Raw genomic sequence first — 72,089 nt, 5'->3', positions numbered from 1 at the left:
TACTTCTAAGATTTTATACTTTTATTTGGTTTAAAAGATAATTTAACGATAATAACTAAATACAAAACACTACTTCGCTCGATTTTAAAAATAATAATAATATCTTATGAACAATGTTAAAACATAACATGTCAACAGCATCTCTAATAGCTTCAATAATTTATTATATAATTTTAGTATGTTATGTTAATATTAAAAATATATATAATAATGTTATTATAATATTAAACATGAATATTTAATTGATCATATACTTTAAATATAATATATAGTAATAACATTTTATCTCTTAATAAATTCTCCATATATTCCTTTTGCTAATTATATTAGTAAATTAGTAATACTAATATACATTAGTATATAATGTATATTAATTACAATCTATACGTTATGGTCTTATACTAACTTCTATTACTATTTGTAATATACTTTAAGAATATATATAAATTATTATATAAATCACTATAATATTAGTTATACTAATACTATATCATTTATGATACTATTAATTATAGTGATATAGTAATACTAATATTATTAATGATAAAATATACTATCAACACAAACTTTTCAACACCGTACTATATTGCCAATCAAATTGTGGCCGCCTAGCCAGTAAATATATAGAACGTGACCATTAGACCTTAAACAAACTCTTAGCTCCTAGCTTTAAATAATAGAATGTAGTTAGATTAATGCAAAAACAGACGTTGAATAACACGGATATATACAACTTGACCACTAAACATTAATGTATGAAATGTAACTCACTCAAATTTACTAGAACCATTTATATCCTCTCCGGTTTATTTACCTGGGTTTCCAAGGCTGCATTCTCCTCGTTTTGAGTTTCTAGTTCGGCTTTATGTTTCTCACCCTATATATTATATATAAAAAATGAGAGATCATAGAGTCTATGCTTTTCGAATCATAAATTTTTTGCTTGCTGATGTCTAACCTGCTTATCCAATTAATCATCACGTGCATAAGCCTTACCAACCTTTAAACAATAGTAGCTACTAATTTTTTTAAAACTTAAAGGTATTTGAATATAATAAGGTATGTACACTTTACTTCTTCTAATTTTAAAGAAATTAGCAATTGTTGTATGTTAATGGCATCACCTTGTTTATGCTAATCCTTTAGAACGATGCGATCTCACTCTTGATTGAAAACATGATATTAATTTCTAGCAAGCCTACTGACATTTTAATATCTTGAATAGGTTGAATGAAAACACCTACTGACATATATATATATATATATATGTATGTCACGGTTCAAATTTTTTTAAATTATCTAGAAAATGAATGGTATTGGATGGGCTGCAAGTGATCATTACCCTCTACTAGTTATTAGTAGATAGCACTATAACTAATTTAACTTTTAAGGACGAAAAGTTTTAGGGACAAATTTATTTTTGTCTTTAAAAGATCTTTTGAGACAAATTTAAATTTCTCTTAAAAAACATTATGGTTGAAAATTTCATTTGAACAACTATTTTATTATTCAAATAGTAATTTTTAAAGACGAAATATCAGTACATAATAAAATTTACTATAAAAAAAATGTGGGAACCATTCCCTCCAAAAATAATTTTTTCCTCTTCTTTCTCTTCTCCTTCCTCTCTCGCGTCTTGCCTTATTTCTCTTCTTCTATTTTTTTTCTCTTCTTCTCTTCTTCGTCCCTCTCCCGTGTCTCTTACTTCTCTCTTCTTCTAGTTTTTTTTCCTCTTCTTCTTCCCTCTCCCACGTCTCTTCCTTCTTTCTCTTCTTCTATTTTTTTCTCTTCTTTCTCTTCTTCTTCCCTCTCTCTCTTGTGGTCTTCTTCCCTTTTCACTTCCTTCTCTCCAACACGGCACTACGATAGCTTCTCTCCAGCACGAATTTTCGATAGCTTCTCTCCAGCACGACACCTCGATAGCTTCTCTCCAATGTGTGAGGAAATGGTAAAATCCGAAACCCTAGCCTTGATTTTACTCTTGATTTTGTTGTTGGGTTTTATTTTGTTGATGTTGTTTGGGTTTGATTTTGTTAAGGTTGATAGATATTTGGACACTTGATTCACATAAGTTTCAAAACAAACCGTCAAGCACCAAGAACATTATACTCTATTATGGAAAACTAATAAACTGCATCCAAAATAGCGAAATTTGGTTATTTCCTAGGATGGAGTATGTATGCATGTATATTTATTATGTGTTTGTAATCATAACTATAAATTTTGTTAGTCAAAAATAGAGTACTCCCAATCATAACTAGGAAAAGCTTAAATCTTGTGAGTCTATGTATCTCTTTTACATCGTGAGTGGCTCCGTTCAACACCACCGTAACCTCCATATGAGTTAGATTTGGGGATTATTTTTCTTGCGGGTTTGATTGCCTCTCATTTTAAATATTGAAGTGCTATTATCACTGATATCAATTTTAGTATGTTTGGTAGATTTTTTCTGTTTGGTTTCCATGAAAACAGAGCAGTTCAAATATATTTGTTAAAATGAAGTGCAATGTGTGCTAAGCAGTCTGTGTCGGGTGATAGTAACTCCAATATTACTGTATTTGTACCTCCAACTAGAAATGATGTTCTTCACCCATGTGATGTTATGAAGGTATTGATAGTACTACATGATTTTCTACCAGATGGCAATGTGTAAGTTTACAGAGGTCTTGTCATTTATCTTGTGCTCACTTAATGACAATTTTGCAATGTTAAATCATGAATGAGACAGTTCAAATGTAGTGATCATTGAAAACCCTCATTCCTCTGAAAATGAGGTTTGTAATCCTAAGCCTTATGTGCTCAGTTGTATTACGATAATGCGGGATTTTGAAAGAACAGTTTTAGGTACTCATATTTCTTTTTAAGAATTTCTCCTTTTCTGTCATTGCTATTATTATTTTTGTTCTCCCTTTTCGGATCAAGACTAATCACATTTCATGATTGATATATATTGATATACAATCTACTGTGATATACAATTTATTAATATACCCCATCATGGAAATTTCTTACTTATCAAAAAAACAATATACCCCATCATGGATTATATATGGGGTCCATATTTTTTCAAATCAACTATTGGATATGAACCTTCCATGCTAGTATTCATTCCTATTAAAGAGGATGATTGGGGTTGAGGCAGTGTATTGGGGTTGATTGCTATCCCTTCTACGCAATCCTCCAGATTATAGTTTCTATTGATATTTTATACAAAAAATGTGCTTATGAACTGCATGATTTTCTTGGTGTAGCTTAATATCTTGTCTACTTCTATCTAAAGCCTTCAAATGTAAGGCTCAAGAGTTTGGATGCAGTTTTCTTGTAATATATAACATATAAAAGGCTCAGAAAAATATTAGCAATCTAACAATCCTGAGTGGAATGGTATGTTATTTATGGAGTGTGCATTGTGTGATGGTGTTGGTGCTGCTAGCATTGTTTTAATGCTTCCCACATTTGTTTGTAGCTTAGAAGAAGCACCCTGCATATGACTATTGTGGTTGTGAGATTTAGTAACTGAAATAAAGTCTTTGGCATGTAATGTTCTGCTTAATTTGGCAAAAATGTTTGGGTGAGATCAATGTATCAAAACATGATCTGCATTATTGCCCATAGAATTTTTTCTGTTGCTCATAAGGTTGAAGCATTTGTAACCTATGCTGTAAAGGCATAGGATAAGCTTGCACTATAGAGGGTTGCAAATGAAAAAGTGCAGTTTGACTACTGTCAATCTGGTTTACTTTTATTATTCAATTTAGCTAATTATTGGTAAGTTTTCAAGCATATATATACATGAGGTTTGGTCAAGTTTTGGTAGATTTATTCATAAACATGAAGAGGACTAGCTAGCTATGATCTTTGTTGCTCATGGTTTTTTCGTTTTTAAGCAGAGATATGATGCTCAAAAATTAAAAGTTTGAATTCTTTGTGAAAAAAAAAAAAAAAAAACAGAGTTTGAACTCTTGCTTGAATTCAAGCAATATATACACATATATAATTGATAAATTGAAACCATCACATTGGCTTTTCATGAACTGGGTTGTAAAATAGTGGGTCCATTGTTTTAAAAAGTTAAAAGTTTAAATTCTTTGTGAAAAAAAAAAGGAAATAGAGTTTGAGCTCTTGCTTGAATTCAAACAATATATATACATATATATAATTGATAAAAATGAAAGCATCACATTGGCTTTTCTTGAACTGGGTTGTAAAATAGTTGGTCCATTGTTTTATTCTTGATACACTGGTGTTAGTATTTTAATTTTTAATAGCCAAGCCTACTTCTTGTGTTGGCCTGGTACCTCACCTTTTTGGAAATTTGTCTACTTGGCTATTTATCGTGTGGATAGACCTTTGATCCAACCCCTAAAGCACACTTGGCTCGGAGAAATTATAGAAAGGGAAGAAACAAAAAAAAAAACATGCTTCTTGATCCTAGGCAATCAAAAAGCCAAGTAGATTAGGATTTTAATGGAAGCTTATGGAATGAAAATTGCTCTCCACAATTCATGAGCCTGGGGTATTTTTTCCATCATCCAACAGCTGTGAGTGACAAAAAGAACAGAGGGGATTTTCTGCAGTCCACAGATGATACGAAGTTTGGTTGTTAGGTGAATCGATTGCATCTTCCCATTTGATTTAAGGTCAATTTCTGCACTACAATTTGCTTATTGGTTACTTTATCAATTACATACATGTATATATATTTTTAGTAGAGATATTTTGAATTCTTTGTAGATTGGAGATTTGAGAATTCCATGGGTGTAGCAAATCCAAATGAAAAGGGCCCAAAACTTGAAGATTCCAGCTCTCCACCTGATGAAACCAAAGTCTACTGCCAAACCCGAGAGGACCATGACCAAAACAATGTCTCCAAAATCAAAATGATTCATATATTGTAATTTTCTATTTTATAATGCAATGTATAAATACAAAATAATGTAGTGAATTATATTGTGTTGCATACATGATGAATATTGTACATATTTTCTTTTGCATGCATTTAGTTAAAATGGTAATTAGTTTCTAACTTTAGTTATTTTTCACATAAAGTTTTCTATTTTGATATATTTTTATTATTATGTACCATGTTCAATGCATTACGTTTTTTAATATGATTTTTTGAATTATATGCTTGTAAATTTTTTTTAAAAAATTAAGCTTTTCAAGATTAATTTTTATTTTTTTCATAAATTTAATAATATATAGGCCTTTCTATTTATTAAAAAAAAAAAAGAAGAAGAAAAAAGAGAAAACCTTGGTTTAGTAAGTTTTAAAGAATTCGGATTGATTCGGGTTCCAACCCGGGTCATAACTTGGATAATCCGGGTCAGACCCAGTCTAGGTTTGAAATCCAATTTCTGGGTTGGGCATACCCAGGTATCCGGTTCGGAACTCGGATAAATAGCCTTACCGTTCTATTGAGCCTCCCTCCCTCCCTCCAGAATTGGAATGTGATATATGGCATTTACCGGTAGTGCATCTCAGAAATTCAACTAATTAACATTTTGTGGATATTTTCGTATCATTTAAATAAGTTTTTATTATTATTTATTTTACTACCAATAAATTTTTTATAGCTTTCACTATTGACCCTATATATTCTTATCGGCATAACAATATATACGCTAGTGCATTTATCAATTACCGATATTTCATTGATCAATTTTTAACATTTTGTAAAAGCCGCCAATGCTATATAATTTTTACTAGCGTAACACTATAAATGCTGGAAAACTACTTATGTACTGGCGTAAAATTAATCAATGGCTATAAACGCTATAAAATTCAAACGATATAAACGCTTAAAATTCAATACTTTACCAGCGTAAACTTTATCAATTGTCGGCGTTTTGTGAAACACCGCTGATGCTATATATTATCATCGGCGTAATATTATAAACGCCGAAAAATATGGTTAATATAACGGCGTATAGTCAATAAATTAGTGATGTTTAAATAAACGCCACAAAAAACCTATATTATTATCGACGTAACAATATAAATGTCGGGAAATTATTAATTTTCCGGCGCATAATTACTATATTGGTGGCGTTGTTATAAACGCCGCCAAAGCTATATATTATTACCGGCGTAACAATTTAAACGCCGGGAATCTCAATAATTTACCGATGGAAACATTAAGCGCCAGTAAATTTATATATCTACCAGCGCATAAACAAACGCCGCGCATATAAACACCGCCAATTTTGCCTTTTTTTGTAGTGATTGTTAACTTGGAGGAATATCCTTTTGGCATTTGTTCCTTGATTCAAAGGAGTTGATCAATAAAAGTCGTTTCCCTTAAAAAATGATGAGCTATGACATAAGGTCTTATGAGTATTAAATGTGTTGTGCACTACCCTGTTTTGATATAAGGAATAATTTTCCTAGATCTCTACATCCTCTGGATCAATCTCCTATAAATATCACCAGGACCCATGCAAAAAGGGTCAGTTAATTGTTCTTTCTGCAAACTGTCAACATCTTTTCAAAGGCTCTTAAGAGAACTATCTTGATTTTTAGAGTGTTTGAAGCTGGACCAACCAGCTGATCTTATTGTGTTTTAGCCTTTAGGTATTGCATGCAGGAAGTTCATGAACACTTTGCTAGGGGGTCCAAACTGCATCAATGATTTTGCACTCTTTATTTCTCTCTTTCTAAATCGGTTCACAAGGAACTAAATTTGTACCAAATGAAAAGAAAAAACCTTCTCAATTAGATAATAACATAAACAACATAAAATATTATTCATGCTATGTTTGAAGTATTGTTACATCGAATACTGGAGCAACCTTAGGAACTCGCTTCACTTTTTATGATGAGTTTGCTTTACCATTCCTTGTCAATCAACATGATATCCTAATTGATGTTTTTGGTTTGGCTTTAAATGATTTGCCTACCTCTTGCTTTTATGCTTTTTGTTATGGTGAGAGATGTAATGGGCTACATAGTACATGGATCTATTTTGGTTGACTGTTGATTGCAATGCACATGGAATATGAAGAATCAAGCACCTGCTCTGCGCATTATTATTCAATAAAATATGATCAATAGTGCAACAAAAGATCTGGTAAGGAGCCATATAAGTAATTTAATTTCTAAAATCTTATTATTCGACATAATGTTGCATTAACTATGAATAATGGAAAATATAGTCTCTATAATTGCAAGTGCAAGTAGTGAGACAGCTGCCAGAAAGGATTGTTGAAATAATGATTACTTCATTTTGTCTTCGATTTTTAAATTCTGATGGGGTTAAATGACAGCTTTGATAGCATAAGGGGGCAAATTATTTTGATGACTCCTATGCCATCTTTGGATAGGATTTTCTTATTAGTTTTGCAACAAGAAAGACAGAGGGAAACTCGTGCCCTCTTATTGCCTAATGATGAGACTTCAGCCTTGGCTACATTCCAGTTTCAGGGAAGGAAAAGGGACAAGGTTGATGTAACCTGCTACCACTGTGGTAAGAGTGGTCACATTAAGGATAAGTACTATCGATTAATTGGTTTTCCTCTAAACTTTAAATTTACCAAGTCTAAGGGAGGAGTCTAAGTTGGACACTCTGCAAACCAAGTCACATTGTAAAGCCATGAGAAAGCACCCATGGAAGGATCAAAGCTGCCCATCTCTGAAGCTCAAATTCAACAACTCCTTGCAATTGTCAATGCTCAAATAGCACAGCTCGATGTTAGTAACCCTTCATCCCTTGATCAAAACAAGCCTGCTGAGTCCACAACTAGTGCCCCTCATTCCTCCAACATGGCAGGTACAAATTTACATGCAAATTTATCCATTTTTCTGCAACTCACCAAGAACAACTTGCATCCTTTCTAAACAACTATTCAACTAACTCATAAACTACACCTTAGATTCTTGATACTGGACCTACAGACCACATGGTCTGTTCTCCATCACTTCTCACTTACATCACTAGTGAGACTCATTCCTTTGTTTAGTTGCCAAACAAGACTCAAGCCAAAGTGACTCACATTGGAACTGTGAAATTGTTTGATACATTGACCCTTAGCAATGTACTATGTGTACCATTATTTACCTTCAATTTAATCTCTGTTAGCAAACTCACTCATAGAACCTCACTTTGCCTTATCTTTCTAAACAAACTTTGCTTCATAAAGGTCCTCTCTTCATGGATGACGATTGGACTTGCTAAGGTTCACACTGGCCTTTACTTCTTCACTTCCAATCCACCTAGCTACAACACAATTGATGGTTCACACTCTCTTGGTAATATTGTCAATCAACCAACTCAAACAAACCAATTTGAGCTTTGGTACTTTAGAATAGGACACATTTCTCAATAGAGAATGGATGTAATTCAGTCCTGTGTTCCCAACGTAAAAAGTGACAAATATATGCAATATACTATCTATCATTTGGCTAAACAAAAAAGGAAATAATTCAATCTAAGTACCTCTTGCACTTTAGCTCTTTTTGAACTGGTTCATTGTGACATTTGGGGGCTCTATTAACAAGCATCAATCTAGGGTCATCATTATTTCTTAACTATAGTTGATGATCACTCTCGGGTCACTTGGGTCTATTTGATGGAATTAAAATTCGAGACAGACTCTTTTTACAAAACTTTGTTCACATGGTTAATACCCAATTCAGATCCAAAATAAAACAAATCAAGTATGATAATGGACTAGAATTCGATATGCCCACTTTCTATAATTCTAATGGAATTTTACACCAAAAGACCTGTGTTTACACCCCTCAACAAAATGGGGTGGTTGAGAGCATCAACACCTCTTATATGTTGCCAAGGACCTCATTTTTCAAGCTTCTTTACCTCTTCATTTTTTGGGGGATGCTATCATGACAGCTACCCATCTCATTAATAGAATACCTACTCTCATACTAAACAATAAGTCCCCTATTGAAGTCCTCATCTCAGTCATACCATCATACACACATCTAAGGGTCTTTGGATGCTTTTGCTTGGCATCTACCCTCAAGCATAACACATCCAAACTAAATCCTAGAGCCAAGAGATGCATCTTCCTTGGCTACCCAGCTGGTGTCAAGGGATACAAGCTCTATGACTTAGAAAGTCATTCCTGCTTCATTTCCAGGGATATTATTTTTTATGAGTCCATTTTTCCTTTTCAAGATCCTAGTTCCAACACCATCCATGATATACCATCACCTGGTCTGGTCTTACCTTCACCACTATCAGACTCTACTTTCTCTTATCCTCAACCTATCATGCACGTAGACACACATGCAGGACCACTATCATCTAATTCCCTTGACAACCACTCCCCATTGCCTAAGGAATCCTCAAATGTTCAGCCCCATATACCATCATCTAAAACCCCTTTCATCACCTTTCCCTAATGACTCAATTCATATCCCACCTCCTAGAAGGTCAGATCGAGTTAGACAGTAACCTACCTACCTACAAGATTATCACTATCAACTTGCCACCACCTCTGATTCTTTCCCAACTCATCTTGCCTCTACTGCTCATCCTCTCCATCAAGATTTAACCTACACAAGATTTTCACCCGCTCATAGTCCTTTGCTTTTTCACTATCTCCTTTACAAGAACCACAAAGTTACCAAGAGGCTGTGAAGTTTCCACATTGGCAAGAGGGAATGAGATTAGAATTAACAGCTTTGGAACACAATGGAACCTGGACTCTCACTACTCTCCCTCTTGTTAAATCTACTATTGGGTGCAAATATGTGTATAAGGTAAAACTAAACTCTGATGGGACCTTAGAAAGACATAAAGCCAAATTAGTGGCCAAGGGTTAGACACAAAGAGAAGGATTTGACTATCAAGAAACCTTTAGTCTAGTTGCAAAACTCACAACAGTTAGACTCTTCTTAGAATTGGCAGCTATTCACAGGTGACACTTGTATCAATTAGATGTGCACAATGCCTTTCTCCATGGAGATTTGGATGAAGAAATTTACATGGACTTGCCTCCAGGTTATCAACTTTTTGGGTAGTCACTACACCCTAAAGATAAGAGACTGGTTTGTAAATTACACAAGTCCCTTTATGGGTTTAAACAAGCCTCTCAGCAATGGTACTCAAAATTCTTCTTTCTTACTTTCAAGTGGTTTCCAGAAGTCCAAACTAGATTACTCATTGTTTACTAAAGATGACAAGTCAGGTTTTGTGGCCTTGTTGGTCTATGTTGATGATATAATCATTAGATGTTCTAACAAGGATGTTGTTGATACTATCAAAGCACATCTCCATTCTCAATTCAAGATAAAGGACCTTGGAAATCTAAAGTATTTCTTAGGTTTGGGAAATTGCAAGATCAACTTCAATGATTCACTTGTGTCAAAGGAAATATAGTTTAGAAGTCCTTGAAGATGTTGGCTTGCTTGGATGCAAACCAGCCAACACTCCAATAGAGATGAATCACAAGTTGTCACACTCATCTTCAGACTCTTGCTAATGCCACAAGTTATAGGAGATTAATTGGGAGGCTAATATATTTAACTATAACTCGACCAAACATTACCATGATGTTAGTATCCTCAGCTAGTTCGTGGACAAACCATCTTGAATTCACATGGATGCAACCTACAGAGTTCTGAGATATGTGAAGGGTTCCATAGGACAAGGACCTCTCCTTTCATCACAATCGACTGTACTCTTGAAAGCCTTTTATTGACTCAGACTGGGTAGCTTGCCCACAAACCATAAGTTCTATAACAGGCTTTTGTTTATTCATTGGAGATTCCTTAATCAGTTGGAAGTCCAATAAGCAAGCCACCATTTCTAGGTCCTCTGCAGAGGCAAAGTATAGCATTTTAGTTCACACCAGTTGTGAGGTTGTATGGTTAATTTCTCTGCTAAAGGATTTTAGCATGAGCCATCCAAAGCCAGCCTTCTTGTACTATGATAGTCTATCAACTATACACTTGACCAAGAACCCAATGTTTCATGAGAGAACCAAACACATAGAATTGGATTGTTATTTTGTTAGAGAGACTGTATTATCTAGAGTTCTTACACCTATGCACATAGCTTCCAAGTTTCAATTAGAAGACATGTTCACCAAAGCCCTTCCTACTACTGCTTTCTACTTTCAGCTGTCCAAGATGGGCACCTTGAATATCCATGCCCATCTTGAGGGGAGTCACAAAGTTCATTAATGAACCTGTAGCATGAAGTTGCTGCCCAAAGCTCTGTCAAAGAAGAGAATGAGGCACCAGACAAACAACATTGTAGAGGTGCACCTGTTGTGATCATGGGGGATTACATGCCCAAGAAATTTGACTTCACTTAGCCAAAACTCATACATATTGAGTTTTGCATACAACTAGTGCTCCTGCAATTTCTCTAGTACCAATTGTAGGTGGTTCATGTGGTCTTCTAGATCTTATGAATAGACCAGAATATTGTAAATGGAAACCACCATGAAATAATCTAAAAAGAGCCTAAATAATCTATGGCCGGGTGCGTTGGCCAACCTGAAAGACATTACTTTGAATTCATAGTGCCCGTATCTAGATCTAAACGCGGTCTTAGGCACATCCCTCTCCCATATTCTTAGTTAGTAATACCCCGACCTCTAGTCAATCTTGAAGAATGCCCCAACCTCAGGTCGATCTTGGAGAATACTATATATGGATTAATTAATATGATCATAAAATCCAATTGGGCTCTATTAAGGAAGGTTCCATGGATCAAGCCAAGACACAAGACCAGATTTCCAATATGTGATTTCTCATCGTTACAATCTTTTCATTGATTGTAAATTACATTATTCCTTGTATAGCACAAGCTCTGTACTAGTATAGCATAATTTTTGAATTAGGATACTTGCCTTAAATAGTTCTTTCTAACTAGTGTATTTAACATATAGTATACATCAATGAAATGTAAGGTGTTTTCCATTGAAATCGCGTGCAATGTATTCTTCTATATGGTATGAAAGAGCCCCTCACTTTAACAAGCAATCGATCCAAATCCTATCAATCTCTTCCTCCTCAATCTCAAATCTCCTTCGCCTCAATACTCAAACCATTTCTTTCATTGAAAATGCACTCATTGCTCTCAACATCACTGACCAAATCAATAAAAAACTCACACCTTCCATGTCTCCTCAATGGCGAGCTCAGTTTGAAGCTTTGCTTTTGTGTTATGACCTCCTAGACTATGTCAATGGAGTCTTCCAGTGTCCTTCCCCTGTTGGCAGATCCTCCTCAGATCTAAATAAAACCCATTGGGTTTGTCAAGATAAACTCATTCTAAGTGCTATTTTTGCCTCTACATCCACTGGAATTACCCCTCTCATTGCTACTTTTAAAACCTCTCATGAGGCTTGGAAGAAACTCAACCATATGTATGCCAGTAAATCCTGAACCTGTGCCATGCAACTCAAGGTAGAGCTTACCTTAATCCAGAGAGGGAATCGCACTATTCCAGACTACTTGCACATTGTGAAAGCCCTTGCTGACAAGATCATCACACTTATTGATCATCTCATCTCTAATGATGAACTCACCTTGTATATCCTTAATGGACTTGGTCCCGATTTCAGGGAAATCGCAGCCCCAATCCGAGCCTGGGAAACCTCCTTGGCATTCGAAGGGCTCCATGATCTCCTTGTGGGTCATGAGAGCTATCCACGGTGGCTAGAAAGTGTGACTGCACAACTTGTCGCCACTACAAATTACTCTCATCGGTAGAGAAACACGATGAGCTCTCAACATGGGTTTCAGTTCAAGGGCTCTTCTAAGGCCAATGGGCCTCAGCATTCCTAGGGGCAATCTAGCACATCTACAGGTTACACAAAAGAGTCTCGCAAGCCCAATAATAATTCAGGCAGGACCAATCAGAGGCACTATCAACCCAAATGTCAATTTTGTGATCAAATGGGCCACATCACTAAGAACTACCCTCAGTTGCTTTCCTCTTAAGTAACAATCAACTGTGCCTCTGCTACAAATCAACATGACAAAAAATGGCTTCTGATTATGTCGCTTCTCACAACAATACTAGTGACCTTGCAAATTTATTCATTCACTATGAATATTATGGAACTGATGAAGTTGTTACTGGTGATGGGTCAGGTTTGGCTATCTCACATATTGGTTCTTTGGCTCTTTGGCTTTAGACTCACCCAAATGGACCTTTATTTTACAAGACACACTTTGTGTTCCTAATATATATATATATATATAAATTCTTATTTTTATTCATCACTTTACCATCCAAAACTAAGTTTTTCTTGAGTTTCACCCATTTTTTTTTTCTTGTGAAGGATTAGATCATTGGGCGACCTACTAAGAGGTGCATGTGAAAATGAAATTTACAATTTTCCAGACTCAATTGTGGTTTCTCCTTAAAAAATGGTTGCGTGTGTGCATGAACGAATGTTTATTGATGGATGGCACAAGCGTCTTGGACACCCCTCTCTTAAAATTGTCAGCAATTTTGTCAATTGTTTTTCCCTTCCTGTTACAAAAAATAAAACAACATAATTGTATGATTCATGTTCTATTAATAAAGCACATCAATAACCTTTTCGATCCACAAGTTTTCAAAGCCATGCTCCTCTTGATCTTGTCTATACTCATGTTTGGGGTCCCGCACATTGTATTGGTCTTGATGGTTCTCGCTACTATTTACTTTGGTGGACCACTACACAAAATATATGTTGCTTTATCCCATGCCTACAAAGTTGTGTGTTCGAAACATTTTTCCTCAATTTAAAGAATTTGTTGAAAAAAGATTTCAAATCAAAATAAAAAAGTCTCTATTCCAATAATGGTAGAGAATTCAGCAATCTTAAATCATTTCTTTCTCTCCATGGCTCACTACACAACAGCCCCTCACACACCTCAACAAAATGGTGTCTACAAAAGGTGACACTATCACCCTGTCAAAACTGGCCTTAGCTTACTTCATGATGCCTCTCTTCCCCTTTCATATTGACCTCATACTTTTCAAACCGGCACCTACCTCATAAATCGAAAACCCATTCCTCTCCTTCAAAATACATCACCTTTTGAGGCCCTATTTGGACAAAATCCCAATTATCTCAAACTGAAGAAGTTTGGCTACCTCTACTACTCTCTTACCCAGCCTTATAACACCAATAAATTTCAGCCCAAGTCCATCCCTTCTATATTTGTTGGTTACTCCCAAACCCAGAATGCTTATAGGTGTCTGGACCCAAAAGCCCATAGGCTTTATGTCTCACGTCATGTTCTATTTACTGAAGAACAAACACTTGGTTCTCTCAAACACAAAACCCTTAGTGTCTCTTGATGTCCAACCACTTCCTCCTCACACGCTACCGCTCATTCCCTCTCTTGCACCAGTGACCTCGGAAGGTGTCTCTGCCGCGACCATAGCACCCCTAGGTAACCCCTATAGCTCTTCCTTCCTTGATTTTTCGCATTCCCCTAATCATTTTGAATATTCATGGTTGGCACCATGTGAATCTGCAACATTGTTTTCATGTGACTACTCTCACTAAGATTCATCACTTCCCTCTCACAATTCCCTCACTCTAGGTCAAATTTGCCCCTTCCCAAAATCCTAGGTCACACCATATGGTCACTAGGTCTATGAATAACACATTCAAACCTAAACAAATCAACACAGTCACCAAACACCCTCTCCCCAAAAACTTGGAACCAACATGTGTGACACAAGCCATCTCCAACCCTCACTGGCATGCTACCATGTCTGATGAACTCACTGCTCTTATGCAACATGGGACTTGGGACTTAGTCCTCCCCTGACCAAAGTGTAACCCAATAGGTTGTAAGTGAGTATTTAGGGTCAAGCGAAAAGCCGATGTGTAACAGCCCGCTAGAAATTCAATTGTGAAATTTCTATTAACTTTAAGAACCTCGTGAAAACCCCATAAGTTTTCACGAATCCATTAATCATATAGGTTTTTGTCTAACTACATAGTTAGTGTTATTATTTACTATGGTATCAGAAGTGTGTTTTTGATTATTGGAGATAGTTAGAAGTGACAAAATGTATTATGGTTTGTGCCATTAGACTCGAAGGGTTATTTAAAGTCTTATGGCGCAATAACATTTTTTCATATTTTCGGTCAAAACGTCTGTTTAAAACTGTAGATATTATTGGATAAAAAGAAATATCTTGAGGTAATTTTCATGAATATTATTGGGTAAAAATATCTTGAGTTGATTTTTGTAGATATTATTAGGTAAGAGAGTCCTACACTCCAATCTCACTCCGGTAAGAGAGTCCTACACTTAACTCTCACTTCGGGTAAGAGAGTCCTACACTTAACTCTCACTCCAGCCTCATCTCTTCCATATCTTATCCACAAATATCTCCAGCCATCCCTCCCCACGAAATTATCTTCATTTATGCTTTCCATTGAAAGAATACCAAACACTCTCTCTCGGACAGCTTTTAGGAGTTCTTTTGCACACCCATTTCGAAGCTTTTGTAAGTGTTTTATCATTCCATGGTCATTTGGTCGGTCAAAAGTATTTTTAACCATAGAAAGGTCATTCTGGGCGTGAATCTGGAGAGTATGTTATAGTTTGGAGTTTTTGACCAAGCTAATGGATAGATATTGGTCCGAAATTTTTATGGAGTATTGTTAACATGTATATATGACTATTGGTTGAGGATGTTTGCATGATTAAAGGTTTTGATGAAAGATTTTCTTAGATTTAGAAACTTAGAAACTGGAAGAGGAAAAACAGTTTCTGTTTTGAGAAAGTTTAACTCTTTGGTGGTCTAAACCTATTCTAATGACTTTGATAATTTTATTGGAGGATCCTAAACATCTTATATACATGTTATATTATTATTTTGAAGATATTTGATGTTAGTTTCAAAGATATGAAATTTTATGCAAAGAGATATTCAGATAAGCCAAAGTGTGGATATTTTTGGCTAAATTTATGTTTTGATTAATTTCTAACCATGTGATCTTGAATTAGAAACTTATATATGTTTTAGGACATCTTTTTAAACCATGTGATGGTTTGGTTTGAAGATCATATATTTATAAGTCATAGATCAAGAGATTTATCAAAACTAGTTGAGGAAAAAGTTTCTGTTTTTGGACTAAGTGTAAAACCAAAAACTCCAAATGTTATTTTGTGATTTTGGTGACTTTAGTTTGATAATTTAAAGCATGGTTGATGTTAGGATGATATTATGAATATGTTAGAAGTAAGATTTGATTTTTGAAATTCTTGGAGATGTTTTGATTTAAGGTCAAAACTTGTGATTCAAGTGCTTGAATTTTTTTACAAAAAAGTTTGGTGTTGATTATTAGCTTTTTCTAAATGGATGTTTTAAGTATGGTTTTGAACTTAGGATTGGAAGATGTTTGTTGCAAAATTTTGGTTTAAGCATGAGTTTTGAAGTTGGAAGGAATTGCAACAAAAAAATAAAGGGAAATGGCCTATGGATGTTTCAACCATAATGTGTTCTTCATAGTTGTGTTTTGTTTTAAATTTTTCTGAGTTGATATTTAAGTTTAGGACAAAATTTACATGAGGAATGTAAATTTTGGAAACTTTTGGAGTTAGTATGCAAAATCCTTAAGTTATGGGTAAAACGGTCATTTTCCCACATGTAGAGAGTAAAATGAAAATTTTACTCTTTAAGTTAGTATTTTCCATATTTCAAATTATTAGTGATTTAGTTCTAACTTTTAGAATCACTAATTACAGTTCCTCGTGATCGCACTTGAAGTTTTATAAGAAACGCGAAGATCGAGGTAAGTTAGCTTTTAACTTACTAGCAGTCTACTGTGTATGTGTGCTAAGTAAAAGAATTACAGTGTATGTATGTATGTTATCATATATGTCATGCCATGCCAAGTTATCATGTAATTGTCTATTATACAGAATTTATTCTATCATCAATTTTTATCTGTTACATAATATATTCTGTTATGTATTACTGTACATTACAAGTACGTCATGCTAAGTATGTCATCTATTACATGTAAGTCAAGTCATGTAATATTCACTGTTGCAAGTATGTCATGTTAAATATGTTGTCTATTATATGTTATGCTATGTTACGAAATGTTTCTATCTCAAGTTGGTCATGTATTCTAAGTTATGTTCAAGTCACGTTATGTTACGTCAGGACTTCAGTCCTTTCGTATTCCAGTCACATTTCATCTTGAGTACATTATGATGCGTAAAATACATGGGGCCACAACAACTGTGGAGTATGTATTTTTCATATTAAGTCAAGTTTGTGTAGAATACATGGGGCCACAACAACTGTGGAGTATGTATTTTTAATGTTAAGTCAAGTTTGTGTAGAATACATGGGGCCACAACAACTGTGGAGTATGTATTTACACGTAGAATACATGGGGCCACAACAACTGTGGAGTATGTATTTTTCATGTTAAGTCAAGTTTGTGTAGAATACATGGGGCCACAACAACTGTGGAGTATGTATTTTTAATGTTAAGTCAAGTTTGTGTAGAATACATGGGGCCACAACAACTGTGGAGTATGTATTTACACGTAGAATACATGGGGCCACAACAACTGTGGAGTATGTATTTTTCATGTTAAGTCAAGTTTGTGTAGAATACATGGGGCCACAACAACTGTGGAGTATGTATTTTTAATGTTAAGTCAAGTTTGTGTAGAATACATGGGGCCACAACAACTGTGGAGTATGTATTTACACGTAGAATACATGGGGCCACAACAACTGTGGAGTATGTATTTTTCATGTTAAGTCAAGTTTGTGTAGAATACATGGGGCCACAACAACTGTGGAGTATGTATTTTTAATGTTAAGTCAAGTTTGTGTAGAATACATGGGGCCATAACAACTGTGGAGTATGTATTTACACGTAGAATACATGGGGCCACAACAACTGTGGAGTATGTATTTTTCATGTTAATTCAAGTTTCAGAGCAAGTTCATGCTAAGTCAAGTTTCAGATCAAATTCATGTCAAGTCAAGTTCAGTTCATGTTTCAATTTAAGTTATGTCAATTATGCTATGTTGTACGCTAAGTTATTCTTTAATTACTTATGAATTTGATTATGCATTTATGCTTTTACTGTCATCCATGCATCATTAGTCTGTGTGGAAGTTTTTTGTTAACTTGCTAAGATTTGTAATCAAATCTCACTGTGGTAGTCCCAACTACCATTCCTCCCGAATGGTAGATCTTGTTACAGGACCTGAAGGAGGATCAGGAGCTGACCAACTAGACACAGTCGACTAAACGACGGTGCGTCGTTAATGTTAATATAGTAGTTAAATTACTACTTGTACGATGGAGTTGCATCTCCAGTACTTTTGGATCATAACTATTTTGGAATAGTGCTGTGATCTTAGTTATTCAATGGATCTTTATATATGAAGTATGTTTTAAGTATTGAGATATTTTCAGTTTGGTGCATAGTATTGCTAAAGAAAAAAATTATCCGCTGCGAATATTGCATAATGTTATATGCATGTTAGGATTATTGTATCTTATATGTCATGAACGGGGGCAGGTAACCTTGTGTTGCATGTCTCGACGCTTCAAATGTCCGTCCGATCCCAAACGGAATTTGGGGGCGTCACACGATGGCTCTATTAATCGTTTAAATCCCAACTAGTTGCCAGAGGTTATAAACAATGACCCAGGATATATTACAAGAAGACTTTCAGTTTGGTGGTCAAACCAGCCACCATTCGATCTGTGTTAACAGTTGATACCATGAAAATGTGGATTTTTAGACAAATGGATGTTAATAATGCGTTTCTGCATGGTGAACTCATTGAAAATGTGTATATGATATAGCGTCCTAGTTTTAAAGACATGTCCAAGCCAGATCATGTGTGCAGGCTGCGCAAAGCCATTTATAGCCTTAAACAGGCTCCTCAGGCATGGTATTTTGCCCTCAAGGAAGCCCTTCCTACACTTGGTTTTCTTAATTCTAAGGCTGATTCCTCATTGTTTATTTATAGCTATAGTTCTATTACATGCTATTTTCTGGTCTATGTCGATGATCTTGTGATTACTGGGAATGATTCAAAATTTGTGACCTCCATTATTCAACAACTTGGTGCTCGGTTCTCTTTAAAGGATATGGAAAATCTTCATTATTTTTTTAGAGTGGAAGTCATTCCTACTCCTAAAGGCTTATTCCTGTCACAACATAATGGTTGGTGCGAAGGATGTTTCTACTTTGTTATCTACTACTACATCCTTAAAATTACATGATGGTACAACTTTTGTTGATAGTATTGAGTTTTGTCCTGTCATTGGGGGTCTCTAATATATTTCCCTAACTCGCCCTGATTTATCATTTGCTATTAATAAATTGTCTCAATTTATGCATAAGCCAACAACTACTCATTGGATAGTAGCAAAAAGACTTCTTCAATATCTCAAGCAAACCATATTTCACAGCATTCATCTCAAGAAGTCCACCTCTTGGCTTCTCATCGCCTACTCTGATGCTGATTGGGCCGACTACATTGATGATCGCACCTCAACCTCAGCCTACGTCAGTTTCCTTGGCTCAAATCCAATCACATGGAGTTCCAAAAAAAGTGAGTTGTTGCCATATCCTCCACGGAGGGAGAATATCGAGCACTCACCAATCTAGCCTTAGAAACCATGTGTTTACTCGCTCCTTTTCAAGAACTCGGAACATCTCTCAAATCGGCAACATCTCTTGTCTGTGACAATCTTGGAGCTACACATCTTAGCTTCAACCCGGTTCAACACTCACACATGAAACATATTCAGATTGACCTTCATTTTGTTCACGACCTAGTTCAGCGTGGAGCTCTTCATGTGTGGCATGTGCATACTCAGGACCAGCTTGCAAACTTAATGACAAAGCCTCTATCTAGGCAACTTATTGAAATACTTCGTCACAAGATTGGACTTGCTGATGGCAGCACAACCTTGTAGGGGTGTATTAAGGTAGGTTCCATGGATCAAGCCAAGACACAATACTAGGTTTCCAATCTATGATTTCTGACCGTTACAATCTTTTAATTTATTGTAAATTACATTATTCCTTGTATAGCACATGTTGTGTACTAGTATAGCATAATTTCTGTATTAGGATACTTGCCTTAAATAGTTCTCTGTAACTAGTGTATTTAGCAGATTATATACATCAATGAAATGTAAGGTGTTTTTTTTTTTTTTTCATTGAAATCATGTGCAGTGCATTCTTCTATAAGCTCCACCATGTGATCAATCGTGCATGCAAGGTGTTATATTCTATAAGATGACGTATCTGTCATATTCTTAAATCATTTGAGTTAATTAACTCAAGAGTAATATAGTCTAAAATCCAATTGGGTTCCACCGATCAAGTGACTTGTGTAGAAAAGTGGATATATTTTGTCACTATGAATATATCCACTTGAATTCACTTCAAACTTCAGACTTAAACATCATGCATTATCAAAACCTCACTCTAAAATATATTGGAATCGGATTAGCTGGCCCATATTTGTATGTATATGTTTGCGTCATTCATGCATAAAACTAGGATGACCTCAGATGATAAGATATAATAATGGTCTAGCTTTATGTTGATTAAATATGTACGGCATTATTTCAGCATGATTGTTAGTTAAAATATTCGCTTTTTATCTGATAACTCCATTTTTCTTGAATTTTTTGGCAAGTAGCACTTTAAAAAAATTTAATATTTTTTTCCTTTAAGGACTAATTTAAAAATGTAGAAGCGTATAGAACTAGACATGACGAGTTTGAATAAAGATCGATGGATTTCAACCCCTGATGTCAATGATCTAGATAAAATGTAGAAAGTTCCATTTCATGGAATAAGATTATGATTTTCATAATTTCACATTAATATGTGAAGTATATATTCTTGAGTTGGAGTGAAATACAGTTATTTTGGTGATTTCATATTATGTTGACAAATAAAATGATTAAAATATCTCAAATTTTGCATTAAACTGATATACTATCAAATTTAGTTGAAATGGAAAGGATTTTTGTCCTGATTACAAAGCTAGGGCGAAAAAGTCTATTTATTTGTTTCTTTTGAATTAAAGCATGAATCTACCTACAGGATGCATTTTTGAAACAGAAGAAAGAGAACTCGAAGCACAAAGAAATATCGGTCGTAATCTTAGTGCAGCGATGGTGGATTCACGATAGTACAGTGGTTTGGCAAGAGAGAACGGTGGCATGGCAAAGGCACTCGATGTATTGGACATGGTTTTGGAGAGAGAGAGAGAGAGAGAGGTGGGGGGGGGGGGGCTGAAGGGCTTATGAGAGTTTTAATATAGGAAAAAAAAAAAGACATCGTTTTGATGGGAATTTAAAAAAAAAAAAAACAATCGAATACTAGGTTATACCCGAGTTTGTGATGCAATCACCAGCCAAGATAAAATCCGGGCTGGAACCCCCAACCAAAACCCAATTATCCAGGTCCAGACCTGCCGGGAGAAAACAAAGTCTGGGTGAACAATCCTAGACACAAATGATCACATACTAGGAAATGTGAGAAAAATTGAAAATACAGTTATTGTAATTGCAAGTAGAAGTAATTAGACAGCCACTAGAACAGAAAGCAACGCCTAAGTTAGGGCTGTTGGCATAATCATGCCCTAATTTTTCTATCCATGCATTCTAGCATTTGGCACAATGCTCTCACTTCCAGCTTGAAGATAACATAATAGATCGAAGTCATTGGATTCACTGAAATCCACATAAATACAAAGCTTGTTCATGAACATATATGTTGGAAACAACTTCATCATCACCCATCCAATTGTAAATTACATAGTTGCATGGTGACATACTTGGGACAAATATCTTTACCATATCACTCATATGCAATTAAATTTTGAAAGATTGACCCTGTGGATCGAGTATCCTATTTTCAAAAGCAGAATTTCCATAATCCTTTGAACTTAATTTCAAACAAGTTATATATTTGTATCTTTATAAGTTTAGGACCAATAGCTTTCTCTGCCACCAGATCAAGTATATATGGTTTTTTTAATTTCTTCATTTTGATTAAATTGTTGGGGGTAATAAATTGAGTGAGTATAAACTTTAAAGCCCACCAAGAGCCCATGAGGATTGAATGCCCGTCATGCAAGGGTGCAAAAGAGAAAGGGAGAAAGTGAGAGTATTAGCTAATAAAACTTGATTCGACATAAACCAAATATGAGACATAAGATTGGAGGATAAGACATAAACTAAAGGGAAAGGGACTTGAAGTGTGGGAAGAGACAACGGAAAGAGGGGTCGGCTTGCTAGGGGACTAGGAGCGACTTCTAAAGGAGAGAAAAGAACCAGAGAGCTCCAATACCAGTTTTCCTAGAAAACTCTATGAAAGTGATTGTAGACAATTCAGAAAGGATGAAGAGCTTTTATTCAACCATATTTATAGTGGATTTCGAACCAAAGACCCGTGGATATAGGCCACAACGATGAAGCACTTAAATGATTATTTCCTTTACGTACTTTCAGTCGTTCATCATTAAGAAAGTGATATATAAGTATTCCACGCACATCACCAGCAAGCATCACCACATCATAGAAGATGATCATTCGACCATACTATTGAGACCGAAAAATGCATCAACAATGGTAATCTAATGATATTGTCAGGAAAAGAAAATTCACAAAGACATGTTTGATACTCCTTTTTTTTTTTTTTTTCGGTGTATATGGTATAGAATGAATCTAAATTACTATTTCTCTTTTCTAATGAAGTTTATGTGCTTAGACACACACACACACACAAAAAATCCTTTTAATTCGGATGAATTCTTCAACATTTCAAATAAGGAGTCTCGAGCACGTGCGTTTTTACATTATTATATTTCAATAACTGATAGTGGATAGCTTAACAAAAGATCTAGTAAGGACCCACGTCATTCAGTTAATGCATTACATTAACTAAGAGAACAATAAGATTAATTAAGACAATTTTACATGAAAATCTACTTAATAATGGAAAATGTGGTTTGTGTAATTGTAAGCGAAAGCAATAAGACGGCCGCAAGAAATGAAAGAAGTGTCGAAGGACTGTTGAAATAATTGTGCCGTAGTTTTGCCATCCATACATTCCGACGTATACTGCAATGATTCTTCAAATCCTTAGTAGTTTTAGCATAAATGGGAGGCCTGTCTGGAAGATAGATATTGTGACCAAGCTTGTTAACCATGGTGGAAGCAACTTTATCATCACCTAAAAGATTTTTGATAATTCCTCTTCGACGGAGAAATTCAACATCCTTTGGAGAGTTAATGCATGAGATCATCCAGGAAGCACATATAGTCGGTGGCGTAATGGGAATCGGCCTTTTCTTGACTATATTGCTCGTATGCAATTAGATTCCGTAAATGTGTCTCTGTATTATCATCTATTGTCAAAGGCGGAACCTCCAATTTCCCATTGTTGAACTTTATGCCAAATATGTTACCTTCCTCTGCCTTGTGGAATTTAACTCCAGCTTCATGAAGCTCAATGGCACTATGCATTAACGTCCAATCTTCAATCTCTTCCTTCTCGGAAACTTTTCTGTTTTTGAAGTAACCAGATAGATGCTTAACTGTCTCTGACAGCTTCTTGAATTTCCCTCCAGCCTCTTGGCGTACTATGGCATGATTTTTGTCCATATCAAATACGGAAAAGCTGATACCTGTATGTATTAGATCAAGTAGATGCTTTAATTCTCCGTTATGTAATCTCTGTACCGCCATTTTGTACTTATCTACCATTTCTTCACGTGAAGAAGTGGTTGCATCTTTCGGAGGAACTGGATCTGCCGTAGTTTCATCTATCGAATCATTACCTGGAACCTTGATAGTCCCTTGGATTAGAGTTGGCACAGAGAGAAAATCAAAGGCAAGCTGAAAAAGTTCGGATTTGCCTTCTCCCGATCCAGTCATCTCAAACAATTTAGTAAGAACGAAGAATGGAAGTTGATTTTCAAATAACAGTAAGTCACGAAGTATGCCATCACGCATCCAATTCAGTTGAAAGATTGGATCATGTTCATCTCTTTGAGTTCTGATCTCCTTCAACTTCTTCACCTTGCGGAATAGCTCAATGATGAAACAACCATCAAGTAGCATCATTTTTACGAACTCATCACTGGTTTGGCTAATGCTTTCTGCATAGCACTTGCGGGCTTTCCCTTCTAGTTGTCTCAAAGCCTTGATGTATCTGTCTACACTGTTTTCTTTTCTCCTTTGAGTCATTTGCCGTAGATACTGCAATTTATGCTCTTCCATACGCTTAAGGCCATCCTTGCCGTGGTTGTATGGACCGATGGCAAGCAGCAAGGGTTCATAAGCCTTGTCATTTACGTCGCGTAAATGGGGATGCAATTTGAATATACAACACTCAGGGCCACTTGGAGTCGAGCCTTTGAGCATTCCATCAATACTAATGGAGAGATCAGAAGACGTCATATTCCAGAAAAATAGTACAAACCACTGTTCCAACCTGCACTCACCAGTTTAAACAACTTTCTCATAAAAACACACTCTAATCTCGCTGATATGGAGAAACACTCTTACTCTATTTTATTTCATCTCATAGATAATTAAAATTTTTTCAAATTCTTATACAAAATATAATAAACAATTCAAATTTTTTAAGTCTCAACTCTAAATTTCCAAATTCTAAAACAATAATAATATTTTATTCAACTTTCAACTTCATCTAAAATCTCACTATCTAAACAACCTCTTAATATAAGGTTTTCAATAAAATAGATAGACCATCATGTTATACTGTAGAGCAGATTCTTTGTTTTTTTTTAACGTGATTAATACAACTATGCTTTGTTCTAATAATATTATAATCAAGGTGCTCGAGTTAAAAATCACCCGTCCTTTTATTTATTTTCCATTTAATTCGCTTAGACAAATGTCAAGTGGCCGTATTTTAATGTGGCTAATTATTTTTCATTACGGAAAAGCAGCTGAACTGAATGGAAATATAGGTCATTCATTTTCTAGAGGAAAGGCACCTGCACTGGGTGGAAAAGTAGTGGAATTGACTAGAAATTTTGCTCTGCGAAAAAAAGATTGAGAACTAATCAGCTTACTATATTTGGGTCCGGTGTTGTTGGACTGTGTGTTGATTCTTTGTAGTCACTATTCTTAAAAAAAAAATTATTTAGATCTAATAACTCAATTAGAATAATATACTAGAGAATTAATAAAGAAATAATTAAATGAAATATTAGTATCTGAGTTTACACGTTTTTACAATTCGAGACTGCATTATTTGACTTTCATAGAATTGATACTTGAATTTTCAAAACTTGCAATTAAGTACCCTCCGTCAAAGCATTCACATCCAGTGCCTCAAAGTACCAGATTCCCTATAATTTGAGATTTATTATACAGTTTTGATCAAAATATCTCCTACATCCAGATCCCTGTTTTAAGAAAAAGGTTTAGAGAATAAACAATGATTCCTCATATTTGGAGAACCACTATTTATTCCCTAAACTATTTTTATCAATATTTTATTATAATACATAAAATAAATTTTTCTTTCAATCATCGATCTACACTTTCTATCATACTTATATTTGTTATAATTTTAAATAATAATTTTAAAAATAATTTAAATAATTACGAAAATATAAAAAAATAATTTTAAAAATATTATCATACCTACAAAAAATAATTTAAATTTTATTTAAAATATTTACTAGAGTAATAGTTCAAAACATAACAAAAAAATATTGAGTAGCTAAGTTTGTAAATAAAAGTGAGAAAAAAGTAATAAAGAAATAATAGAGAAATATTATCTTAATAGAATGAAGAAAGTATATGGAATGAGACATATGAGATTTTTGAAAGATGAGTAAAATTTAAGGAAAACTTTTTAAGAATGTCATTTTTAGCTAAATTATAAGGAATTTTATAGGAAACTCAATGTGAATGCTCTCAGTCTCTTCAAGAAAGTTTACAATAGGATTGTCACGTGCATGACATGATCATTAGTATGCCATGTGTCAACCTTTGAGTGACTTGCATGGATATTGATGTCGTATGTCGCAATCAAAAGTTGACACGTGGTCCTATATTAGTATTCTAACATGATATTAATGATAGTACATAATTGCGAATTTCTTGAAATTTAAATATCAAATTTGTAAAAGTTGAAAAATGAGATGTCTTATTGTAAAAACATGAAACTTGCAAACGGACCCCTTCACATGAACAGTGTCCATATGAATAGTTCATAGGCACTGTTCATGTGAGAGGGATCCGTATTGACACGTGAAACTACACGCTTCTTAATCATTTTGGTAAAAGAAATTAAGGATCTAATAACTATTGAATCGGTAATGTCAAAAATAATTATTGAAACTGTATTGAAATTCATATACCGTTTGATTTTGAACTTTTTCAAAATGCTTCTATCGCCGAGTTCTCAAATGGTTCAGCTTTGGCACCTGAAAAAATAAATACGGAAGCATTTGAAAATTGCACAGTGAATATGGAAATACGTATATTTTGGGCTGTCCAAAAGCAGAAAAGGTGTCCTAGCTGTATGCTATTGGAGGAAATAAATAAAAAACTCAAAAAGAAGAAAGGTTAGACATTTTTCTTGTAGACTTGCTTGATGATTAGAAGTAAATCGCCCCCGGCCACTACCGGCCACTACCCCTGCAGATTGCTTCTTTCCCTTTATTTAAATGAAAGTTGGAGACGATCGTGAGTTACAAATACAGCTCAGAAGACTTCAATAATCCCAGCAAATGTTGCCTCACACATACGTGTGGACTAAGTCAGAGTCAAATTAATACAACGTAGATCATGACCGTGGACTAAGTCAGAGTCAAATATATCGCAAAAGCCATTTGGCGTTTGTATGCAAAAGAGTTGACATGTTAAAAACTTAAAATAGGGTCTCCATGAGATCATGCATGCACAGTAATTTTGAATGGATTATGATCAGAATGAGTAGTTCTGAATACATACACTTATGATCAGAATGGGTAGCTCTAAATGGCATTTATTAAGTTAGACGATAGACATTTAAATGTTGTGATGGTTTTATTTGGCACTTATTCAATGATATATGGACTAAGGATGCAGTTTGGGGGGACTTAATAGCACGGTTTTACAATTCTTTCTAAATGGTATGAGCAGGGTAAACTCACCTGTGATGGTTTAGGTACCCCACATAAAATCTGTTCGCCTCAAGTACATGTTTAGTTAAACAACAATGTACTTGCTGGATGTAGTTTGTTGTAAATTTATATTACTTGAATTATTTAACTCTACTGACATTCTATTTGAATGCAGGAAAAACTGTTGGGCAAGATGAGGGCTGATGGTGATTGGTGAAACTAAGATAGATGGCCAACTTTGGTTATGGGGCAAAGGGATACTAATGGTTCCATGGCAAAAAGGACTCAAATGTTGTCTGCTAGGGTACATTGTTTGCATATTTATACATATTATAGTTGTCTTGTATTAAATGTCCAAAAACTATTGCCTCATATTATATTTAGGTACGTTGTTTCTGCTTATAAAAAAAAAAAAAAAGGTATGTTGTTTCCTTCTTGCTATTATATGTAATAGAGTGATTAGTATATCACTAGTAGAGTGATTAGTTTCAATAGTTATTGTAAATTGATAAAAATAAAATAATAATAATAATAATTAACTAAGAATCTAGTAATAACTATTGAAACTGTAAAATCCATATACCGATTGATGTTAATTAGGGCTGTTCATCCGGACCGGGTTTTACCCGAGCTGGACCGGAACCCGGATAATCGGGTTTTCGGATATAGTTTAATCCGGGCCGAAACAAGGATTTCTAAATCCGGGTTAACCGGGCCGGGTACCGAATTTTAAACTCGGAACCCGGGTTTAAAACCCAGTACCCGGGTTTCTTCAAAAGATGAAAACGCAGCATGCTAACCTAATTTCTGAAGACGCCGCAGCCAGCAGACTCTCTTGCTTTCTCGCACGCTCTCAACCCACACCGAAGGTCCGAAACCATAGCCTCTGTCGATCGAAGTTCCACTCCATCGTCTTTAGCCTTGTGCGCCAATCGAAGTCAGTTATTCTCCTTCTCAGTTCTCTTTCTCTTTGGGTCTTGCTTTTCATTCTGTCTTTAGGAATCTGGGATACGCGATTCTCATATTAATATTTGATGAATGTTTGGGTTATTACATGAACTTGGTTTGGGTTCAATTTACCCATTTGATACTTCGTACTTCATTCTGTTGTTGAAGGATTACCGAGTGTTATAAAAGAAATTTTAATGGAAAAGTTACCGTTTGTGAAAATTTCTTAATGAAAATAGTACTATGTAGATAGTTGTTTTTTAGTTTTTTATTTAACTATAAATTACTTTATTAAGGGATTTTTCTTCTTATATATTGCCTTTTTTTTTCCTCTGTTTGGGTTTTTTAGAAATAGAGGTGAGTTCAATGATGCCAAGAACTATAAGTGTAATTCTGTTGGTGATTGGGTTTGAGCTTATCTGATATCCGATGGGTAGGATAAAAGTATTGCAACTCTGATGTTTTCCGTATGATTTAGTATACGGCCATCAGGATTGTTGGGCAACTAATAGCTCATCGCTAATCTAGGTAGTTGAGAAAGAGGGGGCATCTGCTTTGTTTTTGTGGACAAAGCTGCTTTAAGTTCACATTCTTAGAGCACTCCCAATGTTTGGTGTAACTTGTTATCTATAATTCCTCACTAAAACCCACTTTTTCTATTTTACGTAATGACTTTTGAAATATACCATGCATCACTTATCTAATTTTTCTCTATATCTTTTAAATAATCTTTTTTATTGATTTCTATATTACCTATAACTACCAATGAATTTTCAATAACTGGTTGATGTAGATAGATTGAGGTGGCTGATGGATGCTCTTTATAGTATATCTATTGTATACTGAACTTATTAGTTATCATAACTGGTTGATGTAGATAGATAGCGATCTTCTATCCCTTTTTCCCACTTTATTGTGATTTTAGACATACTGAGTTCAAATGATTTGAAAACCATTATGGAAGAGGCAAGGTTCCATTATTTCAAGATGAGATAAAAGGTTCTTATCTTTTTTTTCTTCAATTTGCAGATGAACCATTTTATTCAGTGATGCGTCTAATTGTGGTTTTAGTATGCGAGTTGTAGTGTTTTGTTTAATTCTATCTGCATCTAGCATCTAATTCTCTCTTTTTTTTCTTTTTTGTTTTTTAATGGATATGTTTCAGCCAGTAATACAAAAGAAAGAACAAAATTTAGAACAGTACAGATTGGCCCTTAGATTTGTTTATATAATGTTCAGTTATTTGTTTGTTGTGTTTGATTTTTTATTCTACTGTGTTTGTTACTCAATAACAGATGGAAGAAGATTCTGTGAGTTGTAATGTAGGTACAACTCAAAGGGTTGGTAGTGACTCCTTTTCTCTTTTAGTTGTTGTGGAGGAGCATGAGAATCTACCAACTTCTCATCCACATATACACAACAGCCTACCCATTCCATCCCACTTTTACCCAAAAAATCCAAGAAAACACCTAGTAACCAATCGGTGGTTTGGGAACATTTTGAGAAAGTGCTACCTCTTGACCCCAATAACCCAAAAGCTAAGTGCAATCATTGTGGTAAGCAGTATAGTTGCCACTATAGGAATGACACTTCTTCAATGAATCACCACCTTTATAATGTATGTGAAAATTCCCTTCTTAGGATTAAAGGAGCTGGAAAAAGTAAATCCTCTAGTGGTAAAAGGGATGCGGAGGGAAGAGTATGTAGCCCACAAGGTGTAGTAAAGTATGATGCTGAAAAACTTAGGGTGTCAACCGCTAAGTTTTTTAGTAGGTGTGAATTGCCTTTTAGGCTAGTGGAGCACTTGGGGCTTATTGAGTATGTGGCTGATTTAGAGCCTCGATTTTCATTGCCATCCCGACTCACTTTAAAAAGGGATTGCATTAAACTGTATAACGAAGAAAAAAAATAGCTAAAGAAATTATTAGATGGTCAAAGAATTTGTTTAACCACTGATACCTGGACATCGGTGCAAAACATGAACTACATGTGCATTACTGCACATTTTATTGATTGCAATTGGAGATTGCATAAGAAAATAATAAAGTTTTGCCAAATTCCCAATCATAGGGGCGAAACTATTGGGAGGATGTTAGACTTGGGGTTGCATGATTGGGAGATTAATAAGATTTTGACCATCACAGTTGATAACGCCTCCTCTAATGATGTTGCTGCTGATTATATGAGGAGGAGGATAAAGAATAGTGATTGTACCATATTGGGTGGTGAGTTCCTTCACATGCGGTGTGCTGCCCATATATTGAATTTGGTTGTTAATGACGGTTTGAGAGAGGTTAATCAATGAATATCAACGATTAGAGAAGCCATCAAATATGAGAAGTCTTCACCTTCAAGGTTTTCCAAGTTCAAGGCTTGTGCAATAGAGGAAAATATTAGCGGGAGGATGCTTTGCTTGGATGTTTCCACTAGATGGAACTCCACATACTTGATGTTGAGCACCACTATAAAACACAAATCAGCCTTTGAACGCTATTATATGTATGTGGATAATGAATTTGTGAACCCCACTAGTGATGATTGGAAAAAAGCACAGATTTTTGTAGAGTTATTGAAAATATTTTATGATGTTACATTGAACATTTTTTGTTCTTTGTATGTGACAGCTAATGTATATTTCCAGAAATTGTGCATAATCGAAAATACATTAATTGATATATGCATGAGTAATGATAACATCACTAGGACCATGGGCACGAATATGAAAAATAAGTTTGAAAAGTATTGGGGTAGCACAGATAAGTTTAACTTGATGATATATGCTGCATTTGTGCTTGATCCAAGATACAAAATGTTGTCAATGAGGTTTTGGTTGCGACAATGCAAAGGGGATGAGATGAGGGATAAGATAGAGTCCAAGGTTAAACTCTTGTTAAGCCGCTTGATTGAGCAATATAACAAATTTCGTGCGGCTATTGGGCGGAGTTCTAATGTGGCTCAAGAGAGGCCAAGCACTACTTCTACTTCTTCTAGTAGCTCGACTAAATTTGATAGTGAGTTAGAGAAATACCTTGAGGAGCAAGGGTTCATGGAGTTTAGATCAGAACTAAATAGGTATTTGTCGGAGGGATGTGCACCAAAATCACTCAATTTTGATATCCTGGATTGGTGGAGAGTTAATGCTGCCCATTATCCTGTTCTTGCTGAGGTAGCACGTGATGTGTTAGCCACCCCCATTTCCATTGTTGCCTCGGAGTCCGCATTCAGCACTGGAGGACGCATCTTGGATCATTTTAGGAGTTCATTGTCTCCAGAGACTGTCGAAGCTCTCATTTGCACCCAAAATTGGTTAAGGACCAAATCTGTCGACATCCAGGAGTTGGAAGAATACATAGAGTTGATGGACCTTGAAGGTAAGTTTGAAACTTGAAATATTTTTTTAATATCTATCTAACTTAATTTAATATATATCTAACTCTGTTTTTTTAATATTTTTTTAGATGATTATCTAGCTTTAGCTTCACAGCAGGCTGTTGTGAATCAGCCTTTCCAAACATGTTGAAGAAAAACTAGAGTAAGTGAAACTTTTCTTTATATATATATTTGTTGAAACTTATAAGTTAAGCTGAGATTCATGTGAGTACTATGATTGAGTGTATCTTCCATTTACCATCATCAAGTATCTTTTTGTCATTTGGAATAAATGTATCTACTGTCGTTTCCTACAAAATATGCCTGAAAATGGTATCTAGTACAGCTTGTTTCTAATAGCACTAGCAGTACTGGAATCAACTTAGCTATATTTTAGCCAAAGTTTTACTAGGTTGTATAAAAACTCACTGTAATGGACCTAACAAATATACAATATACTTTTAACTTTGATCATTTTCACTAGCCAAATTTGGCCAATCCAAGTTGCTGGCCAAATATTATTTTGATATAAAAAACTCAAGTTCCCATGTGCTATTCATTTGATGCTATCCACAACTCCAGAAAATTAATCTTATTCTCAAAAGCACAATCATATTTCACCCAAATATCACGATCTTACCTTTTTTCTAGACTCTGCTTCAAATGGTGGTTTTAGTATGATCTGTTTTGACGACTCCTTCCCTGGATTCAGGTAGCTCTAATCGTTTAGCAGCTCCGTCTTGTTCGTCAAAGTTGTCTCCATCGACTACATGAAGTCTGTTTGCCTACAACATTGGAACGAATAATAATGGAAGATCTTGTTTTTCTTTTGATTCGTCATAATCTTTTTCTATGGACTTGTGCATTTAATGCATTTAATGCAATTCATTTGATGCTATTTGGGACAACTTATTCCAAGAACCTTTACTGTTATGTTGGCTGATTACTCAACTCAGTAACAGGAGCACATGCATTGAGAAACATATAGTTTTAAACCAGATTTGTGATGAAATGCAAGCCCACATCTGATGATGTCTGATTATTTTGGAGTTGGCTGCTTGCTCGAAATTGCCATAATCCACTACAGAGCTCTCCTCTTGGACTTTTACTTGTGATTCTTGGGACAATGGTTGAAAGTTCAAATAGAATATAGAAATCTTACCAGTTTTTTTATCCTTCAAGTTGTATTATGGATGTGTTTTTTCAGATTTATTTTGTTATTTTGTTTGTTAATCAAGTGGGTGCTTGTAATTTTTATAGCATTCCATCATTTTTATGGTTGGTTTGTATCTTGATAATTATTGTAAAAATGGCAAAACCTGATCAATTTATAGTCATAATCAGAGTGGCTACAATGACACTAAAACTAAAACTAAAAAAAAAATCCGGAATCCGGTTATTTCAAAATCCGGGTACATCTGGGTTCCGGACCAGGTCTGATCCGGATTAACTCGGGCCGGGTTTCGGCCCGAATTTTGAGACCCGATTCCCGGCCCGGGTGTACCCGGGTTGGAACCCGGATGAACAGTCCTAATGTTAATTATAACTTTTTAGCATAGTACTTCTACATACATTGGAGTTCTCAAAGAGTTCAGCTTTAGCACCTCAGAAGATGAATATATATAACCATTTGTAAATTATTCCACCCCAATTAATGTGAATATTGAAAAGTAAAGAGCTAAGCAATGTAAACTATTTTTTATTTTTATTTTTCCTTTAGGCTTTGCAGAACAGAAAAAAAAAAATGGCCAAATGTTTTAGTATGTTAGAGGAAAAAAATCACTAAAGAAAGCAGAAAAGAAGAAATTAGGTTAATTAAAATGTACTTGCTGTCTTAATTAGTGTGTTTTAATAAGCCAAAGGAAATGGACTTACTTGCTTAACGTCAATTCGGGGTAAATGGCCTGCTGAAGATTGCTTCTCCTGCTCTCCGAAAAAAATGCTTGAGATGAGAGTTTCCAATATGCAGATAATTATATATACCGAAGGAAACATTGACTTAGGAGGGTGGACTAGATTAGCTAGAAAAATGTTATAAATGTGAAAAAAAAAAAAAATGGTTACAAAACAAGATGCAAAGTTAAAAATAAAATAAACCAATTACAGATGTCTTTGGTAGAAAAATAAAATCTCTATAAAATATTAGAGTAATCAATAAATGAGACATCTCCAGTCTCCTAAACATCATCTTCAGCAAGTCCAAAACATTAAAAAATGAGTCATCAAGGTTCCATTTTTCATAGGGGTAGTTATTATTTATCTTTTCTATTCTGGCTTTCAAAATGGAAAAAGCAGCTGAACTGAATGGAAATAGTAGGCAATTCCTTTGCTAGTGGAAAAGCACCTAGCTAGATTGGGTGATCATAAATTAAGAAGTCGATGAATTGAGTAGTGGGAATTTAACTATGGTAAAAGGAGAATGAAAATTCTAATATTGCTATTGTGATCAGGCGGGTAATTTTGGTTATGTATCAGTTCTTTGTGAAGCTCTTAAATCTCAGTTACTATTTTTATTTTTATTTTTTAAATAAAAATAGATCTGCTCACACACTTAGAAGTTAGAAGAATACTAAAGTAATACTAATTAATTAAGATCTAGTAACTATTGAAACGGTAATGCCAAAAATAACTATCAAAAACTGTAAAATCCATTCATATACCGATTGATCTTATAACATTTCAGAATCGAATAGCTTCTACCGTGGAGTTCCCAGATAGTACTTCAGCTTTAGCACCTCAGAAGATGAATAGAACCATTTAAAGTGAATATTAAAAGTATAGATGCTAAGCAATGTAAACTATTGTTTTCTTTCATTAAGCTTTGCAGAACAGAAAAAACTGGCAAAATGTTTTAGTATGTTAAAGGAAGAAAATCACAAAAGAAGAAAGGTTAATTAAACGGCCTTGCTGTCTTACTGTTTTTTAAAAAGCGAAGGCAGTGGACTTACTTGCTGAATAATTCGGGGAAAATCACCTGCAATTGCTTCTCCTGCTCTCTTTAAAAAGGCTTAAGATGAGAGTTTCCGATATGCAGATAACTATATGTATATGTATATATATACCGAAGGAAACGTTGACTTGGGAGGGTGGACTAGACTAGTGATCATCATGCATGAACATTGTGCATGCTCCCGCAGCTGTGAGTCAAATACCCCATCTACCTATCTGGGATGATTGCCGCAGCTCTGATCGCGATCTCTGAAATTTTCTCAAATCGCTGCCATTTCTATATATCATTATATTTGAGATTTGCGAATAGGAAAATGATAAATTATAAAATTACTGCTGACTAACAAGTGTACAATTATATAATAAAATAATATTATTTTAAATTTATTTTTTATTCTTACTTTTGATTTGATGTTTTTAAATATAATAAAAAAATATTATTATATTTAAAGTTGTCTATCCATTGCAAATGAGTTGTTAGCCTATCATAATATTTTAGAAAATATTTTGTGAAAGCAATCTCTAACAGCTAGAGCAGCTTGTGATATAAAATAAAGCATAGGAAAATGCTACTTAGCCTTGAATAATGTTGCGTTAAAAGTTACCTCCCGATTAATTTAATGTTTGGATTGTAACTTTTTGAATATAAATGTTCACAGAACAGCAGGACTCGCATGCATATCATTTACAATATTATGAAAGCTGGCACTCTTTGATTGGTCCATCTTATGCAAGTCAAGGCTTAATTAATTTATTGGCCATATGAGTGATCTACATCATTTATAATACATCATGATCTAGAGCCTCATCCACGTGATGCACACAATTAATGTGGTTAATTAATGCCGGATGGACAATATACTGCATATATCTAATCCAAAATCAATGTGGATTATGTTAAAAGTAGTTCATTTAAAGAAAATATTGTGATTAAATTTTATTAATAGCTAGTTTATTATTTATGACGGAGAAATATGTTTTATAGCAGATAGTTTGAGGGTTATAAAAAATATAAAAACTAAACTCTTAAAAATCTGATTGAATGTACTAATCAAAACCCTCAAGACCTTCCATGTTCACTAAGATTAAATACAATAAAACCTCCCATCAATATTAAGTTTCGAATGACTAATTTCAAGAGGTTTGATCCACTTTAATTGACCACTATATTTTGTAATAGTAGTCCCTCTCCTCTTAGGAGGATGATGGTTGTAAGTCCCTCTCCTTTTTGGAGGATGAGGGTTGTGAGTCCCTTTCTTCTTTTAGAAGAGAAGGGTTGTGAGTCCCTATCCTCTTTTGGAAGATGAGGGTTGGAATGAGTTTTTCTCGCAGACAAGTCGAGATGGACACTTCTGTTTTACAGAGTCTCACATCTCAGTATGGTCTTGTCATTAGAGAGCTTTGAAGTTTAGACATTGTCCGGCACAATGAAAGTTGTATACGGGGAAACTTATAACCGTTGTGTAGTTGGCTTGTAGTCGGGGTTTGTTACCCGTACTTATTAGTCACAGTTATAACTTCCTTCATGAATGAATTGAAGTCTATTTTAAAAAAAAAAATTGACCACTATATTTTGTGTTATAAATAACCTGCAATCAGGTTATCATGATCGATCAAAATATATATATATATATATATATATCACCATATATATTCAGTGTTGATGCGTCATTGAGTTGTAAGTTTCAATCAAACTCTACGTATATAGGGACCACCCATGCATGCACGGATTAGACGTACAACAAAATGAACCAATCACAAAATGCGTCATTTTGTGAGGAATCATTAATTTGTGAGGGTTCAAAATGCTTTGAAAAGCAGCAATGGTTTTTAATGCACAAATAACTACTTCACACGATCCTAAATTAATGCGAGCATTCTCAACATGGACATGGTAGTCGTAGCCTTAATTGTCGAAAAGACTTAATTTCCTAGGTCATCCAAAAATCTAATATTAAACATTTCATCACCTCGGAGCAAGTATCTCATATATAGCAATTAAACATATCTAAATTAAACATAACTAAGTATTCTTCTTCATTTGCCTTATAATAAACTTCTCCTAGACAGCTTCGACCAATCAAGCGGTACTACTAGTAAAAGTGGGATATTTGGAATATATATTATTTGATCAAAACATTAATGGCTCGGCGTAGTGGTTTTTAAGTATAATTTGATTTGTAGGAAAATTTTGAAATTAAATTTTATCATGTCAATGTTACAAAGAGTGATTAATTACTTCGTTAGTACTTATACATACATACATACATATATATATATATATACACTTACAAGACTAGCTATCAAGACAAATGTACGAAGCAGAGTGAGTGTATATATATAATATATATATATATATATATACACTCAATTTTTATTTTTATTTTAGTTTAAGGTTTTTTAACTTTTTTGGTAATTCAGATTCTAAATATCTTGTTCTTATATCACTTGACCTACTTGATTCTACTTCTTTTATCTTTAATTGTGACCTATATCTTGGTTGATCAAATTTAATCCTAATAGATCCATCAAGGTATTGTTGACTAAAATCTAAATCAGAAACTTAATTGGTTTTGGATTTTTTGTGGCTGATTCTCATTATTTAAAAATTATTCTTTAGGTAAATTAATGTCTTTCCAAATAATTGGTCTTCGTCCTTTGATATTTGCGTAATTTATGTTTGTTTGGATTAGAAGACTTATGTCTTTTGGGCCTTTTCTAATGCATGAACATTAAGAGTTTTTTATGAACTTGTAATATATCCTATGTATTAATGCTAAGGTCTGACTTCCTTCTAATTTTATATCCTGATGTACATGTTTTGAAGATATGGGAATCTTATGGACTTAGAGTGAAATCTAGAAAACAATAAAAGTGAATTGGTCCACATCCAAAGAAAAAGTAAAGATAAATATTTCAAAAAATCAAAAAGATATTACAAGACTAATTACAAAAGGAGAAAAACGAAATATTATAATAAAAGAAACAAATATTACAAAAATAACAAGAAAGATAAAAGCAAAGTAAAATGTTATAAATGTAGAAAAAAAAAAAGGTCAGTTACAAAACAAGATGCAAAGTTAAAAATAAAATAAACCAATTACAAATGTCTTTGGTAGAAAAATAAAATCTCTATAAAATCTCAGAATATAAAATGTCTCAATAAAGGAGATATCTCTAGTCTTCTTAACGTCACCTTCAGCAAGTCCAAATCATAAAAAATAGTCATCAACAAAGCCTTAGTCATGATGAGTACTTATTTCAGGGCCACGCATGAAGACTAAAGAGTCTATGTCAATAACATTTAATGCATTATCAGTTAATGCATTGTGGTTGGAAGATGAGAAATATTAATACCCCTATACCCTCTTTTCTGAAATTTTGAATTAATGATATTGTCCTTTCTTTCAGGATATCGACACAATCTCCAATATATCACTATGAGAAATAGGTCTTTTTCAATATTTATAATCGTTGCAAAACAACATTTAAACCGCTGTATATATTTATTTCTAGCGATTTTAACTTCTTTGTACGTTAGCGGCAATTATCGCGTCTTTTTTGCTCAAAATAGTAATTAAAAAAAAATCGTTGCTAAAAAGACTTTTAGCAGCGATTTTTTTCCTTGCTAATACTCCCAACATCGCTGTAACTGTCCTAATGTCCATAAAGATAAATTGCTGAGAAATCTCAATTGCAGCATTTTAAATCGTTGTAAATACTCTATAAATCACTAGAATTGATCGAATGTATTTCCAGCGAAAAAATTTAAAAATTGTTTCAAACAATCTTTTACAGCGTTATTCTGACTCTGAGAATAGAGCCAAAAGCGCTGCAAATAAGAAAAAAACTATTGCAATTGTGGTCATCCATTGATGGAAAAATCGTTATTAAAATTTAATTGCAGCATTTTAAATCGTTGCAAATATTCTATAAATCGTTGGAATTGATCTAAGGTATTTCCAGCTAAAAATTCAAAAGTTGTTGCAAACAATCTTTTGCAGCATAATTGTGACACTGAAAATAGAACCAAAAGCGCTGCAAATAGGAAAAAACTGTTGTAAATGTGGTCATCCATTGAAGGGAAAATCGTTGTTAAAATTTAATTGCAACATTTTAAATCATTGCAAATACTCTATAAATCGCTGCAATTGATCTAAGGTATTTCCAGCGAAAAATTAATAACTTGTTGCAAACAATCTTTTTCAGCGCAATAGTGACACTGCAAATAAAACCAAAAGCGCTGTAACTAATCTCAAACTGCTACAAATGGAGTCATCCATTTAATGAAAAAATCTTTGCAATAATTTAATTGCAACATTTAGTATCGCTGCAATTACTATAAAAATCGCTACAATTGTCTTTTTGGCACAAAGTTGGGGCTTTCCACATGCAATTAAAGAGACATTTATTTGCTTGGCCCTTGTATATATCACTAAGTTACTTACATACTAAAAGTTGCAAAAACAGGACCATAAACCACCAATCGTGAGATGGAGAAATGAACATTCTTTAATTAATTGGCACAAGTTATATTGCATTATTTTTCTTTTTAGCATTTCTTATGCATCTTTTGATATTATGTTATAATATTCCTATATATAAATTTTCTATCATACAATACAAGCAAAACATTATTGGAAACCCACAGGTTATATTTGTCCAAACACTTTTTCTGGGAATTATTGTTCAAATCGTTGCTTGTGGTTCAGCTATAAGAAGTCCTATTTGCTAAATACTCAAATTATCTAATACCCACAACTGATTGAGCAATCCAAACACTAGAGGCAGATACACAACCAGTATACCTCAAACAGAGGCACATGCACATCAGTTTCACATCACCCAAAAAATTCGTATACATCTAAAAATAACAACTTTTGTAATGCAACCTACTCATAAAGGGGTTTCATAAATTCAGTGGCAATAGGAGATACCTGAAGCCTCGTTTGATCATTCTTGAAAACAGAGGACTGATAACTTCGGACTAGAAATGGAGGCACGGAATCATCTATTCCAATGAAGGTGGAAACGTAGTACTTCAGCTTCCCAAACGGAGACAATAACCAATTTAAATGGAAGGCCGTGTGCACACTAGGGTTTACGATTGGGAGATCAAAATCTTCTTTGAATTTGGTGGACCAAAAGGCGAATGGGAGAAACCCGAATGTTGGGAGAAACCCGAATCAGTTTCCCACTCGAGAACGTTGGGAAGGGTTTTCGTTGGGGTGGATTAAGCTACGATCTTGTTGGTGGGAATGAGTCGAAATGCAGAAGGTTGCTAAAATCGGTCGAAGTGGGCAAACATGGGGAAAAAAAAGTTGGGGGGAAATTAAAAGTGAAATAGGGCATTTGGCACGACAGTCTCAATACTAGCGAAGAACACAGCGTTGCAAAATAAGAACTTTACATCTGACGGCAAAAATCATTGTAATAACACAAAAAGTCGCTGTAATATTTGGCAGTGAACAAGCATTTTCTTTTGTAGCAATAATTTTCGTTGCAATAAGTCAAAAATCGCTGTAAATAGTCAAAAAAGAAATTACTGTTTTAAAAGTCTGCAGCGTACCGAAATCGCTGCTTCTAATAAGCTATTGCAGCGATTTTATTTCCAACAAAAATAAAATCGTTAGAAAAGGCCTAATTTCTTGTAGTATATAGGAAATTATATGTGCACCCACTACAACAAAATTGATCTTTTCCGACTAGTTCTTTTTCCACTATATATGCTCATGAAGAATAATTACTTGTTGTTACAAATTGTATTAGTGGAAAAAAATATGTTCTTTTGTCACCATTTTATATCCCACGGTTTCAAAATAGTGGGTAAAACTGCTTTTTGCCACGACTTTTATCTAGTTGAAATAAATTAACCTTTTGACACTAAAGAGGAGAGACGGCAAAAAAAAAAAAAAAACCTTTTCCCACGACTTTTTGTCGCCGCAAATAAGTATTCTAGTTTAGTCTAACCATTTAATCATCATCGTTGGATTAAATTTAGATCAACGGCCCACATTAAATTGAAACCCTAATATTTCCCCCCACCCCGTTCACTTACTCTTCTCTCACTCTCCTCCCATCAGCTCCCCCACGCCGCAACCCCTCCCCATTCGCTCTCTCTCTCCTCGGCTCCATCCTAGGCCACCGTCGCCACCACCGAGCACGACCACCTCACCGGACCCAGCCACCCCACCCCACGCCTCCCTCTCCCTCTCTTCCCTTTCTCTCTCCTCGAGGCAAGCCCAAACCGAGTCCCTCACTCAGTTCCCTGCCGTCACGAGCCAATCTGATGCCAGCGGTTGAGCCGTACCACCACCAGCAGCCCTCCACCTCGCCGATGACCCGCTTCCTCCCTTTCCCACAGCCGAAGCCCCCAAATTTCCCTCTCCCTCACACGCTCCATCTCCCTCTCGGCATTCTCTTCATCACGGCCTAGATCCGCCGCTAGGCCCACTGTGAGCCACCTCGACCCTCTCAACTCCTTCCTCCCTCGCGTTCTCTCTCTCACGGATCCCCTGTGCACAAATTGGTTGATCTGCCGCCATGAGCCACAATCGCCACCTCTAGCCATGACGCTGCACCACCACAAGCAACCCACCGACACAGCAGCACCTCCCGCACGCTTTCACTCACTGTCGAAGCCCTTAAGCATGGTAAAATCCTACCTTTATATCTTTAGTGCTTTATTTTTTAGTAAATGGACGTGTATAGCGTGGTGTTGATTGCTTAGATAGGTTTATATTCGTGGATATGTAGTATTTTGATTGTGTTGTTGTGGAAGTCAGAAGAGAAACAGATTTGGGGAATTTCTTATTACTGGGGAATTTCTTATTGTTATTTTGAACCCAGATTTTTCCTTCATGTTGTTGGGTTCCCTTTTGTTATTAATCCAGTGGCGTCTAAACTTAAACATGGCCCTTTTATTGCTCACTCACAAGGCGGGTTCTTTGTACTCGGTTTTAGGTTGATTTTAGCAGTATAATTTGTCTTGAAAATTGCAGGTTCATGTACACTTCAAAATTGGTGTGATACGTTGGGAGTGTTGCTATATTGAACTTGGTTTGACATGGCATTGTCCCTTCACAATATGGCACCAGTTACCGTCCTACACTAGCATTTGGTTCACTACATGTAGATCCCCAATCCAAGTTTGGGCCTTGGGGGGAAGCTGAAACTCCTTCTTTCTGCATATTTAATTTCTTAAATCAATTACTTTTCTTCGTTTCTGGTAATGATACCACACAATAAGCAATATGAAGCTTATTCTACATATTCAAATTGCTTATTGTGTGCTGAACTCAACTCATATATCGTGTGCTCACTAACATTCCTACTTTTAGGTAGCTATAAATGGGAACAACTTGAAATTGTTAGTTTCAGTGAGGATAATATATTTTGTTGCTTTTATTTAGTCGGCAGATGTATGGTCATGTGGAGTAACTCTCTATGTCATGTTAGTGGGAGCATACCATTTTGAAGACCAAGATGACCCCAGGAATTTCAGAAAAAATAAAATTCAAGTAATTATGCCTCCTCCATCTATATGCTTTTTGACTTGAAAACTGTGATTATACTCTAATTAGAGACTTGAAAATTGATAATGCATGAGTAATTAACTAGCTATACAGCATGTTAATGTAAATTTTTACTTTTTTAGGCGTACACTAACTATACTTGGGTCCTTAATGCATGATTCTTTTTTATTTTTTTTAAATATTGAAGTTAATAGCATGGTTCTTGGAACTATTTGATTCTTTTTTGGATGAAGTGGCTTTTCTTGCACAGGGCTGAGAGGAAATATCTAGTTTGTGTTGCTGATAATTATATCTACCGGCTTCATATTTTTGTCCTGCCCCTGCGCAAACAGGTGAGAATTAAACTTGATTCAACTATGCATACATATAAATCAGATTAGTGTTATGTTATGCTTTTAGATGTCAGAAATAAATGGAACCTGATTTGGTGTTAGATTAGTGTTGGATTGGATTTGATTGTGTATGGAGGAAGGGTTGTATTGGTATGCTTGGTTGGGTAATGTGATTGTGTATGCTTGTGTTACCTGTTTGTTACTTCTAATGCATGATGCAATGCAGGATCTAAACACTTATCTCAATATTTGAGTGTTGTAATTTTGTTAAGGAGTAATACTTGGGTCCTTTCTGTGTCTTAGGGTGCTGTCAGTAAATTTAATTGATCTTTTTTGGGCTTTGTACAGACCTTTTACTCTCAAATATGCTGCTGAAGCTGCTTGCACTATGCTTCTGAAGCTGCTTGCACTATGCTTCGTGTATACCAAGTAGTTGAACATGAGAAGGTGCCATTTCATTTTGCTTATATTCTTTTTGGTTGAATCTTTTGTCAATGAAACTCAAGAAGTCTGATTTTTTTTTTCTTGGAACTGTGGTGCCATTTCTTTTCTTGAAGATGATGACAAGAGATGTCGTTTGGAACTCAAGTATACATTTGAGATCAAAAGAGCAATTAGATGAGTTCTTGATTCGGGATTTTTCAGTTCAAGGTTGAGTACCAAAGGCCTGGATACACGGGCTTGTACCTGTAAAAGTAGGTATATAATGTACTTGAGTTATTTAGAGGTAATCATAAATTTGATTGATAATATCAATAGGCATAGTCCAAAAACATGGGCTGTATGTAGGAGCTTAGTATTCTTACAAGTTGTGTCGAGGTCTTGAGAATATTGCCTCCTGATTGTGAACCATATTCACGAAATCCTCCTCGATTATAGGAAATATTTCTAGGTGATGGTTTCCATAGTTGTGTAATATACAATTGTAAATCCTTTCATATCTGTACAAATTGTCAATGATTGTAAATTTTTCCATAAGATGACTTTTTCTGCTTTTACAATTTTTTTTTCTGAATTCTTTTATATGTGATATTTAGTAATTTAGTTGAATGTTGATTAGTAGGTGTGAAACAATATCATTATTTTTATTCTTACAATTTTTTTTTTCTGAATTCTTTTACTATTTGCCGCAAATATGTCTCGTGGCAAATACACTTTTTTTTTGCCAGAAAATATTTTTTTCCACCAAATGATCTAGTGGGTAATATTAATACCCACCAGCACATTTCGTCATAAAATATAGTATTTCTCACTAACCAATCTAATTTGAGTAACTTTTTGTCATGAAATTTATTGGCTATCTCCACAATTTATTTGGTGGAAAAATGTCACAATTTCCCACCAATTCACGAATTAGTGGAAAAAAATACTTAGTGTCACCAACTTTAAGTCACTAGTCTCCCACTGATAGATTTATTGGGTAAAGATCATTTTCCACTACGATTATAGTTTTTCCGACCACATGCCCTTGCGGCAAAAACTAACAAATGTTGTAGTGACCATGTACTCTTATTCGGTTCTTTCTTTTTCTTTTTCCTTTTCTTTCTCTTGCACATTTCTTTCTTCAGAGACATACTCCAACCCTGCATGCCACATTTTAGGATGGCCGCTCACACCTCTGGATTTGTGGCCCAAAGGTAGAGAATATCTACGAAAATCATTTCCAACGTCATATTTTAAAACACTACTTTTGAATATCATCTATTTGGCATTCGATTATTAATTAGTAAAGTGCTTGAAGGCTATTAAAAGCGTTCAATATTACTTAAATGTAAACAATGACTTTTTTAATTAATTTCAAAAAATCAATAAAAATTAAAATTATAGTAATTATGTTTATTTAAAAAAGGGATTGGACTCCTGCTGGCACATCATCAATTGTGCCGAGACACTATAGTTGAATTAAGAAGCGTAAAATAGTTTTTATCTTATGTAAAACTCATCCAACCACTATTCTCCTTCGATAGGTCGTCTCCAAATCTCGAACATTGGAGGCTCCATATCTGCTTCTTTAATGTTCTATATTCTCCAAGCTCTTCAACAAATCCTTTATCGATGGAGATGACCAATAGATCTTATCATCGATCATAAATAGAATTTGGTAATTCATTGAGGATACGGCCTTTTCATAGGAGATTGTCCCCTTCTGCTCTCTCCGCTTTTCTTCTAATTCGACACTTGCTTTTAGAGCATGATAAAGAACTTCCTCCAAGTTATTTATAAAATGTCAAGCATTAAAACAGTGAGAAAGAACATCATTCTTTATTGCCAACGAGTGAAGTTCTAAAAAATTAGATCATATTAATATTGTTCTTTTTATTCTTTGCACTTCGGCCCTGAGAATGCCACGTCAAGATACAATTTATAACTTGTAATGGCAATCCATAAAATTAGATCATATTAGTATTGTTTTTTTATTTTTTTTAATTGATCTCCGTTAGTATAAAAACATGCATGAAGTTGTTTCGAGCGTTCAAACAGGCCTAGATTATTTCCTTATCGTTTTTTTTTTTTTTTTAATAACCTACATATTTTATTACTTTCCTATACATCTCACGAGATATTATATTTTTCTTAAGGAAAATACTAAGGCCACCGCTAGTGGCTCCCACTAGGGGCCACCGCTAGGCCTGCAACTCGACTGGAATAGTCGGTTTTTTATCTGATCCGATCCAAATCATGTTCAGTTAAGTTGGCAACCCGATCCGATTCAATCCGATCAAAATGAAACCGGGTCAAACCCGTATGACCCGACATAAAAACCAGATGAAGAAAGAAACAGGCACCATCTTCCTTCTTCCCACCGAGCACCCCCGTGGAAATTGGCTCCCACGTTTCATTAGACAACAACTTTTTTTGCACAAAATCTAAAACCAAACTCGGTCTCAAATCTTGGTCTTCCACCTAAGACCCTCTCACCGACGCATCCTTCACATTTTTTCCCAGAAAATCCCATCAACTTTCTTCTCAATTTCTTTGCATCTGACTCTATCTCTCTCCCTCCCTTTAGTTAATTATTCACTTCACTATCGCATTGTAAGAAATCGAGTTTGGTTTAGGAGCGATGGAGAGAGCGAACAAAATAAGTCTGGATTGTTGACCTCTGATTTGTGTATTCCTCTCACTTCACTGACTCTGATTGTTCACCTCGATTATTCACTTTGGTGACCTCTATATCCCTCAAGCCTAAGAAATCCACAGCCTTTCCCACACCTTCACCAAGACCAAGATTTGTGACCGTTTGATTCCACAGAGAGACAGAGAGAGAGAGAGAGAGAGAGAGAGAGAGAGAGAGAGAGAGAGAGAGAGAGAGAGAGAGAGAGAGAGAGAGATGTTGGAGCTATTATTGCCTTGCACATCAGAAAGAGAAAAAAAAAGAACAAAAAATAAAGCCAACCATCTCTACCAAGCGAAACTTGCTCTTTTTTTATTTTCTAACCGTTTCTTATCTACCAAACAAAAACTGAAACAGAAAGTGATCGAATATGCATATAACTAAGCATATTTGGACTATCTTACATTTGTGTTGCTTTCATCGGTGGTGAGAAATCAGAAGAATGGTCTTCAGTATTTGAAGAAGAAGTTCGTAAAGAAGAAAATGGTAGAGATCTCGGGAGAAGGCTTGGAGTCTTGGAGCCTGGAGTCTAGTTTGAGAGAACTAAAGGGTACCTGGGTAAGAGTAATTTATATGTCGGTCGGTGTAAGATGAGAAATCCAAACCCGTTGTTTATCGGGTTGGTAAACCGATTGTCTAGTAACCCGGCATTTGCCGGTTTGGGTCGGATCGAATCTCACGGGTCACTCGGTTTGATGGGTTATTTGCACAGGCCTAGCCACTGCTGGCCAATTTTTATTTTTTTATTTTTTTTCTTTTTCTTAATGATTAAGAAAAAAAAATTTTAATATTCATATAAATTTTTTATATTTTTTTAAAATATTTAAAAGTATTAAAAAATGATTTGAAAAAAAATACAAAAAAAATCTTTTTTTTAAGCCTAACGGCCACCAACGGTAAGTGTAGCATCGTCCTTTTCTTAAAAATCAATTATACTCATCATCCTCACAGTTAGGGCTGTACATTTGGACCGCTCAACCGACCCGACCCGGACATTCCGAATAAATCGACCCGATTTACCCGACCCGAAACAGACACAAACGGAACCGGAACATTTTCGGATTATTTCGATATGGGTCGGTTAATAACCGTTAACCCGTTTGGATTTAACACCAAGCACATCTCGTGCGAATTCGCGCTGCCGTCTGCAGACACCTGCTTCGCTATCACTGGCGACCTCAGCCCATCTCCTGAATCTCGTTTGGAGCCAACAGAGTCTCCAACTTGTAGACCACCTCAAGCATGGAGACACGGGTGTGGAGCTTCTTGATGGCCTCCGGCAGATCGATTACGACAACGTTTGGGTGTTCGATCGAGAACTAGTGCTGCGGTGCAGCTGCTGATTCCAGTCGCATCCGTACATCTTGTGGCTGATGCAATCGAAGGGTCCCTGTTCGGTGATGGGCTTGGTGGGATGGATGCGGATGAGATCGACGCCATGCTTGTTAGTGTGATCGATGAGAGCGTCCCGGATGAAGCTTAGTTCCTTCTTGGGGTCCTATGCGGTAACTTGGAGATGGATCAAACATTTTCTGTTTGAGAAGTGAGAAAGTTGAGGAGGAAAATTTGTGAACGGATCGGGTCGGAATACCCGGACCAGGCAGCTTACGGAGCACAAAAATTCGGAACGGAAGCCCATTCGGTAGATGCCATTTTAGGTCGGTTCGGAATAGTATATATCGGGTCGAATGGAACGGGTGAACAGTCCTAGTCACAGTAGTACACACTATCTATAATTTTTTAATTTTTATTTTTTTTTTTCATATCAATTGTTTGATGTATAAATGATGAGTAGAAGAATTCAATTAATTTAGAAAGAATAAAATAAAAAAATTAAAATTAAATAGAAATAAATGTGATATATAGTGTATAGGAATAATGAGCAGCAAAACTCATTTCTAACTTCATAATAGGTGACTTCCCATTCTCTACTTCAAATTATTCTCCTACTTTTCCTCTAAAGAGAAAAATAGTGACTAGACCATTAGGTGCGGTATTTTGAATAGTGAGTTAAAATGAGATGAATTGAGATAAAAATAAAAAGTTGAATAAAATAATATTAAAATAATATTTTTTTAATATTATTATTTTAAAATTTAAAAAAATTAAATTATATATTATATTTAATATAAAATTTTAAAAAATTATAATTATAAAATATTTCATATATCCAAACCGGGCTTAACGATTTTTTTCTCTCAAATCCTCCTCTAGACGCTTTTGTGTCAAATCACTTAAAAGATGTTAGTCTCGCATCCTCCCTTAATTAAGTCTCTTCAATCAAGTTTTTTCTTCGTTAAAAGCCACTTTTTAATGTTGATAAAATTGCTTGTTATAAATGGATATCAAATGGATCAATTGCATCTACAAACGAATAGGGAGAATCAAGTACTTGCCTTGCACGTGCTTTCTACACTAAATAATAATAATAATAATAAAGATAAGAAAGAATGGAAAAAAAATATGGTCTCCGTAATCGCCAGTAAAAGCAATCATTGAACATGTTGAAAACAACCTTGTCATCACTAGGACTGGGTGGCGGGTACCTCCAACACCCCTGGCCAGCACCGAGTGCCCCGCCCACAACATTTGAAAAAGAAAAAATTTGAAGGCCTCCCAACTTTTTCTCTAAGCTGCTGTGTTTGGTCCCATTGCCTTGAACACTATATTGTCCATCCCATCCTTCACGGCAGTATAAAGTCTTACAACAACAAAAAATATTAAAACTGTTAACCACAAAAATAATAATAATAATAATACTTTAAAGGCTTGTTTGAATGCTAAATTCAACTGAACGTAATTCAATTTTAAACTCCATTCAACATCTAAAAATATAGGCGTTTCAACTTTAACCTTCGTGGGCCTCACAATCGACAAAAAAAAAAAAAGGCTCAATTGCCATTCGGTGTTTCTCAATTCAAGGGAAAAAGGGTACAAAAGTAACTTTTGACTCGATGGGACTTACCACAACTGACAATTATTCTATTGTGAGAAAAAAAAAAAAATTGGGGATGTTGAATGGCGTTGGGTTAAATGGAAGAGAATTCCTTCTAGCCGGTCGGGCTGATCTTCCCTATTTAACAGCTACCCAATAATATTTTGACACGTAGGACTTCCACCTGAACTAATGTGGACTTTTGATACACCGAATAGAATTCTCTCCATCCTCACCGAATAGACTTCCACCTGTGCCCGTGCCCTTTCACCCATCGTGTCCTGCACGACCAACGCAACCCCTCCATAAACACCTTAGCCGCGACAACCCCTCGCCGCTGTCACACCGACCCAAGCACGGCTGTCCCGCGGTGACCAGCACCACCAAGTCGATTAGCCACCGTTTGGGCCCTTCGGTTCCCACATCAAAACTCACACCCAGCCGCGTCGCACTTCTCACGGCAACGCCACCGTGAACCTCCCCACCAGAGCAGCCCCAACAGTGAGAACCAGCACCACCAGCCACTGATGTCTGCCCAACCAACCCTTAAGCAAGTTTTTTTTTTCCCCGTCTCTCTCTCGTTGCTTTTGAAGAAGAGAGTAATTTTCTGATTTTTTTTTTTGTGCATTTTCGCCCAGCCCCGTCGCACTTCTCACGGCAACGCCGCCGTAAGTCTCACCACCAGAGCAACCCCAACGCTCTTTTCCCTCACGGCTATCGGTCTGGTTGTTGGCCACCCCATCCTCGTCCCGTCGCAGGTGATTATCGCAATCGGGAAATACTTCGCCGATCGGGCCCCCACCCACAACCCATAGTGTCTTCTTCTCTGCGATTTCGACGCCGGTAAGCATTTTTGCAAAAACTGATTTCGACGCCGGTCGATTCTCGGTGGAATTCTGAGAAATCCAAGAGGAAAATAAAATTTACCCAGCTATTTTATCTCCTCTGTTAACCGATTAAAAAAAAAAAAAAAACCAAATTGGGCGAAAAAAAATTACCTGGAGCCGTGGGAATGTCGACTTCGTTGGACGACTAAATCCTGGGCAACGATTGTGTATTTTCAGGCATTGTGGTGGTGGTGGACTGGTGGAGGTGGCGTTGGGAGGTGGACGGGGCTGTGCTTTTTCACTCGGGTTTGTAGTTGTTATTCCCTTCAATCGTGTGTGATCGGATGTACTTCCTTTGTGGTGTAACAACTGACGTGTAATTGTTTTATTGGCTGGCTGTTAACAGCCCATTCTCAGCCCGACCGCTTAGAAGCGGCTTTGTAAATGGAAATAAGCCTATTTCACTCAGGGGAGCGACTGGCAGCATGATTGGGTGTATTTATACTTTTTACACCATCCAATGAAGAAATGACACATAAGAATTTCTTTAAAAGTGAAATAGAACCGGTTTTACTGAATCCGCAGGAACTTTTGGTAAGACGATTAGGGGACCCGATACCTTTTTCCTCTCTCTTCAGTGTTTTCACCCATTTCTCTCTCTCTCTCTCTCTCTCTCTCTCTCTCTCTCTCTCTCTCTCTCTCTCTCTCTCTCTCTCTCTCTCTCTCTCTTTGAATATGTAGAAACTAATAAATGGACCCTGATTCTCGGCCTCCCCTCTCTCACGCTCTTGCTCTCGCACACGCATGGAATTAGAATATATAGAGACTGTCGATGGAGTTCTAACTCTAAGATCGTGGTTGCTGTGTCTCCTTTGTTTCCTCTAAGCCATTTCCGGTATATATATATATATTTATACATTCATCGGCAACTACACTGTACACGCTTCGTTTAAGACTCAACGAGACAGTGAGAGACAGAGATGGGCTTAGCTTTGCATTGCTCATCAACTTGGGTCTTTCGATCTGTCTCTCCCCCCCCCCCCCCCCCCCAACCCTTCAATTCTCTCTGTCTCTCTCTGGCCCTGGATTCTTGGTATGGGATCTGTAGGAGATTTTGGTGAATTTTCAGGAGAAGTTAACTGGTCCTTGGAAATCCAACTGATTGAGTTATTTTTTGCACAAGATTGCGTCTTTTAGGTAAGTGCCGCCAGTGTGATGTGTTTCGTTGCTGTTCAAAGTGAGAAATGAGAGCTGCATTTCTTCTGAAAAATTGTGTTAGAATTATGATTCTAGGTGTTGAGAAAACCGAGGAAGAGTTGCATAGCAAAGTGATTTTAATAGCCCAATTCATAAACTCTGCAAACTACTCCAAGATTGTAATTTTACCGGCTAGTTTTTCTTTTCATATGTTTTCTCAGCTACCAAATAGAACATGTAAATTTACAAATTTTCATTTACAGGAGCTATCGATCATTGTTGAAGGAAATAAACTGATTCTTTTAATAATTTTAAGGTATTTCTATGGAGATTTGGGGCTTTCATTTGATAAAAGACTTGTTTTTTATTCATAGAGCTTTGAGGCATGAGTAGATCCTGCTGAGACTGATTTACCACATTGATCCATTGTACCGACCTGGGCTAAGAGAAATGGGATCCAATGGACTCAGAAGGAAAAACTGGGGTGAGTGTTGGAAATCTTCAGTTTTAGCTTAAAATCTGCGCATTGTTTTGTTGATGAGAAAACTAAGGCAAGGAAAAGGTTAAACATGTTGTTACTACTTTTGTTGGATAGAGAGAGAGAGAGAGGGGTTTGCGACAATGAGAAAGAGCGAGTTGGAGAGAGAGAGAGAGAGAGTCCGGCTTGAAATGGATTGTTTGGATAGACAGAGAGTGAGAAAGAGGGAGAAAATGGCTTTGCTAGATGCAGTCGGCAAATGCAAGCGGGATGCAAATGGCTGTACGGAATGAATAAAAAAAAGTTATAAAAATAATTTTTTTTTTCATATAGGTCTTATATTAATTCACTTTTTTGCAAGCGACTGCACGCCGCTTGCATTTGCATTATTTCTCGGGAGAAAATATGAAAGGAATGAAGCCTTCAGAATGAGAAAGAAAGAAATCCTCTCAACCAGCACCCATTGTTTCTTTAAGTGAGTCTCTTACGTGTTCGTTGTTTTTTGGTTGGTGTAATTCTAAAATGTACACCTATTCCGGCTTGAAGCTTTTCTCTTCACTCAAACGAGAAACATGGATCATACAAATAAGAAAAAAAAAAAAGACATGGGTCTTGAGCGCTTCATTGAGCGACGGCTCAATTGCCTGGGCGAGTTTCTATATTTTATTTTTATAAATTTAGAATAAGAAAATTTTGTTTTTATAATGTTCAGAATTTTTTATGTTTATTTTGTTGTAATTTTTTTATATGTATTGAAAGAATTTATATTTGATTTATGTTATTGATTAAAAATAAATTAATTATTCAATCATTACAACAACTTTCTAATGGGTGCTATATATTTTTCAACTTTCAATAAAGAATACTAAACTCATTTTAATATTTAAAATCATCTAAACTTATCTTAAATAGATTCCACGTAACTTTTTTTTTTTTTTGAAATAGACTTCAATTCAATATAGAATGAAGGAAGTTACAACTGTGACCAATAATAACAGGTAACAAGCCCCGCTTACAAGCCAACTATCCATCGGATGAACGCTCCCCCGCACACAACTTTCATTGTGCTGGACAATGTCTAAAACTTCTAAACTCTCTAATGACAACACCATACTGAGAAGCGTGACTCTGTTAAACAGAAGTGTCCATCTCGGCTTGTCTACGAGAAACACAAAACATCCTCACCCTCCATGAGAGGAGAGGAGCTACCCAACCTTCACATTCTAAAAGAGGAGAAGACTCACAACCCTCGTCCTCAAAAGAAGAGAGGTACTTGCCTATTTCAAAAAATTTATCAAAATATAAAAAACAAACCTAACAAACCACTGAAAACACACAAACTGAAAACACTATATGCTCTTCTAGGCCGTATGCCCACTAGCCTTTTGCCCAACCACTTTTACACATGATTTTCTGACAGTACCCCACAATCTTCACGGTAACCTGCAGCACAGCAAACTAATTTACCGTCATGCACTACACCGTCACTCTCTTTCTACGTATGGTCTTTTGATAGCAAACCAACCAACAAACGTGACCACTTCGCAGAGTGCTTGGGCAAAACAAGCCGTCTCCGTCACCTTCACCGTCGCCAGCCCATAACCAAAACAAGCCGTTCTCCACATCGGCTAGAATAGACGGAAAACCATAAACAAAACCAGAGACCAAACGCACTGAGAGCTTATTTTCAGAGACAAACACCATAACCGAAACGAACAAAACCTCAAATAACTGCGTCACCCCCTCTCCGGCCTCCACCCAAGAGAATCTCCACCGTGAGCAGCGTTCGAACTCCACCCCAGAAGATCTCCTTATCCCCCCTTGCACCTTAGCATGAATCCCGAAAATAACTCTATTTTCCATGGTAAAACAGAGCACATTAGACCCCACTGTATTACCTCCAAGCCTGCAAGCAAACCAATCACTTCTGATGGCAAACCGCCCGGACTCCGCCCACACCAGAGGTCCTCTGTTTTCCACCACGCCCAGCTACGTAGTTTAGATACGGTGGTCAAACTCAAAGGACCTTCAGACCACACCATTCCACAGCCAAAACCGGAGTCAAGCTCTCCTCCTCCACCGTGCAACCATCACACCGCCAACCGCGAGATTTATATTGGAGGATGACTTCGGGCTCCTTGACCGGGAGGTGGAACTTTCGACCACCATACCACCGCCAAACCAACGCCTTATTGTAAACGGAAAAACCAAAAGCAAAACAGAGAGAAGGAACCGGAAAAGGAAAACTAAAATAAACGAAAAACAGAGTTGGAGGGAGGGGAAGCCTAAGCTCCCACCTCCCTCGTACGAAAAACGCTACCTGGTTTCTAGAGAGATGGAGGAGCTCCTCTCTCTATGGTTTTTCTCTCAAACGCACCTTCCAGAACCTATTTTGTCAAAGATTCCATGTAACTTGTTTCACCATTTCAATTCATTATTATTTATAAACAACTTAACTTAACATTCAATCGTACGTCACCATCTGGAGACAACCAAATGTCTTAATAATTCAAATTAGACTTTTCTTAGTGCTAACTGCTAAGTCTCACTTGTACAGCTGGTTACAACCAAATCAGAACCAAATCTACCAGATTTATATGATTTAATTGTAAACACTGTACAATCAACGTGACCCAGATGCAATTTATGAAAACAATCGCCAAATTTCTTGACCAAGTGGTATAATACTTCTAATATAAACGACAAGATTGCAAACAGGGTTGTAAATGAAAGCTGGTAGAAAACCTTTCCTCTAATTAGAACTGTAATTAGTATCTTACATATGGTGCTTTGTGACTTTTGCACCGAAAAACAGAATTTGTTATGGGATTTTATATTGGGTACTTCTAAAGAAAAAAAAAATTATTCAGGAAAATAAGACAACAAAATCAGAGTATCCATGTTCAAATCATGCCTGGTATTGACAGAAGACACTTTCATGGAGAGGAACTGCGTCAACACATAGAGAGTACAAAACACAACTAGCAAGAAACATCCCCTGAACTGCTAGTACTGCCTTTGGCTTCCTCCTCTGCTTTAACAGGGTCATTTTCCTTGCCGTTAGCCTCCTTCGGCTTGCATCGCTTCGCATTTGAATTACCATTAGCTCCAGCCACCTGAAATCAAAGCGCAAACATATCTGAAAGGAACCCAACAACATGATCAAATTGATTCCTGCATTTCAAGATAAGTGCCCAATATTCTCCAAATTATTTCAGTCAGTGGAAAACATTGAAAATGAGTTTCAAAGGTAGTATTTTAAAAAAATAAAAAATACTAACATACCATTTTAAAAAAATTGAATATCGGCGAAATCGAAACTGATATATTCTATCAATTGATAAAAATAAAGAACCTGAATTTATTATAATATAATAGAATCAAGGTGTTTTAGCTAAAAATCATCTATAGATTAATTTGTTACTGTTATGAATCTAAAAGAGAAATGATATTGCAAGAGAAAGCGTTGTTATTCAATAATGAAAACCTTTAACTTATACAAGTGAATGATACCCATATATATAAGACTACAAAGGCAGTTTATGTATAACTTAAGTCATAATTAACGGCTAAGGGCGGTCATAATTAACGGCTAAAGATTGTCTTAATTGATGGTTAAATATGGTCTTAATTGATGGTTAAAGATGGTCATACAAATCGGTTTATAACACTCCCCATTTGGATGACCATACATAAAGAATATGCCTCGTTAAAGCATTGAAAAGGAAAAATTCAGTGGGAAAAAATCAATGGCGAAGGAAAAAAAATACAATATTCATGTGTACTGCCAAGCGCTTTATGATTGCCTTGTTAAAACCTTGTAAAGGAAAACCCAATGGAAAAAAACCTTAGCGAAGGAAAAAGAGTACAATCAGCACTAGTGTTCAAAATATTTACTCCCTCTAAAAAGTGCATTATGATAGGTTTTGAAATCTTTGCATTCCAATGTTCTGCACAATCTTCTTAAATGTTGCAGTTGGTAATGCCTTAGTGAATAAATCTGCCAAATTATCACTTGACCATATCTGCTTGACAGATCTTCATGATATAGTGAAATTTCCATAAGTAAATACATATCCAGTTTAAGATCTACCTTTGTGTGGATCTGAAAGATAACCTGCATCCGCATATCCAACTAATTGTAGACTCGATTCATGTTGATAAAATAATCTCATATCAATCGTACCTCGGAGGTAACAAATGACATGTTTAATACCATTCCAATGTCTTCGAGTTGGTGCGTAACTATATATTGCAAGTAAATTAACTGAAAATGCAATATCAGACCGAGTGCAATTTGCAAGATACGTCAGGGCTCTAATTGCACTGAGATAAGGTACTTTAGGGTCAAGAATTTCTTCATCGTCTTCACAAGGACGAAATGGATCTTTATGCACATCAAGTGATCAAACAACCATTGGAATACTCAGAAGATGGGTTTTGTCCATATAAAAGTGCTTCAAGACTTTATAATGAAAGGACTTTGCGTTGATGCATCTCAATATTGTGTACCGACACTTTAAATAATGCAGTTGGTAATGTTTTGGTAACAAAATTCGCCATATTGATTCAATATCATTTTAACATTAAATTCAATACTCTTATGGAATTGTGCTCTTCTGGAATTCTTGTGAATAACATAGTTAGTGGAGAAGTCATCATAGTAAGCCGTCAACTTCCATATTCAACAAAAATAGTGGCCACCTTTTTGGACCAAACAAGCACCGTAGGATTTTATAGCTCTTCTGGAGCTGTCAGGCGCCGCAGGGCTATGTTGCTACATCTCTTGTCTCTTGTAAAGAAAAGGTTCACGAGAGACACTGTGAAGCAATAGAGATGCTTTGTCCTTCCTTTTACTCACCTGAGGATGTTGCTCGTATGATAGAAGCAGAGATTTATTTTTCTAGAAATGAGTTATTCTGATGTCGTTTCAGAATCAATATTTCTTAGTGCTCAATATTCTGCCTCTGTTACGACCATGTCTCGAAGGCTATTAGCTAAAGTGAATTAGGTCAACCAACTCAATAATCAAATATCTTAATTGCGTTAGAAGCTTTCTGCAAAGAGTTGTAAGAATAGAAAACTGAATGAGGAGAATAAGGCGCTAAAACAGTATGCCTGTGATCTTCAGCCACGTATAGAGGATTTGGAAAGAGAATGAGCTCAAATACAAGATCAGCAACAATAGATATTTGAAGAAATCCAAAGACTTAGAGAATAAAGACAAGCTGCATTTAATCTCACCGCGAATATTTGAAAAAGTCTAACTTCTAAGAGAGTAAGGGCAAGCTGCTTTTAATTTTACAACCTAGTAAATAACTGTAGGATATCTGTGTTTAGCATATCCTCTATCAATATATGTAATTTTGTCTTGCTTTCATAATTTTCTCTATAAAAGAAATATTCAGCTCATCTTTATTCGCATCCTATCTTCTTCACTTTTGTGTAATTACTCTGCATTCTTACTCTATAATATCTCTCTGCATTCTTACTCTGCAATGACCCAACAATTTTCTCGTGACCAATATATGAGATATTCTACACATCGTTCACTAGTTGTTTCTGCTTCTACCATAAGTGCTATAATGCAATACAAAAATGATCTGACTAATAAGTCAGATGATGATGCTATCTACGAGCTTGTGAGTCTCGGTACCCGGTACTCATCAACCATTGTCGAATTTTCTCAGCGACTACAATCCAAAACTTGTGAGATTGACAAACTCAATTAGAAAATTTTTATCCTTCAGCGACTTCTTCTAGAGTCTAACATGAAGGTAGAGGCAATAAAACAAGAGAATAAAAACTTAAAATCCTTGCTTGACTCTTCTTTTCAATTGCCTACTCCTTTAGACAGGAATGCCATGCAAATTTATGAAGAGCAAGATCGTTTAAAGAATGAGGCGAAGAGCCTCAAATTTCTGTAATTTTGTTTCGAGATAATAAAATAATATTTCACAAATATTCACGTTGTGTTTCTATCTTCTAGTAGATGTTCTGTATGCTCCACTTTATTTCTCCTTTAATCATGCACATTTCTTATAAAACCGTAATATGAATTTGAAATACTAATTGCATTTAAGAGATGGTATTTCAAAACTAATAATTTCATTTATCTCCTCATCAAAGCCGAAAGGGTTTCTGATTTATAATTCAAATATTTGTAGTTTTCATGAGCTCTTCTGGAGTCTCAATGACATTTAAATCATCTATATAAACTACAATAAAAGCTAATCTAGATACTGAAAATATATGAAAAATAGCTTGTTCCATATGCGTTTGGATTGTTTTAGATCATATAAGCATTTTTGAAACTTGATAAAATAAGTACTTCAAGAATATATGTTTCATGCATTTCATATCTAGTGATACATATAAATATGCAGTTAATCATGCATATCCAAACTCTCGGTAACTATCAAGCTAATAAAAACCTCAATATAATTTCATCTACTTCAAAAGTATATCAATATTATTTTTGCAAAAAACCAACTCATGATTGATATACCACATTTTCATTTCGTTTATACAAATACCCACTGATATTCAACAAGCATCACCTCTTAGGTGTTTAGACTACAAGTCCATATGTATCACATTTTACTAGTGATATCAATTCTGCAGGATTCATTTCTTTCTATTTTGGCCAATATTTTTACATCGGTATTCTTCGACGGTTCTTGACTCACTTTCTTCATTACTTCTGGTAATGTCAAGTGCTATCTTATATGAAAATATGTTGTCGACAATGGTTTTATTTCTATCCATAATTTCTCCAATATTCTAAAATGTAACGAGATCTTATTATTTTCAAGTATCTGTCCCTCTTCAAGGGAAGACATTTTATGAAAAACCTCTTCAGGAGGCACTCTTCCGTAGTTTTCTCTTCAAGAGAATTATTCTTCAGAAGATACTCTTCAGGAGGATTATACTTTTTAGGAGTTTTTATTATGAGAGAATTTTGTACAGAAAGTTTAGATGGTTTTTATTACTTGTTTTGTAGATACGGCCTCTTCAGGAGCACCAATTTCTTTTCTTTATGCTTTTCTCTTTCAGGATGATTTATCTTTCGTATCAATAGGTCTCCCACACTTTTGGACATGTCTTATGTTCATTAGATTGTTAAATTTCTTAATTTTCCTACAAGGACTTCAATTCTCGTTGAAATTTTAGCAGCTAGAATATGAGACCCTTTTATCTTATTGTATCTATAAATTAATTATCATCTGAATTTCTAGTTCACCTATGATAATCAAGATAATGCCGAATTATTCATTTTATTTGGTTCAAGCAAATTTTTCTTTCCGCTCATGGTGGGAAGACTTTATAGTAAAAGAATCTCCTAGTTCTTTTATAGACGTCCATATGAAAATTATTCGACTTATCGTAATTGATTTTGGATGATCAATTTAATCATGAAAAACATACAAATATTTTAAATCATACAACTTTTGATGCATCATAATATTTAATTCAATAGTTGTATAATATCATCTCAAAGAGAAAGCTGGTAGTTTTTCCAATATGAGTTTCTGGCCTGAAATCATAGAAGTACTATAAAGAAATTCATTACCACTTCCAAGTTCTTAGTTTTTTTGAAAAAAATGCACTATTCGCTTCTGGAAATGATATAAATCCAATACCATTCGCTTCAGGAAATAATGTGGAATTAGTAGGACGTGATCGATGATTTCTTAACAAAACTTATTATTTTGCTTAGCCACTAGAAGACAAGATATAAGTTTAGAATATCTTGTGAACTTTCGTACTCGATATTGCTACTTCAGGAGTACATTCGAGATATTCATTTTAAACATATATTCTTTAGTGGCTTTTCTCTAACCAATTTCAATTATGCAACTTCAAGTGCATTAATCATAACGAGCTTTTGGGAGGATCCCGATCTTTTGGTACACGTATCACTCCTTTAAACTATCTTACAGAATCAATAAATCTTTTATTATGAGGTACTCAATAAAATTATTGGTTTAGGGCGATCCTTCAGGGATGCTCTATTTCTATTCCAAGATTAATCTTATTATCAATAATTCATAACAAGTATAAAAAATAAATAAAACTTGCATATAAACTATGTAAATAAAAATTGACTACAAATATAACTGAAATGTAAATTAAGGAAATTTTAATTCACTGTAGTTAATATTCCCGCAGATATAACTGAAAAATAAATTATGGGAGTATTAATTTATCATAGATATAACTGAAATGTAAACTATGAGAATAAACGTAGAATTTTATCAAGTAATAATAAGTAATATAATTTTTAATATTCACCTTGGGGACTACAAATAATATATTAAAAAACTTACTTGAAGTAGAAGATCACTAGGTTCAGAATCAACAGAGTCTCGTGTTGATAACGTATTATGAAACTAATAGAGAAATAATATTGCAACAGAAAGTGTTGTTATTCAATAATGAAAACCTTTAACTTATACAAGTGAATGATACCCATATATATAGAAGTGCAAAGACGGTTTATGTATAGCTTAAGTCATAATTGACAGCTAAGGACAGTCATAATTGGCAGCTAAATATGGTCTTAATTGATGGCTAAATATGGTCTTAATTGATGACTAAAGATGATCATATAAATCGGTTTATAACAGTTGCTATTTATTTTGCTTAGACAATTGGTAAGTGGGTGGGTTTTTTTTTTTTTTTTAAGAAAATTTTTTGTCATTCATTTATTAGAAAAACTTACATCTATGACCGAATATATTTCGAAATGTCTCAACATCAATCATGACATTCCTTTTATACAAAATGTGGCTAACTAGTTTCCATTTTCCGGAGTGGTCATATCTTTTATCCTTCTCTTATGTCTACAGAATAGCAGCTAAACTGACAGTAAATATATATAACGACATTCCTTCTATACGAAAAGGTAGCATAATTTTTTTATTTTTTATTTTTTATTTTTTTTTTCTAAGCAGAAAAAGTAGCAGAATTCACTCGTACTTTTACTATGCTAAAAAACTAGTGAAAATTCTACGTACTCTTGTAATCTGGCTATATATATTGGGATCAATATTATTAAATTGTCCATTAATTCTTTGTCATCACTATTTTTAAATAAATGGTTTCGATCTAATAACTTAATCAGAAGAATACAGTGAATAATTAAAAAAAAAAGGACCTAATTAATTATAAGTAGTATTGAATGGGTAATGCCAAAGATAATTATTGAAACTGTAAAATTCATATTTCGCTTGATTTTAGAACTTTTGAGAATACTTCTTTATCGGAGCTTTCAAATAGTTTAGCTTTAGCACCTGAAAAGATGAATGGTGAACCATTTGAAAATTCACAAAAGACCGAAAGCAAAACATGAGAAGAAAGGCAAAAGAACATTTTCGTTTAGACCAAAGGGTGGCCAAATCAGGCTTCCGACACCACTGTAAGTCTATATTATAAAAATCTTGCATTATTCATGTAAGGGAGAATTCTACAAGCTAGCTAGTTATTTGGAGGAAAGTTTATTTTATACATTCAATTACTGGTTGTTTCGATATTTAGGGTTGTCCCAAAGTTCTACTTCCATGACTATCCCCAATCTGTTGGTCAGTGTAGCTAGTTCTCATGCAATATGAAGAATCAAGCATATGTAGTAGATGTGTCATACACATTATTATTCAATAAAAGATGATTTGTAGCTCAAACAAACGACTTGGTGGGGACCCACATAACTCATTTAATTTCTAAAATCTTATTAAATTCAACATTATATTACATCAACTAAGAGAACAATAAGATTAAGACACTACTTGAAAACCTAATTAATAATAGAAAACACGGTTTGTGTAATTGCAAGTCCGAGCAATAAAATAGCCGCCAAAACTGAAAGCAAAGCCCAAGGACTATTGAAATAATTGTGCCTCAATTTTGCCATCCAAACATTCCAGCGTTTGGCGCAGTGTTTGTTCATATCAATGGAAGTTTTAACATAAATGGATTTGCTGGGTGAAAGGGAGACATGGTGACCAAGCTTGTTAACCATGGTAGAAACAATTTTATCTTCGCCCAACCAATTTTCAATAATTCCTTTTTGACGGAGTAATTCGACATCCTTTGGAGAGTCAATGAGATCATCCATGAAGCACATATAGTTGGTGACGTAACTCGAATCCTTGTTTGGATCATATTGCTCATAAGCAATTAGATTTCGCAAGAAAGTCTCAGTTTCATCTTCTATTCTCAGAGGCGAAATTTCCAATTCCCCATTGCTAAACTGTATGGCAAACGTGGTACGTTGCTTTGCCTTCTTGAATTTGACCCCACTCTCTTTAAGCTCTGTTGCAGTGGGTATTGGATTTATCATATTTTTTGTATCCCTAAATTTCTTTGCCTTCTTGAATTCGACTCCAGCCTCTTTAAACTCTTTGCCGTTAGGAATTGAGTTCCAGTCTTCAATCTTGTTCAGAAAAGCTAGGCGCATAAATTTCTCTACCATCTTGAATGTGGTTGATGGGCAAAGTTCTTTCTTGTCGTCTTCATTCCTATTTCGAAAACGTGGAAACAAAAATTCCAATGCCTGGTCGAGTTCAATTTCAGCCTCTTGAAATGCAATGGCATCAGGTATTATTGACTTCCATAATAAATTCTCCCCCAATTTAGCCTTAAATTTCTCTGCCATTTCGAATTTGACTCCAGCCTCTCGAAGTTGCGTTCCATACGGTACTGAATCCCAGTCTTCATTACGTATTGACTTTTTCTTAAGGCCCTTCTTCATATTTTCCATTTTTTTCATATTTTCCATTTTTGAAAGTAAAAGACTTGCAACTGATCTACGTATCAGGCCAAACAAATTTTTAAATATCTCTCCCTTCTTGAATTTGACTCCAGCCTCTTGACATTTTTTGGCACGATGTAGTTCCATATCAAGTACTGAAAGCCTGATAACTGTATGTATCAGATCAAGTAGATGCTTAAAATTTGCGTTCTTGAATTTGTCTCCAACCTGTAGATGCTCATGTACAATTTTTGCATGTGGAGGAGTGATAGCTTTATGCGGCCGACAAAGTAGATGCTTAGCATCGTTGATTGAATAAGAACTTGATCCATTGAAATGGTAAGAAGGCATAGAAAAAACGAAGGGCAAGATCACCAAATCGTTTTATCTGGACACTCTGATCTACGGAGGTTGAGCTTTCAAAACAGGTAATTTCATTCTGTTCAATCTTGATGGTGTGTTCTCCAGAATGTATTGATGAGCTAGGAAGTGGTGTCTGGTCACACGCACTCATCTCGAACAATTTAGTAAGAACAAAGTATGGAAGTTGATTTTCAAATAATATTAGATCACGAGCTATTACGGCAAGCATCCAGCTCATTTGGAAGATTGGATCATGCTTATCCCTTAGATTCCACATCTCACGCTTTCGGAAAAGCTCAATGATGAAACACCCATCAAGTAGCATCATTTCTACAAACTTATCTTTTTTCAGGCTAATGCGTTCGGCGTAGCAATTCCGGGCTCTTTCTTCCAAATCCCTCAAGGCAATGATGTAATCTTTCACACTCCGTTCATTTCTCCTTTGAAGCATTTGCTTCAGATACCTCAGTTTATGCTCTTCCATAAGCCCCTCACCAACCTCGCCATGGTTGTGGTAAGGACCGATGGCAAGCAGCACGGGTTTGTAAGCTTTCTCATTTACCTTAAGTAACTGCTCATGCACTTTAAATATGCAACACTCTTGTGCATAAATTGGAGTCAAGCCATCTAGCTTTTCGTCAATATCTTTAATATGAGCAGAGAGAGCAACTCCACCCATTATTTTGTAGAGAAATAATGCAAGCCTCTGTTTCTAATCAAAGCATACAAATTCACACTAATATTAACAAATTTCTGATAAAAATGCAAAAGCATTTTTTTTAAACGAATGGACAGTGTAGGCCTCATATATATTCTAAAGAAATAGTACTACAAGATCTGTTCCAAGTATTTGCATACAAATTTCACTAGCTAATTTATTAAAGTCTACGTTAAAAAAATGACATGTCTGTAAGACAAACCTTTCCACGAATATAATATAATAAAGGTACTTAAGCTAGAAGTCATCCATCCATCTATATATCTCGTTGTTTCTTACTTTCCATTTATTTTGCTTAGGCAATACAATAGGCGAGTGATATTTTTAGTACTATGGTTTAGGTTCCAGATTTCATCGGGGGGAATTGTTGTTTATCTTTCTATTCTGGCTTTCAAAATGGAAAAAGCAGCTGAACTGAATGGAAATAGTAGGCAATTCCTTTGCTAGTGAAAAAGCACCTAGATTGGGTGATCATAAAGAAGCTGATGAATTCGGTTAGAATTTTACTCTTGTAAAAAGAGAATGAAAATTCTAATATTGCTATTAGGATCAGGCGGGTAAATTAGGTTTTGTATCAATTCTTTGTGAAGCTCTTAAATCTTGATTAGTTGCTATTTTTTTTTTTTATTATTTGAAAAAAAAAAATAGATCTACTCACACACGATCAGAAGTCAAAAGAATACTAAAATAATAATAAGTAATTAATTAAGATCTAGTAACTATGGAAACGTTAATGCCAAAAATAATTATCAAAACTGTAAAATCCATGCATATACCCATTGATATTATAACTTTTCAGAATAGTACAGCTTCTACCGTGGGGTTTTTAGATAGTTTAGCTTCAGCACCTCAGAAGATGAATAGAACCATTTAAAGAGAACATTAAAAAGTAGAGATGCTAAGCAATGTAAACTATTGTTTTCTTTCATTAGGCTTTGCAGAAAAGAAAAAACTGGCCAAATATTTTAGTATGTTAGAGGAAGGAAGAAAATCACGAAAAGAAAGTAGAAAAGAATAAAGGTTAATTAAATGGCCTTGCTCTCTTAGTGTTTTTTAACAAGCGAAGGGCAATGGACTTACTTGCTTAATAATTCGGGATAAATCTCCTGCTGCAAATTGCTTCTCCTAGTTTCTGTAAAAAGGCTCGATATGAGAGTTTCCGATATGCAGATAACTATATGTATATGTATATATATATATATATAATGAAGGAAACGTTGACTTGGGAGGGTGGACTAGACTAGTGATCATCATGAGCGTTGTGCATGCTGCCGCAGCTGTGAGTCAAATAGTACCCCATCTACCTATCTGGGATGATTGCCCCTGCTTCGATCTTTGAAATTTTCTCATATCGCTGCGATTTCTGTATATCATTATATTTGTGATTTGCGAATGCATTGTGAAAGGAATGTCTGAAACGGGCGGCTCGATCGGTATAAAAAAAAAAAAAAAAGGCTTAGAAAAATGCTACTTAGCTTCTTTAATTTTATCGTTCAAGTTTTAATGATTTTTATGTTGTTTTTTGCAGTGCTTGTAATTAAGTTTTCTATACTTCCTTTATATCTGGATCTTGCCTAATTACGTACAGTAATAATTTTTTTTTTACTTATAAAAAATATAGGCAAAACCTTATAACCGGTCGGGCTGCTTTTCACTTAATAACAGCCCTCCAATTATGACCCACCATGTGTCCACTTCATTTTATAACAGATGGATCCGTCTACACCAAATTATTTCTTATCTAATTTCAGACCCTTTGAATCCAGACGAAACTTCTTCTTCCTCGGCCACACACCCCTCTCGCTGAACACCCTTTTAACCCAGACGAATTTCTTCCCCCCTCTTCCCGAACGTCTCTCTCTCTCTATTCCATCGTGAACATGTCCTGTCCTCCCCCTCCAATAAAACCAGCCCCCAGATTTACATAGGTTGGAAAAGTAGTACTTTAGTCGGGATGCTGACCAACACCATTAGAGAAAACTGGTGTAAACAATAGTCTTTTTCTTTTCACATTTTCTTTGATTCAGAATCAAGAATTGCAAAAAAGAAAGAGCAAATCCAAGAAACATTCTCACGAAAATAGAGAGAGGTGGAGGATCCAAGTCTTCTAAAACTGAAGACCGATTTTAGAAGACCAAAACTGAAGAAAACAGAGCACAGGAACGACGGCGCAAATCTCTATAAAATCCGAGAAATCCTTAGGACTGGTCGGCGTCGGGCTGAGATACTTTCGTCGGCGATGGGCTGCGATTTTGGCCGTCCGTCGGCGTCGGGCTGAGACAAATGGCAGAAGGGAGAAAACCCGTGGCTCGCGATCGTGGGATGATGGTGCCGGAAGGGAGAAAACGCCGAGGAAGTGGATGATGGTGCCGGTCCGGAGGAAGTGGTCGGAGGAAGTGGACGATGGTGCCGGAAGGGAGAAAACGCCGAGGAAGTGGATGATGGTGCCGGAAGGGAGAAAACGCCGAGCAAACGTCTTGATTCCCTGCTTCACGGTCTACTAACCTTTTAGTCCTTTTTCCTACGTGGCATAAGATGATTGGCGGGCTGTTTTTGTGTGATTAACAGCCCGACCGGTCTGAAGCGTTTCCCAAAAATATATTACTGCTCAACTATTTTAATTATTTTTTTTAATTTTACTTAGCACCATTTAATCTTTAATATAATAATAATTAAGTATTTCTATTAAATATGTAAATATTGAATAAAAATATGTTTTTAATATTATTTTTATTTTGAAATTTGAAAAAATTGAATTGTTTTTTATATATTTTTTTAAGTTTGAGAAAAATGTAATGATTAGGTAATGATTATATTAAAAATTTGAAAATTCAAAATTAAAAAATTTTTTATATTTGTAGTGTTTAAATATTAAAACGAGAAAAGATAAAGTGACTATCAAATGTCCACATGCACTAATACAATTGAGGTTTTTTTTTTATAATTTTTCTTAAATCGTTTTTTAAGCATCCTTAATCATTAAATATATATATATATATATATATATTCACTAATACTTACTAATTCCATAACCATAAGAAAAAATAGAAAAATAAAATAATAAAAATATATAAATGGGTATATTTAATAGACATATTTGATAATCATACTATCATTTTTTTTTTAACTAATGTGAGGCAAGACAATTGACAGTATGCTTTAACATTTTCTTCCAAACTTTATAGACATTTTTTTTTTTTAAAATAAAAAGAAAAAAAAAATCTTAGCATCTGTCCTGCCAACTTGCTAAGCTAGCTATTACCTTCATCATGATTAGCTCATCCAATGACGACTTCATGTCCTATTTTTATCATCTCGTGTAGACATATATTATCATGTAGATAACACGTAGTAATCTAAATTAATGTTTGGATTGTAACTTGTTGAATATAAATGCTCACAGAACAGCTAGCAGGACTTGCATGCGTATCATTTACAATATTATGGGAAGGCAGTACTCTTCAATTACTCCATCTTATGCAAGTCAAGGCTTAATTAATTTATTGGCCACGTGAGTCTACATCATTTATAATGCATCATGATCTAGATCAGCCTCACCCACGTGATGCACACAATGTGGTTAATTAATGGATGGACAACATACTGCATATATCTAATCCAAAATCAATGCGGATTATGTTCAAAGTAGTTTATTTAAAGAACATATTGCGATTAAATTTTATTAATAGTGTCTTATTTATGACGGAGAAATCATTAAGAAAAAATATAAAAACCAAACTCTTAAAAAACTGATTGAATGTACTAATCAAAACCCTCAAGACCTTCCATGCATGTTCACTAAGATTAAATACAATAAAACCTCCCATCAACAATGGTTTTTAATGCACTGATAACTACTTCACACGATCCTAAATTAATGCAAGCATTCTGAACATGGACATGGTAGTTGTAGCCTTAATTGTCGAGAAGACTTAATTTCCTAAGTCATCCAAAAATCTAATATTAATCATTTCATCACCTCGGAGCGAGTATCTCATATATAGCAATTAAGCATATCTAAGTATTCTGCTTAATTTGCCTAAACTTCTCCTAGACAGCTTCGACCAATCGAGCGGTACTACTAGTAAAAGCAGGAGATTTGGAATATTTGAAAACATCAATAGCTCGGCGTAGTGGTTTTTTAAAGTATAATTTGATTTGTAGGAAAATTTTGAAATTAAATTTTATCATGTGAATGTTAAAAAGAGTGATTAATTACTTCGCTAGTACCTATACATATATATATATATATATATATATATATATATATATATATAAACACTTACAAGACTATCAAGACAAATGTACTTAGCAGTGTGTGTATGTATGTATATATTACATACACACTTTTTATATCTTTTAGTTTAAGGTTTTATCTCTTTTTGGTAGTTTAGATTCTAAATGTCTTGTTCTTATATCACTTGACCTACTTGATTCTACTTCTTTTATCTTTAATTGTGACCTATATCTTGGTTGATCAAAACTAAATCTAATAGATCCATCAAGGTATTGTTGACTAAAATCTAAATTAGAAATTTTGTTTTGGACTTTTTGTGGGTGGTTCTCATTATCTTAATTAAAAACATTCTTTAGGTAAATTAATGTCTTTCCAAATGATTGGTCTTGCTAATTTGATATTTGCATAATTTATGATTGTTTGGACTAGAAGAGTTTTGTCTTTTGGGCTTTTTACTAACGCATGAACCTTAAGATTATATATATATATATATAAACTTGTAATATATCCTATGTATTAATGCTAAGGTCCAACTTCCTTCGAACATTTTATATCATGATGTTTTGAAGATATGGGAATCTTATGGACTTAGAGTGAAATCTAGAAAACAATCAAAGTGAATTGGTCCACATCTAGAAGAAAAACTAAAGATACATATTTCGAAAAATCAAAAAGATATTACAAGACTAATTACAAAAGGAGAAAAATGAAATATTATAATAAAAGAAATAAATATTGCAAAAACTCCAAGAAAGATAAAAGCAAAATAAAATGTTATATAGGTGAAAAAAATAGTCGTTACAAAACAAGATGCAAAGTTAAAAATAAAATAAACCAATTACAAATGTCTTTGGTAGAAAAATAAAATCTCTATAAAATCTCATAATATAAAATGTCTCAATAAAGTTGATATCTCTAGTCTCCTTAACGTCATCTTCACCAAGTCCAAATCATAAAAAATAGTCATCAATAAATCTTCACCAGGTCGCCACTGGGGAGCCACCTGCCGACTCAGATCTTGGATTTTTCGAGACCTTAGACTTCGGGAGATCATCGACCGGCCGTCGGTTCTCCCCAAAGAATGGTTTGCTCAGCGAGCACCTCTTTCTTGTGCTTTTTGTCCATCGGTTTTTCAGTGTTTTTTGTTTAGTAGTTTTTCACGGTTTTATTCCGATTTTCTAGTTTTTGTTCTGTGTTCCATGGTTCAAACCGAGCGGGGCTACGAGCTTTTGTTCGGACACAGCTTTGGGCTGGTGCCAGTGGGTATGGCAGTCGACGTTACGGCCGGTGGACGTACGGCCGACCTTTGCAGTGGAGGTAGTGTGGTCCGTACGCGAGCTGGGTACTCGTGCTGTTCTTGTGCTCCTAGTGCCGACGCCTGGGGTGGGTGAGCCGCCGGGACTCACGCCAGTGCTTGGTTTTCGTGGTTTTGTTGTTTGTTCTTCGCTTTGCGGTATAGTTTATGTAGTATATTTAGTTTTTTAGGTATACTGATTTGGACTTAGGGTTCAAATCAGTGTTGGTTTTTGTCGTTGTTGGTTTTTTATTTTGTAGGTTCTCTGTGTCTTTAGGCTTTAGTCTAGGTTGTATGCTACTGGACCATTTGTTCATAGCATTTGTCTCCATAGTCCGCCTCCTTGGAGGTAGGAGGAGCCATCCAATCTCTGGTCATGCAGAGCTGTTACTCTCTCTTTTGAGAGTTTTAGAAGTTCTTAGACAATGTCCGTCACTTTGTGTGCGGAGAAGCTCCTGAACAGCTGCGTTAGTTGATTTTATAGTCGAGTTCTCTTGACTTATAAGTCACAGTTGAAACTTCGCTTATTGAATGAATGCAATGAAGTATATTTTCATTAAAAAAAAAAAAAAAAAAGGAAGAGTCTGTCAGTAACATTTAATGCATTATCAGTTAATGTACTGTAGTTGGGAGATGAGAAATATTAATACCCCTGTACCCACTTTTCTGAAATTTTGAATTAATGCTATTGTCCTTTTCAGGATTATCGACACAATCTCAGATCAATATATTGGAAATTATATGTGCACCACGGCAGTACTGTTATTCGGTTCTTTCTTTTTCTTTTTCTTCACGGACATACTCCAACCATGCATGCCACATTTTAGGATTTGTGGCCCAAAGGTAGAGAATATCTACGAAATTCATTTCCAACGTCATATTTTAAAACACTACTTTTGAATATCATCTATTTGGCATTCGATTATTAATTAATAAAATGCTTGAAGGCTATTAAAAGCGTTCAATATTACTTAAATGTAAACAATGATTTTTTTAATTAATTTCAAAAAATCAATAAAAATTAAAATTATAGTAATTATGTTTATTTAAAAAATGGATTGGACTCCTGCTGGCACATCAAATTCATCAATTGTGCCGAGACACTATAGTCTATAGTTGAATTAAGAAGCGTAAAATAGTTTTTATCCTATGTAAAACTCATCCAATCACTATTCTCCTTCGTATCTGCTTCTTTAATTTTCTATATTCTCCCAGCTCTTCAACAAATCCTTTATCGAGGGAGATGGCGAATAGATCTTATCATCATAAATAGAATTTGGTAATTCATTAAGGATGCGGTGTGACGTCTTCAATTCTCAGATACAGACATGTGAAAATTGAAATGTCGAAATGATGACAATATGGGTCACATATTTTATCGCCAAGTGTTAATTGTGTGTACATGTAATAAGTTTACTATAAAACCACTTAAAACTTAAGATAAAATATTAAATAGTAAATTAAGATAAAAATTAAATAAAATATTATTAAAATATTATTTTTTAATATTATTACTATTTTAAGATTTTAAAAAATTGAATTATTTATTATATTTAATATAAAATTAAAAAAAAATTATAATAATGATATAAAATAAAATATTTCTAATATCTAAGCGGCCTTAATGATTTTTTCTTTCAAATCCTTGCGGTCTAGACGATTTTGTGTCAAATCACTTAAAAGATGTTAGTCTCGATCGTATCCTCCCTTAAGTCTCTTCAATCAATTTTTTTCTTCATTAAAAACACATGGACAAGAAATATGATGATAATCTTTAATTTTGTTCAAATAATAAAATTTTAATGAGACGAATTTTTAATGTTGATAAAATTGCTTGTTATAAATGGATATCAAATTGATCAATTACATTTGTAATATATATTTTTTTAAAAGTGAAATGATATATATAAACCCCAAATGTAAAAGCTTCGTGTAGTAAGTCTTAAAAAAATAAATATGTGGGAATATATCAATTTTTCTTAATAAGACCACAATATTTTAACAAGTGGCTTGTATATTTAGAGTTTGTATCTAACATTACTTTTTTTAGAATTATAAATAGAAATAGCACCTAATTTATACATATACATACATAAACGCACATATATAATTTTTGTTTTTGAAACGTGGTTCTTGTTGAGTGTTTGGATTCTCTACGTAACATTATAAAAATTTGAAGCGTGTTTTTCTGTTGAGTTTTAGGAGAGTAAATAGGAAAATCTAAATTTTAGATATAATTAATATTGGAGTTGGTGAAATTAGATAGGTAGAATTTAAGAATTATTTTGCTTATTTTCTCAAGAGATCTGTTATTATCTCCTCACACCACACACCACACTTATTTTTATTTTATTATTTATTTATTTTTTTGGTTTAATTCTTTCTAAATTAATTAAATTCTTCTATTTATTATCCATACACCACACCATTTGATAAAAAAAAAAAAAAAAATTAAAAGGTTATGTGTAGTGTGTATTATGAGGAAGATAAGTATAATTTTTCTTTTCGAAAACTCCAATAAAAGCTTAATTCAAACTGAAAAAGCAGTGGTTCTACACAACACTACACCTAGAGGGGGGGTGAATAGGTGTAATCTAATTTTTATGGCCTTTTGAAAATTAATCAAACAAGCAGATAATAAATGAAACAAATAACACAAATACTCAACACATAATTTTGTTCACGGAATGGAAACTCATTTGAAGAACCTCTTCAAAATCTAAAACCACTCCGGGTGTAAGACACCACCTCAAATCCACTATAGAAACTTTAGTTTGTTACAACCAATTTAGAACACTCACAAAACCTTTGTAGTAGCTAAACTTGGCTTGCAACACCACGAGTGACCCACTCGATCTCTACACGCATGTAGTGTCGGAACTCCGACCTTCCTATAGCTTCCCACGAGAACCTCTCGATCTCTGCATCAACGGCAGCTCCGGACTCTTCCGGCCAACAAAAATGTCCACTTCAATGGACTCAAGTAAAAGCTGATTTTTGTGTATGTTGTGGTGGAGAAATGTTTTTCCAAGAAAGAATCAATCAAATGGGGGAGAGATTGCTCTAAGATGTTCTTGGAGGCCCTTAGGGTTTTTGCTCTGATTCTCCACACATAGAACAGAAGCTAACATGTTCTATTTATAGTTCCCATCAAATGAGGCGTTCAAAACCCTACATTGTAAGTGATCTGGAACATTGGCTCGAGCGAAGTGTCGAGCGAAGGTCGAGCGCCGAAATCTGCCTGAGTTCGCTCGAGCGCCATGTCGAGCGAGTATCGAGCGGTCGACTCTGCCTGAGTTTGCTCGAGCTCAGTGTCGAGCGAGTGTCGAGCGACACACTCTGTCTGGGTTCGCTTGAGCTCAGTGTCGAGCGAGGGTCGAGCGGTTGAATCTGCCTGAGTTCGCTCGAGCCGTATGTCGAGCGAGAGTCGAGCGGTTGAATCTGCCTGAGTTCGCTCGAGCCGTATGTCGAGCGAGGGTCGAGCGGTTGAATCTGCCTGAGTTCGCTCGAGCGCTCTGTCGAGCGAGGGTCGAGCGAAGTCGCTTCTTTTGACCAATAATGAGCACACTTCCAGCCTTCCGCAACAACACTTGTTACAACACTATTTGACACAGGTTTTCACAAGAATATGCCAACACGCTCATTTTTCCCTCAACAATCTCCCCCTTTGGCATTTCTGTGACAAAACCTCTAACCTATACATATGACCTAATCCTAGCACACCCAATTAGATCCATATTCTTGAACATGTTGAAAAATTTCTGCACACGCTTAGCAAACGGTTAAACATACCCATTCACATATGCACAAAAACGTATTTGCAATTCTCAAATCATACTTCTCAAATCAAATCATAATTAGAAAAGAAATACTTCATTAAGCAACAAATCAGGAGTTCAAGAAACATTTGTCAGACAATCAGTAGCTAACAAGAAATAT

The 72,089-nt window shown here is 35.1% G+C and overlaps 1 protein-coding gene and 1 pseudogene across 10 annotated transcripts; both read right to left on the bottom strand.

Moving 5' to 3' along the window:
* Positions 1-22,750: 22,750 nt before the first annotated feature.
* LOC122316488 (UPF0481 protein At3g47200-like) lies at positions 22,751-34,627 on the bottom strand. 10 transcript variants are annotated; one of them, XM_043133080.1, is made up of 8 exons: positions 34,366-34,627; positions 33,293-33,340; positions 32,058-32,202; positions 31,077-31,368; positions 27,901-28,103; positions 26,354-26,419; positions 24,977-25,020; positions 22,751-24,447 (listed from the first exon to the last, which is right to left on the bottom strand). In XM_043133080.1, exon 8 carries the CDS (start codon positions 24,411-24,413, stop codon positions 23,241-23,243), a length of 1,173 nt encoding a protein of 390 aa, XP_042989014.1. In that variant the 5' UTR covers positions 24,414-24,447; positions 24,977-25,020; positions 26,354-26,419; positions 27,901-28,103; positions 31,077-31,368; positions 32,058-32,202; positions 33,293-33,340; positions 34,366-34,627; the 3' UTR covers positions 22,751-23,240. The 10 variants fall into 10 exon arrangements, with proteins under 10 accessions (XP_042989014.1, XP_042988998.1, XP_042989007.1 ...); XM_043133064.1 differs by lacking the exon at positions 27,901-28,103; XM_043133073.1 differs by lacking the exon at positions 24,977-25,020 and having other exon boundaries at positions 34,366-34,626.
* A 25,785-nt stretch (positions 34,628-60,412) lies between these two features.
* LOC122316481 lies at positions 60,413-63,886 on the bottom strand (annotated as a pseudogene).
* Positions 63,887-72,089: the final 8,203 nt, after the last annotated feature.

This window comes from Carya illinoinensis, chromosome 1 (assembly GCF_018687715.1).
Source record: "Carya illinoinensis cultivar Pawnee chromosome 1, C.illinoinensisPawnee_v1, whole genome shotgun sequence".
Taxonomy (NCBI): domain Eukaryota; kingdom Viridiplantae; phylum Streptophyta; class Magnoliopsida; order Fagales; family Juglandaceae; genus Carya; species Carya illinoinensis.
The sequence above is the reverse complement of the archived record's forward strand: the minus strand, read 5'-3'. Positions and strand labels throughout refer to the sequence as shown.

Coding starts and splice junctions, on each gene's coding strand:
- LOC122316488 (XM_043133080.1), bottom strand. CDS start 24,413: ATGACGTCTTCTGATCTCTCCATTAGTATTGATGGAATGCTCAAAGGC.